The sequence below is a fragment of the Gymnoscopelus braueri genome (assembly GCF_963280865.1).
Source record: "Gymnoscopelus braueri genome assembly, chromosome: 4".
In the NCBI taxonomy this organism is placed as follows: Eukaryota; Metazoa; Chordata; class Actinopteri; order Myctophiformes; family Myctophidae; genus Gymnoscopelus; species Gymnoscopelus braueri.
Window position 1 is genome coordinate 57,460,844 of NC_137605.1, and position 72,089 is coordinate 57,532,932.

The 72,089-nt window shown below is 41.5% G+C and overlaps 3 protein-coding genes and 1 long non-coding RNA gene across 7 annotated transcripts in view; 3 read left to right on the plus strand and 1 right to left on the minus strand.

The window, feature by feature from the left end:
- Positions 1-2,254: 2,254 nt before the first annotated feature.
- On the plus strand, positions 2,255-4,961 carry LOC308083690 (E3 SUMO-protein ligase ZBED1-like; the record flags this gene model as incomplete). The annotated part of the gene is made up of 3 exons (XM_080426004.1): positions 2,255-3,715; positions 3,972-4,383; positions 4,930-4,961. 3 exons carry the CDS (start codon positions 2,255-2,257, stop codon positions 4,959-4,961), a joined length of 1,905 nt encoding a protein of 634 aa, XP_080282130.1.
- A 10,324-nt stretch (positions 4,962-15,285) lies between these two features.
- On the minus strand, positions 15,286-52,289 carry LOC308084604 (uncharacterized protein). 4 transcript variants are annotated; one of them, XM_080427340.1, is made up of 28 exons: positions 52,104-52,289; positions 50,012-50,353; positions 48,500-48,781; positions 47,682-47,795; positions 44,554-44,586; positions 44,290-44,316; positions 42,991-43,026; positions 42,622-42,699; positions 41,160-41,402; positions 39,531-39,547; positions 39,282-39,327; positions 38,336-38,584; positions 37,377-37,412; positions 37,025-37,057; positions 35,814-35,840; positions 34,666-34,695; positions 32,689-32,724; positions 32,239-32,274; positions 32,044-32,061; positions 23,709-23,744; positions 19,976-20,011; positions 19,599-19,634; positions 19,168-19,203; positions 18,726-18,743; positions 17,470-17,502; positions 17,279-17,299; positions 16,566-16,630; positions 15,286-16,030 (listed from the first exon to the last, which is right to left on the minus strand). In XM_080427340.1, the coding sequence occupies exons 1-28, from the start codon at positions 52,237-52,239 to the stop codon at positions 15,857-15,859; spliced, it is 2,274 nt and encodes a 757-aa protein (XP_080283466.1). In that variant the 5' UTR covers positions 52,240-52,289; the 3' UTR covers positions 15,286-15,856. The 4 variants fall into 4 exon arrangements, with proteins under 4 accessions (XP_080283466.1, XP_080283465.1, XP_080283467.1 ...); XM_080427339.1 differs by having other exon boundaries at positions 44,554-44,595; XM_080427341.1 differs by lacking the exon at positions 19,599-19,634 and having other exon boundaries at positions 44,554-44,595.
- Positions 52,290-54,821: 2,532 nt separating this feature from the next.
- Positions 54,822-62,282, plus strand: LOC308083779. The gene is made up of 3 exons (XR_013933005.1): positions 54,822-54,858; positions 57,550-57,591; positions 62,189-62,282. It is a non-coding gene; the product is annotated as an uncharacterized lncRNA (long non-coding RNA).
- Positions 62,283-69,814: 7,532 nt separating this feature from the next.
- LOC308083691 (uncharacterized protein) overlaps positions 69,815-72,089 on the plus strand; it is a gene marked incomplete at both ends in the record, with an annotated part of 8,835 nt that continues 6,560 nt past the window's right edge. Inside the window, 3 exons of the mRNA XM_080426005.1 lie at positions 69,815-69,820; positions 70,793-70,862; positions 71,410-71,511. Of these exons, the coding sequence (XP_080282131.1) occupies positions 69,815-69,820; positions 70,793-70,862; positions 71,410-71,511 (178 nt within the window). The remainder of the gene's footprint in view (positions 69,821-70,792; positions 70,863-71,409; positions 71,512-72,089) is intronic.

The following is a 72,089-nucleotide window of genomic DNA, read 5'->3' on the forward strand; positions in this document are numbered from 1 at the left end:
TCAGTTACACTATATCACTGTCACAGTCAGAACAGTCTTTTTTAGACATTATAAATAATATTTGAAATCATCCAAAGGGCACAGAATGGCCACAACAGGGATTCACACATCAGAAAGACTTTGGACCCCACAAGAAAAAAAAAATATATATAATAAAATTGACAGAGCACTTTTTTTTTGTATAAAAAGGGTTTGTAGGAGAAATCATCATTTAGGCCCTTTGGTTGCATGGTGTTGAGTTGATAAATCCAAAACATTTCTCTCTGAGATAACAATTTGGGGAGGTTACCCCCTCTAGGGGTAGTAACTTGTTCAATCCCTACAAAGCACAAAGATGAGGGTGAACCATGATTAGCCTCAAGGTAGTGTTTAGCCAAGGCATATTCAATATTGCCTGTGCGTATAGCAGTTTTGTGTTCAGAGATCTTCAGTTTCAGGTATCTTTTTGTTTGGCCAATATAAGCCTTACCACAGGGACAGGTTAACATGTAAACCACACAGGTGGAGTTACAGTTGATTAAACTCTTTTGTTTATACTTTTTACCTGTCAAAGGATGTGAGAAGAATTTACAATTGGTGGTTTTGTGGCATTGTGCACACCGAGGGCCAAGCAGCAGCCTGAACTCTAGATGTGAGGGCCACGTAGCAACCTGAACTCTAGATGTGAGGGCCATGTAGCGACCTGAACTCTAGATGTGAGGGCCTCGTAGCAGCCTGAACTCTAGATGTGAGGGCCACATAGCAACCTGAACTCTAGATGTGAGGGCCACATAGCAACCTGAACTCTAGATGTGAGGGCCATGTAGCGACCTGAACTCTAGATGTGAGGGCCACGTAGTAGACTGAACTCTAGATGTGAGGGCCACGTAGCAGACTGAACTCTAGATGTGAGGGCCACGTAGTGACCTGAACTCTAGATGTGAGGGCCATGTAGCGACCTGAACTCTAGATGTGAGGGCCTCGTAGCAGCCTGAACTCTAGATGTGAGGGCTATACGTAGCAGCCTGAACTCTAGATGTGAGGGCCACGTAGTGACCTGAACTCTAGATGTGAGGCCACGTAGCAGCCTGAACTCTATCTATAGTTGAGGGACAGCCAGGTGGAACAGTCAGGACTAGAAGATGAGTGAACCAATTTGTCTCTGAGAGTTGGGTCTCTTCTGTGTGCAAAGAGAGGATAATTAGTCGTTATGTTATTGAGCATAGGTTCCATCTGTAACTTAACAGATTTTCAAGGCAACAACGCGTTGAGGCGCAACACGTTGTTAGCTTGTAGATGTGTTCTCCAAAATTGTGATTACGTCAAAAATTACGTCAGAAGACTTCCGGGTGTGAGTGTGAAATGTATTGTGCAATAACAGAGTTTAATACAAACTGGACATCCTGCAAGTACATTAACGGTATGGAAAGCAGCTACACGGCGAACACTGACTCCGCACTTCATGGGTGTCGTCCTTGATTCTAGTAGAAGGATTTAGATTTTCTTGTTTGCTGTGCAGGACAAGGTTCGAGGCCCCTTTAGTAGGCCCTGAAGCCTTCGCCCCCTATCACCTATTTGCCCCTTAACAAGTATTATTCAGTGGAATACAGCTTCTTTTTCCCACATCTTGAAAAGTAACAGTTTTGGACCCCACACCGACAATATAATGCCTTGGCTTACACACAATTGAATACAATTAGTCTAAGAGTGAAACAACACTGATAATAGCAATCAATAAATTGTAAGATCACTAATCAACAATGCTCACTAATCCCAACATGAAACCTATTAGATTACAGATGGATACATTGGCAATCAATAATAATTCATTATCCAGCATAGTGGTATTTTACTGCCACCAACTGGCCTTGATTGGGCATCTAAACCTTTTGATCTGAATCTATTGGTGTGAAACTGTCAGTAATGGACAGTAACGCAATGCATTTACTTGAGTACTGTTTTTGGAGTATCTGTACTTTACTTGAGTATTTGTATTTTTGGGTTCTTATTAGGCCTGTCAAAAAAAATCGATTCGTGAATAAATCGCGATTCTTAATGCCGCGATTTTTTTAATCGTTTCAAATGTTCAGAATCGATTTTTTCGATTTTTTTTTATTGTGGTGAAATAAGTTGCTGCTTTCATCCAACAGATGGCAGTGCTACGGAGAGTGCAGACAGTGCAGAGGCTATTTGTTGTGGTGGCGCGTTGTGGTTACGTCATGTGTATGCAGGTTACGTCATGTGTATGCGCCAAGTGCAAATAGCAAAACACGAAATGGCGGACGAAGAAAATGTGGAATTGGAAATCCGACCGGTTCCTGGACATTTTAAATCCAAAGTATGGAAACACTTTGGGTTTTACTTAGTGAAAGGAAGCACCACACAGCTAGACAAGACTAACGCTGTGTGCAAACTCTGTCGTGGAGTAGTTAAGTATTGTGGTAATACAAGCAACCTGGGTCAACATCTTGACCGACACCACGCCGAGGTGAAGTCAGTAACCTCCCCAGAACACCGGCTGCTAGCAGGTCAACAGAGCATCGATGAAACACTGCAAAAAATGCCCAAAGGTTCGGAAAAGGCTAAACGCATCACCAGATCAATTGGACAGTTTATAGCCAAAGACCTTCGCCCATATTCGGTGGTGGAGAATGAAGGTTTTAGAAACATGCTTTACAACTTGGAGCCGCGCTACAACATTCCATGTAGGACCTATTTCACCGACACAGCCGTGCCTTTACTCTACAACGAGGTTGTGGCCAAGGTAAAACTATCGCTGCGCGGAGCAGTACGAGTCGCTCTCACCTGTGACGGATGGACCTCTCGGGCCACAGAGGGTTATGTTACGGTAACGTCCCATCACATCACAGAGGACTGGTCTCTGTGCTCTCAAGTCCTCCAAACCCGTGCCATGCACGAGAGCCACACTGGTCAAAATCTTTCAGATTTGCTCAAGGATGTGACGATCGAATGGGGAATCGACGCGAAAGACACGGCTTTAGTCACAGATAACGCGGCCAACATGTCTCTTGCTGCAGAATTAGCCGGTTTTCTTCACATCAGATGCTACGCGCATACCCTCAACCTGGCCGCGCAGCGCGCACTGAAGTTACCAGATGTCTCAAGACTACTCGCACGGATACGTCGGGTGTCTAGTTTTTTCCACAGAAGTACCAGAGCGAACGACATTTTCCTAGAAAAACAACATAGACTGGGACTCCCTAAGCACAAACTGGAAACGGACGTGGCGACGCGTTGGAACAGCGCCTATTCAATGGTGGAGCGTTTCTTGGAGCAAAAGGAAGCAGTGAGTGCTACACTGCTTAGCAACGAAATCAGACAGACAGAGAAAGACATCAACACTTTGTGTGGGTCAGACTTAAGCAATGCTGAGCTGTTCGTCCAGGCCATGAAGCCATTTGCTGTGGCTACCAAAGCCATGTCGGATGAAAACAATCCAACTCTGTCCTTCATAGCCCCATTGCACGCACAGCTTTTGCAGAACACCCAAGAAAACATTGGGGATCCTCCCTTTGTCAAACACCTCAAAGCAGCCATTCACCAAGACTTAGCAAAGAGGTACACATCTGAGCTGGAGAAGACCACACTCAACCTAGCATCAGCACTAGACCCAAGATTTAAAGTGTTGCCATTCCTGTCAGAAAATGAGAAGCAAGAAACCTTTGCAAGAATGATCACTGAAGCTGCAGCCATGATGGAGAAGGAGAAGCTTCAGGTAACTAATCATTTATAAATATATAAATATATATAAGCATTAGAGAGATGCAAAAATGTTTATTTAGTCCTCTGTGTGTGTGTGTGTGTGTGTGTGTGTGTGTGTGTGTGTGTGTGTGTGTGTGTGTGTGTGTGTGTGTGTGTGTGTGTGTGTGTGTGTAGTATGGTGTTAGTAATACAATAAATTAAATACAAAATAAGAGTGCTAAGTTAATTGTTGTACCACTTTGTTTTATTTGTTGCACCATGGCCTGTAGGAAAATGTGGTGGTGAGAACAGAGCCAGACTCTGACGAGGAGGAGCCCAGTGCTGCTGGCGGTGATGGTGAGGAGAATGAAGACCCCCAGGGCCCCCCACCTGCTAAAAAAAGAGCATCTTCTGCACTGGCTGAACTGTTTGGGAACACCTATGGGGCAGGTCCGGAACCATCTGCACCAGAGAAGTCACCCTTTGACACTGCAGCGGAGGAGGTGAATCAATACAAAGCGGTTGCTCCTGTGACTCTGTCTGAAAAGCCACTGGACTGGTGGAAAGAACACCGCCGTGAGTACCCTCTCCTGGCCACACTAACCAAGCGGTACTTGTGTGTACCAGGGACAAGTGTCCCTTCAGAGCGTGTTTTCTCCACAGCCGGGGACATTGTCACAGCTGAGAGGAGCTGCCTCACTAGTGAGCATGTTGACCAGCTCTTGTTTTTGCACAAGAACCTCCACATTCCCCAGCACTAGTTTGATGATGATGAGCACTTTGATTACTAGCTAAATGTAGCAGTCCTGATTCATTTTTGTTTGTTTTTTCTTACCAAATGGAAGTCCATAGTTTTGAAGTTGAGCTCATTTAATGTGAATGATATTAATGTATATCAAGGTAAATTTTATTTGTTATTGCACTTTACTTTAGCCTATACATTTATTTGATATTTTATTTACTTTTCTCAACATTTCTTTCTCAATCTGTTTAATTTCAGTGACTCCCAGTTTAATATGCATTAGGCCACATGGATACAATTAAATACATAATTCATTGCCTAGTCATTTGTACACTCTAAGTTGAAGACCTGTAGGTCCATTTGGTTTCATTTGCACACTCTTTTAAGTTGCAGACCTGTAGTGTAGGTCTAGGTCCATTTGTTAAAGGCTAAAATAGCTAATCTGCAGCACATCTTTTTTCATCACTGTGAAGTGTGAATGTGTACTGTTTGTGTTTTTTTCCCAGCAGCTGATGAGATGACTGACTGGCAGCTTTAAGAACATGTTTTGTTTTTATAAGGTTGTACCTTGTACACTCTTAAGATGTAGACCTGTAGTGTAGGTCCATTTGTTCTCAAGTTGAAGACCTGTAGGTCCATTTGTTCTCATTTGTACAAGACCTGTGGGTCCATTTTGATGCCTAGTGGTCCCTAGAACTGCATATATTCTGTGTTCAGTAAAGGTCTTGAAGAACATCAGGTTTAGTTAAATGTCATGATGATGATGTTGTTAAAGGCTAAAATAGCTCATCTGCAGCACATCTTTTTTCATCACTGTGAACTAAGTGTGAATGTGTACTGTTTGTGTTTTTTTCCCAGCAGCTGATGAGATGACTGACTGGCAGCTTTAAGACCAGGATGTAATGTAATAACATGTTGTTTTTATAAGGTTGTACCTTTTTCACTGGCACTTTGTCTGAAATAAATGTCAGAAAGACTGACTGACATGATCAGGCTGCATTGAAGTGTATGATTCAACTTTTCATGGTTTATATATTGTTCAGAATTGTTTTAAAATGTTCTAGTATAATTAAAGCAAAGTGATTTGGGGAAGAAAATCGCAATAAATCGCAAAATCGAATCGAATCGCCATTAATTGCAGAATCGCAATTTAAATCGAATCGGCACCCTAGGATTTAATCGAGATAAATCGCAGAATCGAATCGAATCGCCATTAATTGCAGAATCGCAATTTAAATCGAATCGGCACCCTAGGATTTAATCGCGATAAATCGCAGAATCGAATCGAATCGCCATTAATTGCAGAATCGCAATTTAAATCTAATCGGCACCCTAGGATTTAATCGAGATAAATCGCAGAATCGAATCGAATCGCCATTAATTGCAGAATCGCAATTTAAATCGAATCGGCACCCTAGGATTTAATCGCAATAAATCGCAGAATCGAATCGCCATTAATTGCAGAATCGCAATTTAAATCGAATCGGCACCCTAGGATTTAATCGCAATAAATCGCAGTATCGAATCGAATCGCAATTACTCACAATTAATCGCAGAATCGCAATTTAAATCGAATCGGCACCCTAGGAATCGATTTTGAATCGAATCGTGAGGTAAGTGAATCGTGACACCCCTAGTTCTTATGACTTCCACTCCAATACATTTCAAAGACATATATTTTGACGCTGCGCATCACTTATGTGTACCTCATACTGTCCTTCACAATGGGTAAACTGTTGTCTTGATTTTCTGTAGTCAGTAAACTGGCACAATCTTCACATACTATTTATTGCACTATAGCTATTATATTGTACTATTATTATCCCCTTTCCTAAGAAGAAATCAATATTTGTTATTAACACATGATAGAATACTTTGTAAGTAGTTCATGTGGCTTGAATGGGCTGGTTATGATGACTGTAGCTAAAGAAGTTATAATATGTCAATAAACTTATTTTAAAAGTTAGGCTACCTGAATAACTCTGGTTTCCCAATAGCCGCTGAACAATCTGCTTGGAGGCTGGAATGGGCACTCGCCCAACTCTGCTTTGGTTAGTAATTTCCTCTTCAATGTACTCTGTTAAGGAAGGCAAGATAAGTTTATTTTGATTTCGTGTTGAATTAGGCTACATGAAAACAGGGGTCATCAACATGTCCATACGCGGACAAAAGTGTCCGTGATAAGACTTGTCTATGTCCGTGGCCCATTTTAGTTTAGTTTAGTTTCTTTTGAAAAACATGAAAAATATAGCCTATATGCTTTTTTCATGATAATGTAAAATTATGTTCTAAATATTCACAATTTAATCTTTCAATTCAAATTAGTTTGAATAAGTTTGGTAACTTGTAAAGTGTCAGGATGACATGCTCATTAATATGTTGCAGGAGATTTGTGGTGTACATGGTACCGTACATGATCCCTGAACATAGCTAAACGTGTGTTCAATCCTTTGTTGGAGAAACCTTTTTTTCAAGACAATGGATTAATATGTGGTGTGGTCAGACAATTAAGCAATTACAGTCAATGGGACCAGCCAGACCACAGTGGCTAATGGTGCAGGAAAAGATCAAAAACAGATCTATATGCTACAAAAGCAAAGGAGGGCAGAATTGGACACCCTTGATCCACAGCCCCGGGGTCCACAATCACCATCAGACCCCCAGCTTAGCTCTCACCTCTGATCAAAGTTAGGAGCCTTTGCATGAAACTAGTTGTTGTGACACTGCATTCCTTTAAATGCTGGCATGCCCTTTATCATTATCTAATCACTCATCATGATGTACGTACAGGTACATGATGTGTTTGGCTCTAACCTAAGACTCTCACAAAACCAAAAATATGTTTTGGTTTGGTGAGGTAGAACTGGTAGAACTTGATCTCCTCCTGACCTCATATGACACGTACCCACTCACCTCTGCACCTAAATGGCCCGTTGCTCATATAATGTGCGATGGAAGCACTGTACTGATAAGACCCAATTATTGAAATCCCAAATACGGAATAGACTTTCACCATGCCACATTGAATGCCTGTCTTATTGTAAAATGTAAAAGCATTGTAAAATGTGTAGCACATTACATACAGTAGACACTATGGCACATCAGGAGTTCATTATGTATTTCTGGTAAAATTATTGATCACTTATTTTGTATGTCTGTGGCAAAAAATAAAATATCGATGAACATTTCCAACACAAGCTGGCATGGTGATGACCCCTGCATGGAACCCACAGAACATTAATATCATATCACCTGTTGTTGACAAGGCTGTTGTTGCAACAGTTCCAACTCTCTCTGTGTGTGTGTGTGTGTGTGTGTGTGTGTGTGTGTGTGTGTGTGTGTGTGTGTGTGTGTGTGCGTGCGTGCGTGCGTGCGTGCGTGCGTGCGTGCGTGCGTGCGTGCGTGCGTGCGTGCGTGAGACAGAGGTGCTGGAACTGGCAGGCAGCTGCAGTATAGAGTCCATCCTGAACCAACATCAACTCAGGTGGCTGGGGCATGTCATTCGTATGCCCAGCGCAAAGTCCTCTACGGCCAGTTACACCTTGGTCAACGCAGTGCTGGTGGGCAGAAGAAGCGATTCAAAGACCAACTGAAGACCACACTGAAGAGAGGCCGGATCAAACCTTCTTCACTGGAGGAACTTGCTTCCTGCCGCAACCTCTGGCGTTCTCACTCCGCAAAGGGAGTGGAGTATATGGAAAGTCAGCGCACACAGCACCGTGCAGCAAAGCGTGCAAAGAGGCATGCCCGCAAAGCCACCCCTGCTCCCGTCAGCATCACTTTTACATGCCCGGTCTGCAACCGCAACTGTGGATCCAGGATCGGACTATTCAGCCACCAGAGGACTCACAAATAGGAGAAGATGGTCATCATCGGACACGATGGACAACCACAAGCAAGCAAGTGTGCGTGTGCGTGTGTGTGTGTGCGTGTGTGTGTGTGTGTGTGTGTGTGTGTGTGTGTGCGTCTCTCTCTCTCTTTCTCTCTCTCTCTCTCTCTCTCTCTCTCTCTCTCTCTCTCCCTCTCTCTATGAGCTGACTGTCTATCTCGGCAAGGAGGCCACACGGAAGAGAGTCCAGAGTGGCAAGCCTCCATGCTGCTTACCATAAGAAAGACAACACACCACTGGGGAAAGTGCTGTATCATCAAAACAGTATTCATAGTCACGTCAAGGCAGGATATCAACTCAAACAATATGGATGTACTAAATCTTTATAACTCGCACTAGTAGTAGTGAGCCTTGCCGAACCATGTGGTCCATAGGGCAGTAGCACACACACACACACGCACGCAGCACTCACGCACGCACACACACACACACGCACGCACGCACGCACGCACGCACGCACGCACGCACGCACGCACGCACACACACACACACACACACACTCACACACTCACACACACACACACACACACACACACACACACACACAGATCAGAGTGCAGTCTTGGGGCAAATATTGTACTTTTACTCCACTACAAGTATTTGAAAACTTTAGTTACTAGTTACTTTGCAGATATAAATGGTTACCTTATAAAACATAAATTAACCACTTTAGCCTTATTTTATACCTAGGCTATTAGAAAATTGGCTATTTTCAAACATTTTAGTACTGGTACTTTAAACACATTTTGATACCAATACTTTTGTACTTTTACCAAGTACGTTTAAGGGTCATTAACTGGTTAAAATTATATCACAAACAAGGCTTACTTTGAGTGTGTTTTCGTGTGTATTTTAGGGGGTAGAGATTAGTTTACATGCAGGCACAACATTTGCATGAAAGGTGTCGATGGGTTCAGTGGCCCTATTGTCTCAGGTTGCACTCTCTGAGCACCGCCTCTATCACCACATTAAGTGTGGATCTGACTTGTACACTATGTTGAGGTAGGCCTACAGTGGTTGTGTCATGCGAGCTGCAGGTTTATTTGGATGCACAGATAAGATGATTGTTAACCACATGAGCCCTATCTCTCAAGACAGGTTCTACTAACAGCAGAATCTGCTCACAATCTCACAATGCGTCGCATGGCAACGCATTGTGAGCTTGTAGATCTGCTATTTTCAAATGGCCGAAATGTATATAGGGCTGAGCTGGTTAATGTATGTTTTGTAATAATAATCAAACTCTACAATAACTAGTAACTAAATGTAACCAGGTAGACCTGTTACTATGGCAGCATCAGCCAGGTGCTCCTCGTTTCAAATTTAGGGTGGGGTTTATTGTCACAGGAGATAAAAGGGCTGAGGCTTTCATTCAGCAGATCCCCTAGCTTGCTGTAAGGTTGGTGTACCTGAGGAGGACAAGAACTGGAAGGCATGGCTTTTCTAAATGTATCGGCATATAGGCCGCCTGGTAAATTAGTAAGTATGGTACAAAGTATGCCCTTATTCCATGCTGCTGTGCTCCTTCTCCTCCTCTGTTACGCCAGCCCAATATATGGTATTGTATGTGTTGGTTATTTATATGATTGTGGTGTTTTAGTCTAGTGTGTATTTTAAAAGCTTGAATACTTTATGTACATGAAGGAATGTTGGATATTCATGAAGGATGTTTATGAAGGAAAAAAAAATAAAAAATTATAAAGTCACTTTATGTCTTATTTCCATGCTCATCCTTGGTTACACGAACCTGTGCATTTCATTGTTAAAGAGGACCTTCCCTCTAGAAAAAGGTGGCGTAGTCTAGTAGGCATTGTATATTTACGGGGCCAGAGCTCAGCTCTGGACCTGTCTTATTATTGTACGTATTCTGTTTCTGCCACTTTTCACAGTTCTGGCTGAACCGTGCTGTCGCTTTTTACGAAACTCGGCCATATGGTAGATGGTCATGAAAAACTATCAAGAAATAAATCTCACAATCTTTCGTCAAAAGGTGGCGCTATAGCACTCAATTGAAAATGCCAACTTTGAACAGGTACAACTCATGCCCTGTTTGACCTACAGCCATAAAACTTCAATACACACATGCGTCTACTCATGATGAACAACTTTAACCCTCTGACTTTTGACCTCTGACCTTTAGATCTCCCACCATTTTGAATTATATGAAAAACAGTTAAAACAGTTAAAACCTATCTCCTCCTGGGATTTTTGAGTAATCTGCACGAAACGTTTTACACATGAACTTTGGACCTATGCCGACAAACTGATGCAAAAGATTTTCCATAAGTGAAAAAATGAAGCTTTAATGAGCCAATGAATATTGCAGTTTTATGACAATTATTCATCTGCCCCTAACACATACATGCAGACTCACATTTCTTTGAAACTTTGCGTTAATGTTGAGGGTCATTCCAAATATTACTGAAACCAATCTTACTCCAATTGGTCAAAGGGGGGCGCTATAGCGATTTTTTTGAAAGTGCAAACTTTAAACAGGCAAAAGTCATGCCTCGTTTGGCCGACAGCCATTAAACCTGCTTACACATGTGCCTTGACTCATGAGGAACACATGTATCACGTTGACCAGTAAGCTCCCCCCTTAGATTGTCCGCAATTTTGAGCAGTTTGAAAAACACTTAAACCCAGGATTTTCAGCTATTTGCGTGAAACTGTATCATCTGTGTGATCTCCTTTTTCACATGTTCTTGTCTGTTGGTCCAATGGCTTCTCCCTTAAACGTGTGCCTCACAACCTGAAGGTTGCCAGTTCAAGCCTCACTTGATGCGGACTTCATTAAAGTTGCATTGCATACAACATGATTGTGTCAATTAATACATGTGCAATTGTTAAACATAACCTAAAATACTTATTTGAGAGGGTATGTTTTTGCAATGTATGACATACTTCATTCTGAAAATAGCCGATCTACAATCTCAAAACTTTTCAGATAGCAACGTGTTTCTGAGTTTGCAGATCGGCTGCTTTCACTGGTTCACTTTTATCTTCAACAGACAACCTCAGCCTGGTCAAAGCTATAGCACTATAGGTAATGTTGCAGCCCGTCAATCCGAAGGTTGAGGGTTCGATTCCTGTTAATGGCAACAGGTTGACACGTCCAATCAATCCATTCTGCTTCCATCCTTCTCTCTCTTCAATCTATTGTTTCCATGTCTCTCTCTCTTCAATCTATTCCGTTTCCATGTCTCTCTCTCCGCCCTTAGATTGTTCGCAATTTTGAGCAGTTTGAAAAACACTTAAACCCAGGATTTTTCAGTTATTTGCGTGAAATGGTATAATCTGTCTGACCTCCGTTTTCACTGTATCAGGTCTGTTGGTCCAATGGCTTCCCGCTTAAGTGAATGTTTCACAACATCAAGGTTGCCGGTTCAAGCCTCACTTGGTGGAGACTTCATTTAAAGTGCATTGCAAACTACAAGACTGTATTAATGAATACATATGCAATTGATAAAGATAACATGAAATGCTTATCTGAGAAGGTCTGTTTTTGCAATGTATGACATACTTCATTCTGAAAATAGCCGATCTACAATCTCAAAACTTTTCAGATAGCAACGTGTTTCTGAGCTTGTAGATCGGCTGCTTTCACTGGTTCACTTTTATCTTCAACAGACAACCTCAGCCTGGTCAAAGCTATAGCACTATAGGTAGTGTTGCAGCCTGTCAATTCGAAGGTTGAGGGTTCGATTCCTGTTAATGGCAATAGGTTGAGATGTCCAATCAATCCATTCTGCTTCCATCTCTCTCTCTCTTCAATCTATTATGTTTCCGTGTCTCTCTCTCTTCAATCTATTCCGTTTCCATGGCTCTCTCGCTCTCTCTCTTCAATCTATTCTCTCTCTCTCTCTCTCTCTCTCTCTCTCTCTCTCTCTCTCTCTCTCTCTCTCCTCTCTCTCTCTCTCTCTCTCTCTCTCTCTCTCTCTCTCTCTCTCTCTCTCTCTCTCTCTCTCTCCTCTCTCTCTCTCTCTCTCTCTCTCTCTCTCTCTCTCTCTCTCTCTCTCTCTCCAGGTCAGGTCTGTTGTTCCAATGGCTTCTCGCTTAAGTGTGTGCCTTAAAACCTCAAGGTTGCCAGTTCAAGCTTCACTTGATGCAGACTTCATTTAAGTTGCATTGCACACAACATGATTGCTGCGAACGCGGAAGGAGGCCTCCGACCAAGTGGAGCTTACTATATCACCGTGCTTGGGTTGTGTGTGTGTGTCTGTCCCTTATTTATGGTCTTTCCGTGTGTGTTCACGCTCTCATTGGCTCGCGCCCCCATGTGACTCGAAACTCCGTGCTGAAATGCCAGCAGCTGCACTGCCTGTATACAGCGTGTGTTCACGCTCTCATTGGCTCGCGCCCCCATGTGACTCGAAACTCCGTGCTGAAATGCCAGCAGCTGCACTGCCTGTATACAGCCGGCAGAGTGCGGCAGAGTGCAATACTACAGTGTGGTTGAAATATAGCAGCCTCAGTCAATCTGCGTTCGCTTCCAGCGTTCGCGCGTCTTACTTGTGTCAATTAATGCAAGTGCAATTGTTAAAGATAACCTGAAATGCTTATTTGAGAGTATGTCTTTTCAATGTATGACATACTTCATTCTGAAAATAGCTGATCTACAATCTCAAAACTTTTCAGATAGCAACGTGTTTCTGAGCTTGTAGATCGGCTGCTTTCACTGGTTCAATTTTATCTTCAACAGACAACATCAGCCTAGACAAAGCTATAGCACTATAGGTAGTGTTGCAGCCTGTCAATCCGAAGGTTGAGGGATCGATTCCTGTTAATGGCAAAAGGTTGAGACGTCCAATCAATCCATTCTGCTTCCATCTTTCTCTCTCTTCAATCTATTATGTTTCCATGTCTCTCTCTCTTCAATCTATTCCTTTTCCATGTCTCTCTCTCCGCCCTTAGATTGTCCGCAATTTTGAGCAGTTTGAAAAACACTTAAACCCAGGATTTTTCAGTTATTTGCGTGAAATGGTATCATCTGTTTGACCTCCGTTTTCACTGGATCAGGTCTGTTGGTCCAATGGCTTCCCTCTTAAGTGAATGTTTCACAACAGCAAGGTTGCCGGTTCAAGCCTCACTTGGTGGAGACTTCATTTAAAGTGCATTGCAAACAACAAGACTGTATTAATGAATACATATGCAATTGATAAAGATAACATGAAATGCTTATCTGAGAAGGTATGTTTTTGCAATGTATGACATACTTCATTCTGAAAATAGCCGATCTACAATCTCACAACTTTTCAGATAGCAACGTGTTTCTGAGCTTGTAGATCGACTGCTTTCACTGGTTTACTTTTATCTTCAACAGACAACCTTAGCCTGGACAAAGCTATAGCACTATAGGTAGTGTTGCAGCCTGTCAATCCGAAGGTTGAGGGTTCGATTCCTGTTAATGGCAATAGGTTGAGATGTCCAATCAATCCATTCTGCTTCCATCTCTCTCTCTCTCTTCAATCTATTGTTTCCATGTCTCTCTCTCTCTTCAATCTATTCTGTTTCCATGTCTCTCTCTCTCTCTCTCTCTCTCTCTCTCTCTCTCTCTCTCTCTCTCTCTCTCTCTCTCTCTCTTCAATCTATTCCGTTTCCATGTCTCCCTCTTCAATCTATTCCGTTTCCATGTCTCTCTCTCTCTCTCTCTCTCTCTCTCTTTTGAGGGGCGGCCATAGCTGAGTGGTTAGTGAGCCAGCCTAGGGAGCCAGAGGCCCTAGTTGCCCCAGGTACGATTCCAGGCCAGGCCAGCAAATGAAATTTGTCCCTGAGCAAGACTCTTAACCCCTAATTGCTCACAGGCCCTCATTGGAAACAAGACCGCAAGGACTTTCATGAACGGACCTGTTAAAGGAATTATCTATTCCGTTTCCATGTCTCTCTCTCTCTCTCTCTCCGATCTACAATCTCACAACTTTTCAGATAGCAACGTGTTTCTGAGCTTGTAGGTCGGCTGCTTTCACTGGTTCACTTTTATCTTCAACAGACAACCTCAATCTGTACAAAGCTATAGCACTATAGGTAGTGTTGCAGCCTGTTAATCCAAAGGTTGAGGGTTCGATTCCTGTTAATGGCAATAGGTTGAGATGTCCATTCAATCCGTTCTGCTTCCATCTCTCTCTCTCTTCAGTCTATTATATTTCCATGTCTCTCTCTCTCTCTTCAATCTATTCCGTTTCCATGTCTCTCTCGCTCTCTCTCTCTTCAATCTATTCCGTTTCCATGTCTCTCTCTCTCTCTTCAATCTATTCCTTTTCCAAGTCTCTCTCTCTCTTTCTCTTCAATCTATTCAGTTTCTCTCTCTCTCTCTCTCTTTCTCTTCAATCTATTCCGTTTCTCTCTCTCTCTCTCTCTCTCTCTCTCTCTCTCTCTCTCTCTCTCTCTCTCTCTCTTCAATCTATTCCGATTATCTCTCTCTCTCTCTCTCTCTCTCTCTTTCTCTTCAATCTATTCCGTTTCTCTCTCTCTTTCTCTTCAATCTATTCCGTTTCTCTCTCTCTTTCTCTTCAATCTATTCCGTTTCTCTCTCTCTCTCTCTCTCTCTCTTTCTCTTCAATCTATTCCGTTTATCTCTCTCTCTCTTCAATCTATTCCGTCTCTCTCTCTCTCTTCAATCTATTCCGTCTCTCTCTCTCTCTATCTCTCTTTCTCTTTCTCTTTCTCTTTCTCTTTCTCTTTCTCTCTCTCTCTCTCTCTCTCTCTCTCTCTCTATTCCCTGGCCCCGCTTATCGCTGCTTGCAGCTATATTTTATCATTATTATTCCCTTTAAAAAGTCCCCCCTGCTACATAAAGTTTTCTAATAATTGTAGTGGAGTAAAAGTATAATATTTGCCTCTGAGATGTAGTGGAGTAAAAGTACTGATAATTGGAAATACTCCAGTAAAGTAAACAATACCTCAACATTGTACTTAAGTACAGTACTTGAGTACATCTTAGTTACTTTATCAGTATGACGACCCGGAGAGAACAGAACATTCCATTATATTTTATGTGACCTTTCCCCTTTCAATACAGTACATATATGAATTACATATTAGTTACATGAATACTAATATACATAAAAAAAACTATGGCTCCCCAGAGAGAAGAGAACACTCAGTTATATTCCTTGACTTATCTCCTCACTGTAATAAAGCACTGCTTGTGTGAATAAAAGCTAGATATAAAGATGAAGTATACAAAATGGATATAAGTATTACAAATCCGCTGTAGTGTTTACATCAGTGATAACGGGCGAAATCTCGGCTTGCGAGACTTCCGGAGGGGCTCATCTCACACAAACACTGTGGACAGTTTTTTGTCATTAGGAAAGTCAGATATGAACAAAAAAAATATGTATAAAATTGCGATAGAAATACGCGATCTAGAGCATGGACCATCCACTCTGGTTTTTAGCTGTGGTGGACTCGGGATGGAGTTATGACATTTTTCTACAGTACCACTCGTCCTAGGATATAGTAATATCATATGAAAGGTAAGAAAAACTTAGTCCGAAATTCTCCTTTAACTGTATCTTCAAGCTCTGTTATTCTTCTTCTCATCAGCAGGTCTGATTGTGTCTGTCTATCTCTGTGTCCGGTTCCAAATGATCCTCTGTCTCTGCCAGCAGTGGGTCTCTCTCTGTGTTCGGATCCATCTTTGTCCTTTGTCCTCTGTCTTCATCGTATCTATCTCTGTAAAGATCCTGGTGGGTGCATGCGGTGTTACTGCGTCTCTGTGAATAAAGGTGGAACACCATGTCAGATGCTGTTACTTGAACTTGTAGATCTGCTATTTTTGAACAATTGTGAAAATGTGTGCAAATCTTTGATTATATATATATATATTTTTTTAACTCTGTTACAACTTCTGGGGGGTTCAGAACCACTGATGGTATAGCAACATACAGTTTATGGTTTTATATACCGAGACATGTGTAGAATCCCCCAGAAGCAAAGCTTTGAGTTACAAATGTTTGCTTTAAAAATATATAAATATTCAAAGATTTGCACACATTTTCCACGATTTTACCAAAAAACTATTTTTGAATAGCCCAAAGATATTTAAAAATGACTGAGATGTGTTCCCGGTTTGAATGGGTTAATATCTAATATCAAGTCTCTGGCCGTAAACCACAAATTACTTGCAGTTTACGGCTAGATTTGCAGTCATATTTGTAGTTTACATTCAGATTTGTAGTTTGCGGTCAGAGACTTGATAAAGTAGTTTATAGCCAGAGACATGCATTAAAACTCAGAATGGTTGCTTACTCTGTTGGGGTATTCAGGTATCTCTATTAGTTCAGATCCTCTGTTTGATCTGGTTGTCTCTGCATCTGTGAATAGAGGTAGAACACCATTGAAATGAAATAAATAATTGCTAACATTTGTTCATAAGGTACCCGTAATTAACGCTTAATGTATGATTACTTAATACATTATTTAAGTGTTAATTAAACGTTAATTAAGCATTAATTAAGCATTAATTCCTTGTAATTCATCATTAATTAACATCATTAGTTAATCATTAGTTAAGCAAAGTTACTGAATTTAAGGCATGAAGTTAAGGAATTCATGATGAATTCACAATGAACTAATGCTTTATTAATGCTTAATTAACGCTTAATTCATGCTTAATGAACCCTTAAATAATTATTAAGTAATCATAAATTAAGTTAATTGCAGGTACCTTATGAGCAAGTGTTACCAGAGAATTAATGAATTAGAATGAATTAATATTGAAGCAAAACATTAATAAATACAACTAACACAGAACCTACTTTCCATGTCACTGTTATACTGCAGTAACTAAGACACAACTAACCAGTGCAGTAACTTTAATAACCTTTTACTGATTCAAAGTTACTTCCTGGCCTTACTGGCTAACAATAAGTAACGTTACTCATTACTGAAGTGAAATATTTTAAAATTTCTGCTTGTGTGTAAATGCAGAAACTTTCAAGTGATCATGTGTGAATGCTCACCTGCGAGAGTCCACTTTAAAACTGGTTGTGGGGGAAAAAAAGAGTAATGTGAGAAAATGTCATGGACACACACACACACTCACACTCACACACTCACACTCTCACACTCACACACACACACACACACACACACACACACACACACACACACACACACACACACACACACACATAGTAAGTTGTGTACTTACTGGCCTCCCTTAGGCTTGCATTCCTATATGGCACTGTACAACACAGAAACAAAAAACATGTTTAGGTTAATATTCTAAACATAAAACTTAATAGTCACATGGAAATGTAGTCAATTTAAATATGCAGATATAGACATGTTGCAAAAAAACAAGTATGCCTTTTAGTCAGATGCATGAGCTCTGGCACCTAATAATCTACAAATTAAGCACTGTTCACCTGTCTTTCTCTGTCTAACATCTCTCTTTCTTTCAATCATTTTATTTTCAGATTACCACAATAACCTAAAACAAAAACCGCTACCTAACTAAAAAACTGCTACATAACTCACATTCAAGACAGACACACATCATTTAACCATACCAACAAACAAACTAACAGACATACTTAAATCATCATCTTCTAATCGACAAGATACCTGTAGCTACCATATTCATGCCTTTTGGGTATCACCAGTGGTGGAAAAAGTAAAAGGACATTTTCTTTTACTTAAGTAAAAGCATGAATACCACAATCTAGAAAAACTCAGTTACAAGTAAAAGTCTGATTTTAAAATGTATTTGAGTAAAAGTACAAAAGTATTGGCATCAATATGTATACAAATCTTTTGAAAATAGCCAAAGTATATAAGGCTAAAGTGGTTAATGCGTGTTTTGTAATAATAATCAAAATCTACAAAGTAACTAAAGTTTTCGTGTTTCCATTGCAGTGGTGTAAAAGTACAATATTTGCCTCTGAGATGTAGTGGAGTAAAAGTATAAAGTATTGAAAATTGGAAATACCCTAGCAAAGTAAAAGTACCTCAACATGTTACTTAAGTACAGTACTTGAGTAAATGTACTTAGTTACTTAACACCACTGGGTATCACTTGGATCCCATATTTGCAAAACCCCTCAATAATATCTTAACATAGTCCAATATATTCCACAACAGGACAGCAGACAGAGAAAAACTAATTCATGTGAACATGTGTGAGCCTTTCTAATGGGAGAAGTTGTGGAACATTATGAAGCCAACATCAAACCAACGCTGTAAGATGTATAACCTTGCCCAGTACTGTACCATAGAATATTCTAAGGATTCTCTTAGAGTATATCTATTAAATTCAGGTGAAGCAGGGTGCAGACCTAAGATAGATTCTAAGTTCAGTCATACAACTTACTGTAGATGATATTTGGTTATTTTTCTAACACCTTTACCTTACTTAACTTACATTACATTACATTTACTTCAGTAGAAACAACAAGCAATACTCACGTGGTTGTGAATTAGTCGCTGTGATAAGAAAAGTAAAACATTGTTAGAACTTGTATTTAAAAAATAAACTGCGCACGCACAGATGCGCGCACACACACACACACACACACACACACACACACACACACACACACACACACACACACACACACTGTATCTTGTTTTGTTTTCATTTGCATATTAAATATCATTTGCATTTGAATATCTTGTTTTGTTTTCATTTGCCCAACACACACACACACACACACACACACACACACACACACACACACACACACACACACACACACACACACACACACACACACACACACACACACACACACACACACACATGAACAAATGCACACTATTGCTTCTTATGGGTGTGAGTGTGTTTGTGTGCATCACCTCTAGTGTCAGATAAACACATGAACACAAACACGCACGCACAAACACTTACTGGCATTCCTCAGGCTTGAACTCCGGTGTGCTCGGTCTGTACAACACAGATAGCATTAATCATTAATAGGGCTAGCAAGAAACAATGAACAAAATTGTATGTATGTATGTATGTATGTATAGAGAGAGAGAGAGAGAGACAGAGAGAGAGAGAGAGAGAGAGAGAGAGAGAGAGAGAGAGAGAGAGAGAGAGAGAGAGAGAGAGAGAGAGAGAGGGGGAGGGGGAGGGGGACGGAGAGTACACCACACACACAGACGCACACACACACACACACACACACACTCGTAATGTGAAATGATTCGCATGTGTTTACATATGTGTGTGAGTGTGTTTGTGTGCATCACTTCTAGTGTCAGACAAACACACACACACACACACACACACACACACACACACATACTGTACGTACGCACGCACGCACAAACACTTACTGGCATTCCTTTGGCTTGAACTCCAGTGTGCTCGGTCTGTACAACACAGAAACAGCATTAATAAGGCTAGCCAGAAACAATGAACACAATTGTGTATTTATATATATATATATATATACAGAGAGAGAGGGAGAGAGAGAGAGAGAGAGAGACAGAGAAAGAGAGAGTACGCACGCACGCACGCACGCACGCACGCACGCACGCACGCACGCACGCACGCACGCACGCACGCACGCACGCACACACACACACACACACACACACACACACACACACACACACACACATACACATACACATACACATACACATACACATACACACACAGACACACACACACACACACACACTGTACGCAAGCACGCACGCACACTTACTGGCATTCCTCTGGCTTGAATTCCTGCGGGCTCTGTCTGTACAACACAGAAACATTAACATTAAGAGGGCTAGCCAGAAACAGTGAACATGTTACTGTATATATATATATATATATATATATATATATATATATATATATATATAGATATATAGATATAGATATAGATATATATATAGATATAATTATGTATATATATATATATATATATATATATATATATATATATATATAACGAAAAAGGGGACTCCTGCACATCCAAAAAAAACCCGTTGGAGGTGCAAGTCTAGTCAGCAGGCATATAAATTGTAAAAAAGGGAATGGACCTTCAAGGAAGGGACTGCACACTCCAGGGAACAGATGGACAACTTACTACTGCATTATAGTATTTTATTAGCACGACGCGTTTCGCCGTGAGCTTCGTCAGGTGCTATACAAAAGTGTGTGTGTTCAATACAGTGGCACATATATAGTGCCATTCATTAGACAGTTCCACCCCTCCAGGCGTGGTATAAATCATTCAATTATTCAAATATTTTTCAAAACAGGAGAGGGCACACAAAGATGCTGTATGCACAAACACCAAAAAACAAACAGATCAAATGAGAACACATTTAGGGAAAAAATAAATAAATAAATACATACATATATACATACATCAAGAGGAATGTCTCTAGTGCTGACAAGAAATCTCATAAAGGTGCGAGGCAACCCATTTATACAAATGTATACATAAAGTCTTTGAATTAAAAACTTTTAGATTGATACAAATATCATGGTAGGCACAATCAAAGCAGTCAGGATATGGGTTAAACATGGATCAGGCCAAGTCAGTCAGAAAGGTTTTAGACTGTTAAATTAAATATATGGGGCAGTGCAAACATCTTTGTACAAAAATATTTGTGCAAAAATGGGCAGTGTGGTTCCATTGTATTCAGGGTAAAAATACAGTGAGCTTCTCTCTGCAATAGCAGTTTTATCATGTCACCACCCCTAGGTGGTAGGTTCACCTTCTCTATGTCAATAAATTTCAATGTGGCTGCTGATCCATGGCCCCTCTCCTTGTAATGTCGTGCAATGGCATAATCCATGTTACCGTTTCTGATAGCGGCTTTGTGTTCAGCTATTCTTATTTTCAGGTTGCGTTTCGTTTGACCAATATAGACCATCCCGCATGGACACTTTAACATGTAAACCACATGAGTTGTGTTACAATTAATTAACCCCTTTATTTTATGTACCCGTCCGGTCTGTGGATGATAGAAAATCATAATTGCCACATATCTCCTCACTTAACCAATTAGTGCCAGTAGGCCTACTGGGTGCTTTATACATAGATGTGACGACAGAGTCCCTTATGTTTTTGCCTCTTTTAAAACAAAATCTAGGTGATAGTGTTACTATATTTTTCAAATTTGGGTCGCATTTCAGCATATTCCAATGCTTGTGGATGATGTTCTTAATTTCTTGAGACGAGGTGTTAAACTCAGAGACAAAGGTGACTCTATTATCTGAAATGCTTTTGTTCACGGGTTCCAAAAGTGTCAGTGTCTTAGTAAAAATTACAAGATCATTATTAAGTCTGCTGACAAAGGCGGTTCTACTGTGGTTCAAAATACTAAAGATTATATTGCTGAAGCTATGCGACAGCTTGATAATATTTCTTTTTATAAACGTCTTCCCCAAAATCCAATTGAACAGCTGATGAATGACAGGGACAAGATTCTGGTTCCTGCTCTACGTGACAATTGCATAACAAAACAACAATTTGAGTTTCTTAAGGTTGATTTTCCAGTTACTCCCGTTCTTTATTTATTACCCAAAATTCATAAAGGTTTGACAAATCCGCCAGGACGACCCATCGTCTCAGGTAATAATTCACTATCAGAGCCATTGAGCCAATTTGTTGATTTCTTTATTAAAGATACTGTCAAAGCATTACCTTCATACGTAGCAGACACCAGGGATGTAATCAAGTCATTAGACATTACTATCCCACATGGTGCCTATTTGGTATCTTTTAATGTAGAAAGTCTATATACCAATATACCTCACGATGATGGCCTGGCGGCAATGTCTTATTTTTTGGGTACAAGAGGTGATATCCCCTCAGAATGTTTACTAGGCTTAACAAACTTCATTTTGAAATACAACTATTTTATGTTTACTATTTTACAAACTATTTTATTCCATGTTTAACCCATATCCTGACTGCTTTGATTGTGCCTACCATGATATTTGTCTCAATCTAAAAGTTTTTAATTCAAAGACTTTATGTATACATTTGTATAAATGGGTTGCCTCGCACCTTTATGAGATTTCTTGTCAGCACTAGAGACATTCCTCTTGATGTATGTATATATGTATGTATTTATTTATTTATTTTTTCCCTAAATGTGTTCTCATTTGATCTGTTTGTTTTTTGGTGTTTGTGCATACAGCGTCTTTGTCTGCCCTCTCCTGTTTTGAAATATATTTGAATAATTGAATGATTTATACCACGCCTGGAGGGGTGGAACTGTCTAATGAATGGCACTATGTGCCACTGTATTGAACACACACACTTTTGTATAGCACCTGACGAAGCTCACGGCGAAACGCGTCGTGCTAATAAAATACTATAATGCAGTAGTAAGTTGTCCATCTGTTCCCTGGAGTGTGCAGTCCCTTCCTTGAAGGTCCATTCCCTTTTTTACTATATATATATATATATATATATATATATATATATATATATATATGTATGTATGTATGTATGTATGTATGTATGTATGTATGTATATATATATATATATATATATATATATATATATATATATATATATATATATATATATATATATTTATATATATTATTATTATTATTATATATTTAGAGAGAGAGAGAGAGAGAGAGAGAGAGAGAGAGAGAGAGGGAGAGATTACACCACACCCACCCCCACACACACCCCCACACACACACACACACACACACACACACACACACACACACACACACACACACACACACACACACACACACACACACACACACACACACACACACACAAACATACTGTTCATAGTTAATAATTTTGCAGACAGACTATAAATATTTAATATTTGGCGTTTCTGCTGCAAAATGCTTTTGCAACAAACAGTGCAGAAAATTTGACAGTTTGTTGCATTTGTAACATTGTGTGGGTGGAAGTGACATTGCGTTGTTTTTGTTTAGAAGAAGAGAACACAAAATGACGGAAAATCTTGTCTGGCGGAAATGGGCGTGGGTCTTTTTTGTACGACTTACGGTTGAGGAATATAATATAGGCTAAAATGTGAAGCTGCCTGCTGTAGCGCTACCATGAGGCTGAATAAAAAAAGAAGATATTTCAAGCCGATCGGTGTAGCCAAGCCAAGTTTAGCTGCTTACAGATGACACACAGACAGACAGATTCACAGAGGCGAAAACATAATGCCCGCACCTGGCTGTTCCGGGCTGGCGGAGAGAATCAATGAGAGAAAATAAGCGTGTGTGTGTCTGTGTGTGTGTGTGTGTGTGTGTGTGTGTTTGCGTATATGTTTGACACCAACATATAACACTACGCATGCTGACAAGTTCTCTCTCTCTCTCTCTCTCTCTCTCTCTCTCTCTCTCTCTCTCTCTCTCTCTCTCTCTCTCTCTTTCTCTCTCTCTCTCTCTCTCTCTCTCTGTCTCACAGGTTAGGTTACACACACAGGGCAGCTAGTGTACTTACAGGAATCCTTTAGGCTTGAACTCCTGCGCATTGTGGCTGTACAAAACAGAAATGGCATTTTTAGGGCAACAATACTGTTAGAGCCATTTTCAAATTTATGTGAAATGTGTCTATTCTGATTATTATTCAGAGTTATTATTCTGATATTCTTATTTATTGCCTACTACATGAATTGCCTATTTTTTGGTTATTAATTCTATGAATTTGGAATGGTTTGAATTGAGGGTTACTCCCCCTGGGAATGAAATGATTTGTGGGTGCAGGCCACCTGTGTGAGAAGGGTGATAAGGAATGGGTGACACCCTGACAGGGAAGTAATGTGAGACGGGGAAGCGTCACAGTTTGTTGACCGCGCTGGCTCTTTTTTGTTTTATAATAATCAAAGTTTATGTTTATGCAACGGAGTGACCGTCAGCTAATAAATATTTTGTTTGATGCAACTTTCGGATCTCCCTGATGATTGACTGTTTGTAAACAAGAAGAGACGCGAGTATAACAATAGACTGCTACACCACCCCGACCAACAGTGGCTTTATTTATTTGTTAGAAAGGCCACAATATTAGTCAACAAACTTGAGATCGTGCGGTGGAACAGGACAACGACCCCCTTTGAACTGCAAAGTGGCTTGGAAACGGCGACATTGAATGAAACTTGGACTTGGACTTGACGCTGTTTCCGTGTGAAAGGCCGTGAGTAGTAGCGTAGTAGACAAAGGAAACTATGAATGAGACGCTGTGCTCATTAACTGTTGTCAATTGATGCTTTGAATAGGATGGAACGATCAAAGCAAATGCTGCGCAAATAAACTGTTAAATGGATCGGATGCTTTAAAATGAATTAAGCGAAAAGCAAAATGAAATGAAATGAAATGAGTGGAGGAATGCTTTGCATAAAATGGGGAAAGCATAAGGATGTGCTTAAATGAGGATGTCTTGATCAAACTCAAACTGTGTGGAGAACTTAAGTAAAACTAACAATGAATGGAGACGGTGAGCCTGCGGAGGACGGCTTAAATCACTGCGCGCAACGCGCAGAGGAAAACTGGGCGTTTGCACTCGCAAAATGAAAGAGATTCAAACTGTGCTGGTACCAGGTGGAAATGTAAAACATGTGAATGACGATGTTGCCTCATTTAAAGGGTCACTTGATGAATTCAATGAATATCATGCGCTGGTTCAAAACCTTCTGAAGGACACAATAAAGGACGAGGATAGAACGCAATGGTATGAGCCAAAAGTGTCCGTGTTTATTGAATTCCTAAAGGAAGTGGAACTATGGAAAAATGAACAAAACCAGTTGACTGTGCAGCCCCAGGACAGTATCTCCAATATTTCAAAAGGCTCAAAAGCGAAATCAACAAAATCAACCACTTCATCAGTTACCGCAGCCCGACTCAAGGCTGAAGCCGAGAAGGCTGCACTCCTTATAAGGGCATCGACTTTAAAGGCAAAGCAGGCTCTGGAATTAGAGCAGGCTAAAATGCAAGCCAGACTGGAACAAATGGAACTGGACATATGCCTGGCTGAATCCGATGCTAGATTAAAAATTCTGGCGGATTTTGACTCCATTTCACAACCACCAGCACCATCACTGCTTAAATCACAACCACAAATGTTACAGCCAAAATCACAGGATGATGCCATGAATGAGTACCTGGAAAATACTAAAACCCCAAGCATCAATATGGACTCAGAACCATTTCCAATTAATTCACTTGGAGCCAGACCAAAAATAAAAGTACAAGGACCATCAAACCCAGGCCCAAGGCCACCAGAAATGACAACAACTCATACCCAACAGCAACCAACAATTGGGACAGGAACTGGAATTACAGTGTCAGACAATGATGACAGATTCTTGGCTGTAATACAGAGGCAAAATGAGATTGCTGATTTACTTGTTGTCCAGCAAAAATTGACATCACTTCCCTCTAAGGAAATCCCAGTTTACGATGGCAACCCTCTAGATTACCAGGCATTTATGAGGGCATTTGAGCATGGTATTGAGGAAAAGACAAAAAGCCACCAAGATAGGCTATATTACTTGGAGCAGTACACCTCTGGACCCTGCAGAGAATTGGTTAGGAGCTGTCTTCATATGGATGCCAACACAGGCTACATTCATGCTAAAACACTGTTAAAAAAGCATTTTGGAGATAACATAAAAATCTCAAGTGCCTATATGGAAAAAGCTCTTAATTGGAAAATTATTAAGGCAGAGGATGGGGATGCACTGCATAGTTATGCACTCTTCCTGAGAGGCTGTTGTAACGCAATGAGAGATTTGGAGGATATAGAGGACCTGGATCTGACTTCTAACCTGAAACTCATTGTGTCCAAACTGCCTTATAAATTGAAGGAAAAATGGAGAACGACAGCTTGTGATATTCTAGAGCAAACTCAAAGGAGAGCAAGATTGAGCCACATGGTACTATTTATGGAAAAGCAAGCGAGAATACTACAGGACCCACTTTTCGGCGACATTCATGATCCTCTTGCCAATGTGAAGGTTTCAAAACCCAGGACTGCTGGTGAAGCAAACTCCAGCAGATTTAAGAGCAAGGGAAGTAGTTTTGCTACGACAGTGGCAATAGTGTCTGACAGCAAAGCCGAAAAGTCACCTGTCAAAAGCAACATGCCTTTCGGTGCATATGATTTCGCATGTCTCTTCTGTACCGGCAAGCATCCCTTACCTGACTGTCAGAAAATGAATGCACAGGCACATGAAGCTAAAGTTCAGTTTCTCAGGGAAAAAGGACTATGCTTTGGATGTTTGAAAGTGGGACATTTGAGTAGAAATTGTAAACGAAGACTGACCTGCCAGAATTGCCAGGGCAGACACCCTACTATTCTGCACATTAATAGATCCAAACCAGAGATGGTCAAATCTAATAAGGTTGAACAGCATGCTGCGAAGCCTGAGGAGACATCATCTGTCACCAGCGCTCTGGTGTCACTAGGAGAGGGTGAAGGAACCGGGGCTGGTAAAGACTGCATACTAGCTATAGTACCAGTTCAGGTGAAACTTTGCAATGGAAGTAAAAGTGTACTTGCCTATACCTTCCTGGACCCAGGAAGTACAGATACATTCTGTACAGAGAAGCTCATGAGACAGCTTAACGCTAAAGGACGGAGAACTGAGGTTCTTCTGCAGACCATGGGAACAGAGAAAACTGTCAAGAGCTATGAGTTGACTGGTCTAGAAGTAGGCAATATGGAAGGCGATACATACCTGACATTGCCCAAGTTGTACACCCAAAACAAGATACCTGTTACAAAAAGAAACATACTTACCCAAATGGATCTTGACAAATGGCATTACCTGCAGGAGATCAAGGTAAAGGAGATTGATGCTGATGTGGAGCTTCTTATTGGAGTGAATACTCCAAAAGCTATGGAGCCATGGAAAATCATCAATAGCCAGGAGAACGGCCCCTACGCAGTGAAAACATTGTTAGGATGGGTGGTGAATGGGCCACTTCATGCTTCCACTGCTATGGAGGAGAAACGTCCTATGGCCTTAGTGAACCGCATCTCAATTGTTCATCTCGAGAACCTCCTCAAAGAACAATATGCACATGACTTCCCAGAGAAGGAGTATGATGAGAAGAGGGAGATGTCAGTTGATGACAGAAAGTTCACACAGATTGCATCAAGTTCTGTTGCACTCAAAAATGGTCACTACCACTTACCTTTACCACTTAGTTCACAAAGGATGAGGTCTATGCAGCTGAATATAAGGAGTTCATGAGTGACATCATCATGAAAGGATATGCAGAGAAAGTACCCCCAGAAGATCTACACCAGGAAAATGGTAAACTGTGGTACATACCACACCATGGTGTCTACCACAAACGCAAGAAAACTATCCGTGTGGTTTTCGACTGTGCATCCTCCTATAAAGGTACATCACTCAACAAGGTACTCCTTCAGGGCCCTGATCTGGCCAACTCACTCATTGGTGTTCTGCTCAGGTTCCGGCAGGAACCCATTGCCGTTATGGCAGATATTGAGAGCATGTTTCACCAGGTGCGTGTTAAGGAAGAGGACGTAGACCTGCTCAGGTTTCTGTGGTGGCCAGATGGCGACACCAGCAAAAGTCTGGAGGAGTACCGAATGAGAGTTCATCTCTTCGGCGCTGTATCTTCTCCAACCTGTGCCAACTTTGCATTGCAAAAGACTGCGGATGACAACAGTGAGAAATTTGATCCAGAAGTGGCTGACACAGTCAAATCAAATTTCTACGTCGATGACTGCCTCAAATCGGTAGCGACGGAGGAACACGCTATAGAGCTCGTTAAAGACCTGAGACAAATCTGTTCACTTGGAGGATTCAAATTGACCAAGTGGGTTAGTAACAGTCGAGCTGTTCTAGCATCAATCCCTAACGATGACAAGGCAAAACAAATCAAGAACTTGGATCTGGACAGGGAGAAGTTGCCTAATGAAAGAGCCCTAGGACTGTACTGGGACATTGAGAGTGATATATTCAGTTTTCGTGTTGCTGTTAACAACAAAACTCTTACCAGAAGGTCTATACTCTCTACTGTCAGCTCTGTGTATGATCCCCTTGGTCTTCTTGCCCCTTTCATACTGAAGGCAAAGCAAATCCTTCAGCGACTCTGTAAGGACAAATATGGATGGGACGAAGTAGTTCCAATGGAACTGTCAAAACCATGGCAGCAATGGCTCAAAGATCTAGACCAGCTGGCCAGGTTTCAAATTGACAGATGTGTTAAACCAAAGAACTTTGGTCAAGTAAAGACTGCAGAATTGCATCACTTTTGTGATGCAAGTGAACAAGGCTATGGTACGGCAAGTTACCTGAGGTTCACAAATAGCCAGGATGACGTTCACGTGGCATTTGTGATGGGGAAATCGAGAGTCACTCCTCTTAAAGTGATAACAATTCCCAGATTGGAACTCACGGCAGCGACACTGGCTGCAAGGATGGACAAAATGCTTCGATCAGAGCTCCAAATAGAGCTCCAACAATCCACCTTTTGGACTGACAGCCAGTCTGTGTTGAAATATCTGCGAAACAAGAACAGGAGGTTCCACACCTTTGTGGCCAACCGGATTGCAGTGATCCACAACCTGTCAGAAGTCAACCAGTGGAGGTTTGTCGACTCCAAACAGAATCCCGCTGATGACGCATCGCGAGGACTAAACATTGACTCCTTCCTCAGTTCTAAAACATGGCTTCAAGGACCAGAGTTTCTGGAAAAAGCTGAATCACAATGGCCAAGAACTCCAGAAAACCTTGGATCTGTTCTCTCAGAGGACCCTGAAGTGAGGAGAGAAGCAATTGTGTCAAGCATTGTTACCAATATGATGGACAAAACTCCAACAAGCAAGCTCATTGAGTACTACTCATCCTGGCATAGCCTAAAGAGAGCTGTAGCTTGGATGATGAAAATAAAGAAGCTTCTTTTGGAGAGGAGTCGGAAGAGGAAAGAGACTTACTGGCTTAGGTCAAGTCACAACAAGGGAGAGTCATTGAAAGGCCAGAACCTTTCAGTGGAGGACTTGGAAAATGCTGAAAACGCCATTATTTGCCATGAGCAAAGACAGCATTTCAAGGAGGAAATGTCCTCACTGGAGAAAGGGAAACAGTGCAATAAAGGAAGCTCCCTGTACAAACTGGACCCTATCATTGACTCTGGAATTCTGAGAGTGGGAGGAAGGATTAGGAGGATGGCCATGCCAACGGAGCTCAAACACCCTATGATCCTACCTAAACTTTCTCATGTTTCAAAGTTAATATTGAACCACATTCACCATCTAGTTGGTCATGCTGGAAGAGGACACATGCTGTCTAAACTTCATCAGAAGTATTGGCTGTCTGGTGCGAATTCTTCATCAAGGAAGATTATTAAGAACTGTGTTTTCTGCAGACGACTACAGGCCAAAGCCGGAGAGCAGAAAATGGCTGATCTCCCCTTAGATTGAATAACACCGGATCTTCCGCCTTTCACCCATGTGGGCATAGACTACTTTGGACCCATTGAGGTGAGACGTGGCCGTGCTCATGTCAAGAGGTGGGGAGTAATCCTTACTTGCCTAGTAAGCCGGGCTGTTCATCTAGAAGTTGCCAGTCACCTGAATACAGATGCATGCATCAATGCTCTTCGTAGGTTTATCTGTCGTCGAGGCTCAGTAAGAAGCATCAGATCAGACCAAGGTACCAATTTCATTGCAGCGCAAAAGGAGTTGGAGGAGTCTGTGAAACTACTGGACAATGACAAAATCCAGAAAACGCTACTCAAAAAAGGAATTGACTGGATATTCAACCCTCCCTCAGGACCTCACCACGGTGGAGCGTGGGAGCGGCTAATTCGACTGGTCAAAAAGATTCTCTATTCAGTCCTGAAAGAACAGACACTGGACGATGATGCTCTACACACAGTCATGTGTGAGGTCGAAGCTATCATGAACGATAGGCCCATCACGACGGTAACAAGTGACCCAAACGACCTTGAGCCCCTAACACCAAATCATCTGCTCCAGTTGAAAACAAATCCAATCATGCCCCCAGGGCTGTTTCGAAAAGAGGACCAATATTCAAGGAAAAGATGGAGGCAGGTACAATACCTTGCCGACCTATTTTGGAAACGTTGGACCAGGGAATACATTCCACTTATGCAAGAACGTCACAAATGGAATAAAATCAGAAGGAACTTCATCCCTGGAGATCTCGTTGTCATTATAGATGACAACGCACCGAGGAACTCATGGCCGCTGGGACGAGTAGTCAAGACCCTTCCAGGACCAAAAGGACTTATCCGCAGTGTCCTGGTAAAGACCAAGACCAACATCATCCAAAGACCCATCACCAAGCTCTGTCTGCTCCTGGAGGCAGCTGACTGAGCCTACTAAGCCCTATTCTTCTGGTCAAGTGCACCTCTGACCGGTGGATAAATGGACTTAATTCGACTCTCGTCTGCCCCCCCCCCCCCCCCCCTCAGAGCAATGGACTAATGCACACATGCACACTCCGTGCTGGTCGCTTGGATCGTACATTCGTACACGAACTTTTTGATCGTACACAGACTTTGGTCTCTTGAATTATGAACTCATATACATAGAAAAAGAAGGAAAAAGAAATGGACTTGAGTAAGCATACTGCATGCTGATCATTGTAATGGCTCTATGATTTATTATTTAGTAATTGCTATGTAATAAGCAATTCGGGGCTGGTATGTTAGAGCCATTTTCTAATTTATGTGAAATGTGTCTATTCTGATTATTATTCAGAGTTATTATTCTGATATTCTTATCTATTGCCTACTACATGAATTTTCAATTTTTTGGTTATTAATTCTATGAATTTGGAATGGTTTGAATTGAGGGTTACTCCCCCTGGGAATGAAATGATTTGTGGGTGCAGGCCACCTGTGTGAGAAGGGTGATAAGGAATGGGTGACACCCTGACAGGGAAGTAATGTGAGACGGGGAAGCGTCACAGTTTGTTGACCGCGCTGGCTCTTTTTTGTTTTATAATAATCAAAGTTTATGTTTATGCAACGGAGTGACCGTCAGCTAATAAATATTTTGTTTGATGCAACTTTCGGATCTCCCTGATGATTGACTGTTTGTAAACAAGAAGAGACGCGAGTATAACAATAGACTGCTACACCACCCCGACCAACAGTGGCTTTATTTATTTGTTAGAAAGGCCACAATAAATACTCTACATAGCCTACTATTACAATTGCTCATAATTTAACTTGGCAGATTTATACATTTTGCTGAAATTGAATATATACAGTATATTTATGTATGTATATATATTTTTTCACAGATTACCATTGAACCCCCGCAAAAAAACTGCTACATAACTCACATACAAGACAGACACACATCATTTAACCATCCATACCAACAAACAAGCTATGGCTTTGTCCACGAACACGGGTATTTTGAAAAGCGTGGCTTTTTCGTTTTTGAAAATCTCTGCCTACACGGCCCCGTTTACAAAAATATCTTTGTCCACATGGAATTATCGCCAAGACGAGATTTTAGGTTAAATAACCTACTGTATAGATGGTTTACAGACAAACTACCATAAGCTAGCTAGTCTATACTTCAGAACGACCAGAGGCGCAAGGCATCACCGGCTAGCTGCCGCCCAAGCTCCACCCGGAGTGCACACTGTCCCGCAACTACACTCACTATTAAATGGCGATTATTGAATTATACAAACAATAACTAACTTTTGGAAAACCTTTTCTGTCAAGAGTGCAAACCTTTATACCTTACGTATTATGTAAGTACCTACACTTTTCTCACGCCTTACACATTTACTTCATTAGAAACAACAAGCAATACTCACGTGGTTGTGAATTAGTCGCTGTGATAAGAAAAGCAAAACATTGTTAGAACTTATGTGTATTTTAAAAATGCACTGCGCATGCACACACAGATGTACTAGTGTGTTTGTGTGCATCACATCTAGTGTCAGATAAACACATTAACGCACGCACGCACACACACACACACACACACACACACACACACGCACACTTACTGGCATTCGTCTGGCTTGAACTCCTGTGGGCTCTGTCTGTACAACACAGAAACAGCATTAGTACACCACACACACACACACACACACACACACACACACACACACACACACACACACACACACACACACACACACACACACACGCGCACACACACATTACTTCAAATGTTCATAGTTCATAATTTGGCCGACAGACAGTGCAACTTTTGGCGTTTCTGTTGCAAAATGTATTTGCAACAAAAAGTGCAGAAACATTAACAGTTTGTCGAATTTGTAACATTGTGTGTTTTACACCAACATATAACACTATGCATGCTGACAAGTTCTCTCTCTCTCTCTCTCTCTCTCTCTCTCTCTCTCTCTCTCTCTCTCTCTCTCTCTCTCTCTCTCTCTCTCAGAGGTTAGGTTACACACACAGGGCAGCTTACTTACACAGGGCAGTGTACTTACTGGAATACTTTAGGCTTGAACTCCTGTGCATTGTGGCTGTACAAAACAGAAATGGCATTTTTAGGGCAACAATACTCTACATAGCGTACGATTACATAATTGCTTACTCTGTACGTTTTTTCCGCTGTGACGTAGGTATCTTTCATTGATATTAATATGTGTTTTATCGATGGACAGTGATGTCACTGTTCTTACAGGGTCTGACAAGCTGATTCCATCAGCAGCACTGCCTCACACATTCATTTCCTGGTTAGCTCTGTGCTAAAACCATAGGCTACAAAGAATAGAGACTCTTCGTCGTCACACATTTATGACATCTTGTCATTACAGTAGCAGTGCTGTAAATCAGCGGGGTTGTAAACAGTGTTGGGCAGGAATGCGTAACCTGATATATCACTGTAAGTATAGACCAATTATTTGTTTACCAACATTGAGACTGGACGCACAGGTGATTGTTTCATGCAATCAATTCCCAACATATTGTTTCGATCAGGGGTCTTCAACAGGGGGTCCAGGAAAAGAGCAGACCAAGTAAACAACACAATTGTATACAATATAGAGGGGGTCTCTGCTTCATCTCTCTCAGCTAGGGGGTCCTTGGCCTGAAAACGTTGAAGACCCCTGCTTTAGAGTCTAAAGTCTAAACCTAGAATACGTCTAAAGTTTAGACAGATTCTAGGCCTGATGTTTACATGGTAAACTAGTGTCTTTGAGGAAGTCAATTGTTTTTCTTTATGACCTGTGATGTCTGTCGTCTGTTGACTAAACAAGAGTTTGTGCTTACTCTGCTCTTGCACTCGCTCTGGATTAAAGCATCTGCTGAATACTTAAATTGCAATTGTACCAATGCCAGTGGTTCTCAACCTTTTCAGGCCGTGACCCCCCCAAAATAATCCTATTTGAACTGGGGACCCCCCCCCCCACCCTGACAAAGCACTTGGAATGTAGGAGTTGAGGCACTACATTTAGTTTGAGTAGGTTCCAAAGATAAATATTGTGAAATTAGCCGATCTACAAGCTCACAATGGCATTTTCTAAATGTTTGCCTCTTTCTTATATCTATCTATACATTAGGAATATCCCCCAGCTTCCGACGCCACACTGATTCCATTGTTTCGGGATAAACACAACAACAACATATATGTCACCACAACACTAGCCACAACACTAGCCACAACGTGCGCGATGAATTTATGGGTTACTTTTCATTGCTCACTACACATTTGCCTCCTCGGAGCATAATTAATTTCGTCCAACACAACTCACCACATTACCGACCACACCGGACGGGGAAACACTTTAGCACCGTTTACCCTGAGCACAGCCGAGCGCCGACAGCCGAGCGCCGACGGCCACACCCGAAGCAAAACGAAGCCGCCGGGCCATTGAAATCTCTCCATCGACACAACAACAACGAGCCCTTCAACAGCGAGCCCTTCGCTTCAACCCCCGCTCTTGCTTTCGCTTTGGGTCTGGTAAGGTCTCTATCCCACCACACTCACGCTAATATGTCCGTCATTTTCGTGCCATGCACATCACAAACAATACATTATTACCCACGCCAGCGTCTAAACGCAGCCTCTAACACTACTGACTCGCCGCTCAGTCACGATTGCCAGGTTGGAGAAAAACAAGCAACCGTACGCCAGAAACAAGCAAGCAGGTTCATGAAAAAACAAAAGCAAGAGGGCTATATAAATAATATACATATCAATATGGGGTCCGAAGGGGTCCGCAATGTTTCGCGCAGTTCCCAAGACTCCCAGGGGAAATTGTCTTTCATTTTTTTGTATTAAAAAGGTCCTAAAAGTCCTTAAATTGTCACTTCATTGTCATCTGGGGAAACCCCCAAAATCATGTTGGGACCCCCCTGGGGTGAGTCCTGACTCACAGGTTGAGAACCACTGCACTACGCCACCCAGCTCCAGTGGACCATCTCTTTCACAACTAACAGCAGAGAAATGTAGAAACACTTACCTTTCCCTTTCCCACTGATGTGTAAAGACCCTGTAGAGGAGAACACAGAGGTCATTAATGTGACCATACGCCCTCTTTTACCCGGACATGTCTTATGTTTGGGTCTTAACCCATTAAGACCGGGAACGCGTCTCTGTCATTTTAAGATTTCTTTGGCTATTGAAAAATATTAGATATACAAGCTCATAGTGCGGCGAGTGCCGCGCTACAAGCTTGTAGATCTGCTATTTTTTTTAAATCATGGAAATGTGTGCAAATCTTTGAATATATATTATTTTTTAAAGCAAATATTTTTAACTCAAATCTTTGCTTCGGGGGGTACCTGGAACAAAATATTTTGATATGGGGGTCCACGGCCAAACACATCATTTTGGGGGTCCTTGACATGAAAAAGTTTGAGCACCGTGCACTGATATTATTAGAGCAACATATATATATATTTTTAAACTGTTAGGATTTAGAAGACATTTGTAGAATCCCCAGAAGCAAAGATTTTAGTTAAAACGTACGCTTTAAAAATATATATATATATTCAAAGATTTGCACACATTTAAAAAAATATGTATATATAGCAGATCTACAAGCTCATAGCGTGGCACTCGGTGCCATGCTATGAGCTTGTAGATCTGCTATTTTTCAATAGCCCAAAGAAATCTAAAATGACAAAGATAAGTTCCCGGTCTTAATGGGTTAACACATCTGTCCGGGGAGGAGTATAATTTCCTTAAAATGTACGGGTTCTTGCTTAGAGTGTATCACAGACTGGGGAGGTGAATCTTCTGCTATCTCACGATTCGATTCCGATTCCAATTATTTGGGTCACCATTCGATTAAAAATCCTTTTGTTATTTTTTTATTATTTTTTTACTCAATATATAATTACATATTCATAATGAATGTCTTTAAACTTACATAATAATGTTGAAGTGACTGATTAAACATTTATTGATTATTTACCAACAAATAATGTTTTACAAAATTATTGCAAAAATGAATTAACTAAACTTGAAATAACGAAAGCACAGATAATGGTAATAATGGTAATGGTATAGTTAGGTTACCACTGATCTGAGCTAAGCTTTGTCCTGTCATTACACCACACAGACGCACGCACATAACGCGCACATGCACACGCACACAAAACGTACCTCCTGGGTGGTAGTCTTCTAGTTCAACTGTAGAGGAAAAAAAGAAGACCCACATCAACAAAACACTACACATACACTGTAATGTGATTGATAACAGGATGAAGTTTTAACTTTTATTGATGGAAATCTATCTTCTCTCTCTCACTCTCTCTCTCTCACACACAGACACGCACGCACGCACGCACGCACACACACACACACACACACACACACACACACACACACACACACACACACACACACACACACACACACACACACAAAGCCTTAATGTTAAAGTATAGGTCAGTGCACGGCCCTTTCACTCAACAAATTGCATATACATTATGTTCAACTGAAAAAACACAACGCAACCCCAATGAAAGAGTTGCGATAAAGTATAAATTAATTGACTAACTATTAACTAAACAGAACTACAGATGGGACTCACATGGGCCTGTTATAGTGTCACCAGCAGGTCTAATTTAGCAAAACACATTTTTAGAAAAAAATGCCTCAAATCATGAATGCAGTGTCCGATTGCCGTGAAAGGCCTAAGAATAAATGGCACCCTTTTCACATTGGCCTATTATAGCGCCACCAGGAGGCCACAATAACATACCTGACTGGAGAGCACTTTTTCTAGTTGATTGTGCAATTACTTTTGTAGTTGGCCTGATGACCTCTGACATCATGACATGATATTAATCTGTAAACATCCCTGTACTCTCTCTCTCTCTCTCTCTCTCTCTCTCTCTCTCTCTCTCTATCTCTCTCTCTCTCTCTCTCTCTCTCTCTCTCTCTCTCTCTCTCTCTCTCTCTCTCTCTCTCTCTCTCTCTCTCTCTCTCTCTCTCTCTGGTGCTGCAGTGTAGGAGGTACCAATGATGTCTGGGACTCTAATGAACAAGGGGATAACTGCAGTTCAGAGCTTACTGGAACTGGGAGGAACACATATGGACAATGCAGTTGATATGGCAAATCAGATTTGAATCAGGTTCCATAGCCTAGTTCTATCCTCTAGTCTACACATTATGATAAATAGGCTACTGTTTTTTAAACAGTGACAATCTTGCACAGTCGATTGTCAACCCAAAAACGCGAGCATGCGTGCGCATGTGCACACGCGCACGCACGTGCACACGTGCACACGCGCACGCACACGCACACACACACACACACACACACACACACACACACACACACACACACACACACAGGGTGGTGTACTTACTGGAACGGATGCCTGACTTTGTGTGGATTGGGACTGTGGAAAACTCGCAAATTTACATTGGCATATTTAGAAAGGTGCAGAGTCTGCAGACATGATTGAATGAATACACATAAACACAATCAATGACAGATAATCAAGTACTATTTAAGTGTCCATTTACAAAAGCAAATGTAAAACTTGCACTTCCTGTAGGACAACTGGTGATTAAGTACTGTAGTATGACGTCATAATACAAGACAATATTAGATTGAGTCTCCATCTGGAATCTGGAATCCTCTCTTTCAATGATGACTCATTCATGAATAATGCGTTCTGTAGAGGTCATTTTAACTGACGTGTATACTATACTTACCCAGCAGATATCGCAGAATTGTACGTGCAGGACGGCCTGTTAATGAGAGAGAGCCTTAGTGTGGTTGTTGATATTACATGACATTACATTACAGTCATTTAGCAGAAGCTTTTATCCAAAGCGACTTACAATACGTGCATTCAACATAGGTAGGCAAGAAAACTACTAATCACCAGAAGTCTTAAGTGCATTCTCTTCTAAAACAAGCAACTAAGAGTATACCTAGCGCTAAGGTAAAAGTGCAATATATCAGCTAATACCTGCTTTCTTAAACAGATGAGACAAATAGGAAAAAAATGAGCAAGAGCTAAAACAAATAAGTGTACCATCAACAATACTGATGGTCCTAAACTGATACAGAAATGAAATATTGTCCATATCTTTATATTCATTCTAACTGGATGTCTGTCACCACCATCCTGCACATCATCTACGACTCAGCTGATTGACAGAGTTGCCTATATCTGCAGTATTCGTTATTCTATGGATAATAAGCATTTAAACCCAGCAAGTCTGATCTAAGTCAACTAATTGCATATTAGACGCACAGCACTGTAGGCTAGATGTTTAAACACATACAATCATACTATATACCCCTGTGAAATGGCAAGAAGGTTTGAAGCCTATTCGGCCACCATCTAAGCCTATGCAAATGTAAAATGGACCATGTTCTCTCCTTTTTATAAAACAGTGAAGCATAACACTGGCATAATATATTATCTATTAATAACTCTGAGATTAATATATTTATTGAGGTACTATTGTATGTTGTTTAGAAATATTGATGTAATGGTTGACACATCACAGTTGCTCTGTATTGATACTGTATCAAGTGTGTTTAGTATTAACCCCATGGAAGGTGAAGAATGCCGACAAAACGTGTATATTATGGGAGTGCTGCTATAAGTTATATGAAGGTTGTTCTGTGTGCTGGCAATTTCTTTTTTCAATTGACTTACCCAGTATTTCCAACAGGTGGGGTTCGTGTTGTTTAAGGGCATCGTAAAATGCTGCTTTGATTTCTGGTGTCCCTTGTTCCAGCTCCATTGTATACAGACACATCATTTGGCTCATGCTTGTCTCCTTGCCTCGAATCTCAGCATTGAGCTGAAGACGGTTACGGAACATGGGGTTTAGCCTCTCTACTATAGGCATGACTTCGGAAACGTTTCGCGTCAACGCTGTCCCATGCTGGATCACCAACTGTGCTGTTTGGAAGAAAGAAAAAGAGAGAGGTTCAGATAAATGCACACAAGATAAAGCTCTGCATCTCTACATCCGTGCATAAACCTTAGTGTAACAACTGGCATATTTACATTTCTGGAATAAGATAGGATGTACACCCTCTGGGTGGCAAAATAATGTAGCACTAGCCAACAACCTACTCACTGTTTACCTCAAGTAGGCCTATTGACAGTGTTGCCAGATGGGAAAGGTTGAATTTTCGTACCAGAGGCTTAAAATTCGTATTTGGAAGAAAACTTCGTACACAGCCAAAAAAGAGAAATCACACGTGTAAATATGTAATTTCACAAAAAAATGCCGTATTTAGTTTAAGAAACAACCCTGTTTGAGAGTCCTATACGAGACAAAAGCACATTACATATGATGCGTGGAAGCAGGCAACTTCCTGGACCTTAACACAAATAAAAGCCTGAAACTGGAATGGAAAGATGGGACCAGTGTTTTTAATGCCTCCAAGTACAGATCTAGGGTCAGATTTACTAAATTCCTGACTTATTTTGAAAAGCCAAGTCGGATCCCGAATCAGCAGCCAGGGAATTTAGTAAATTCACACAATTTTTTTGTGATATGGCGAAATTATCGTACATTTGGGCATTTTTTGGAATTGGTACATCTGGCAACACTGAGCATTGAACTGTACCATGCACAGAAAAGGCTCACCTTTTTGTGCAATTATTTCCTCTGAAGTCAAGCCATCAAAAGGGTCCTGTTGAACACAGTCGTGTTATTTAAATCATATCATGCCTGAGTGCTATTTAACAATGTCTTGGCTTGTACTGGATTGGCTAGAATAGTGGTTTTCAACCTGAAACTCACCACTTGAGATGCACAAAAAATAGTATATGAACATTTAGTATGTGTTCATCTCCAACCACAAAAGAGAGTTTCACTGTGACAACAAACTCTTACCTGGGTCAGTGGAACTCCTGTCAACGTGGTTGTATGAAATATAACAAAAAAACAAATACATGTAAGAATGAAGACATCACGATTATTAACTAAATGAGAAATATATTTTTTTAAATACAATGATCTTGCATAATCATGTGGCATAAGAGTTGGCCGCTAACAAGGCATTACGGTAGGCCTATACCTGGGTATTTAGAAATTCTAAACATAAGCGGTTATGTAAAAATGGGCAGCTGGCACTGACATGTAAAAGCTCTCCCCACTGCCCAAGATGTGCTGCCCGCTGCAGCACATGCATAGGTCTTTTACATTCACCTGCATTTCAACAGGATTTACAGCAGACTCAAAATAAACTTCTCGATAAATAAAGTCTCCACAACACAGCATCCTCCTATATCCTCCTATAATTCTAGTAACCTCTGTGGCCTTGGGTGGTGTCTCGGTGGTGTCTCGGTGGTGTCTCGGTGTGTGCCCGTTTCTCCTCACTGGCTGGAGCACTTGATCTGATTTTGCACACAGCCATTGCCCATTACCATCTGAACTTAACTGCGAAGCCCGTTTCTCAATTTCATCAAATCTCCGCTTTTTATTAGCCATTATGTGTCAAACAATGGGAGATGACGTTGCCAGGTTTCGCGGGTTTCGCGCGAGAAACAAGCAGCAAGGTCTGTACTTTCGCCTGCGCCCTTCACCGGGGCTTGGGTGCTCATATCCCCCTACGGGTATGGTCTAGTTTACATAACAGATACACTCTTAAAGCCAGCAGCACAAAGTTACCCATTTAATCACAGCAAGCTATGGTGTCACACAGCAAACTCAGGAAAGCCTAAATTAATCGTGAAATAGTCTCAACTTTATGCAATGCATTCTTTCCTGCATGGCTCTGCTTCGTGCAAGGTCATTTTTTATTCTGGACAAGAGAGAGAATGACCGCTCCCCTTCGCTATTACTGACGGGCAGAGTCAGAAACAGCCACACAGCACAACATAAACATTTGGAAACATAGATTGCAAGCCACCATCTAGGATGATTCAGAGCAGTCCTTTTGGGCTTGTTTTAGTTCAACGCCTAACTCGTCATTTAGGTCAGATGGATATGCAGATGCCAGAACTTGATCTTTCTCAATGGTCTTAGTATGGCACATATCTATTAATTGTATTAATTGTAACCCAGCAAGACTTCTAGATGTGTAAGTATTGCATATTAGGCACACAGCATACACACACAAATAGTAGATTCAACCTAAAATCTACTATGTTCTCTCCTTTTTCTGAGAAGTATGCTTCACTAAGAAGTGAAGCATACATTGGTAAACACTGGCATTATATTGTCTATTCTACTGTAAATCAAATATTGAGACCGAGGATCGAAATATGAAATTGTTTGTCTTGTATAACTGCATCCACGGCAATGTCATGACTAAGAGTGATTACATTTACAATGTGGTGAGAAAATCAATGTCAAACGTAGAATGACATGCAAAAGTAACAATGTGTACATGCATAAAACAGAGATTCCTCGAGCCTCGACCAATTGAAACACTAGCAGGATTATTTTTTCATGTCAACATTCTAATAGAACTATCAGAAGGTGTAATACTAATAGTAAAGTGAATAAATATGATCTTACCATGCTTCTCCAACATGTAAGGTTCGTGTTTTTTAAGGGCATCGTAAAATGCGGCTCTGGTGTCTGTTTCCCCTTCATCCAGCACCATATTATACAGTAAGAACATTTTGCCTATGCTTGTTTGAATGGCCTCAATCTTGGTGTGGAGCTTAGGGTGGACCTTGGATCCTAGATTGCCTACTACAGCCATGACTCTGGAAACATGCTGAATCAACTCCACCTTGTGCTGCATCACAAAATGTGCTGTTTGCAAGAGAAAAAAGACAGTGGTTGAGATACATGCATAAAATTAAGATTTCTACACATTCCCAGTGGTGGAAAAATATTCTTTTACTAATTTTGAACGCCAGACTTAAGTAAAAGTCTGGCCTTCAAAATGTACTTGAGTGAAAGTACAAAAGTATTCGTATCAAACTGTACTTAAAGTACCAAAAGTAAAAGTACTAAAATGTTTGAAAATAGCCTAGGTATAAATTAGGACTAAAGTGGTTAATGTATGTTTTATAATGTAATCATTTATATCTGCAAAGTAACTAGTGACTAAAGTTTTCAAATAATTGTAGTGGAGTAAAAGTACAATATTTGCCTCTGAGATGTAGTGGAGTAGAAGTAAAAGTATTTGAAATTGGAAATACTCAAGTAAAGTACAAATACCTCAAGATTGTACTTAAGTACAGTACTTGAGCACATGTACTTAGTTACTTTCCACCACTGCAAATTCCCACATAGAGTAGTGTAACAACTGGTATATTTAACGTTTTGGGATAAGATACTGAGGATGTACACATTGGCAACCAAAAGGACAAAAGGAAGCACCAGCCAACAATCTACTCACTAGTTCACTTGTGTATTAATGTAGGATGCATTATAATGCACGTATAAGGCATTATAACACTTGTTGTAAATGTTTATAATTATGCATAACAACGTTTAACAAGGTTTATGAAGAAGTATAAGTGAAGGTCATGATGCATTATCAGTTCAGCAGAACAGCACAGTATAACTACCATAACTTGGTTACAAAGTGTTTTTGTTATACAGTTTGTATGCATATTTACAAATATTTATAATAAGTGTTACAAAGCCTTATAAGTGCATTGTAATGCATTGTATGTGTAAATAATGCATTATAGACCCAACCTTAATATTCAGTCTTACCATTAACTTAAAGGAGGAGTTCACCCAAAAAAGTACTTATTTTCTATCAATTGCACACCCCATGAAGCCTTGAATTCATGGATTTATTTTAGTTTTTGTGGCATTCCTAAGCCAATAATTTGATGACCGGGTGTGTATCCGGTAGGAGACACAAATAATCTACTTTGTGTCTCCTACCGGATACATTAGCCGGTAGGAGACGGGAATCAAATTATTCATGGGGTGTGCAATTGATAGAAAATAAGTAATTTTTTAGGTGAACTACTCCTTTAAGCATTTAACAGTACCAAGGACATTTACTCACCCTTTTCTTCATCCGTTTCAATTGAAGTCAAGCCATCAACAGCACCCCATGGTGATGTAACACCACTAGCCAAGTCTCCTTTAAAAGGTTCAAATCAGAAATATTGAGTCCTACTGAGAACTACTGCAAACTACTACTTTAAATGAATTACAAAGACATTTCATAATTTCATAATTAGCGGCTATTACTTCCTTTGAAGTCTCACATATGTTTAGGTAATAGCACAATAATGAAATACCATTCCATAATGAGAAGCCTGGAATTGATTCAAGTCACACATCACTTGCAGGTGAAAACATACAAAGAGTAAAGTTGAATCTACTGTATGTCTATTTGGATTTCAGTTCATCTATAAACCAGAAAACCCACCTGATGGCGCAACTATCTGACCGGATACATCCATCTCTGAAACACAAGAGGAAAATCAGTACACAATATATTTCTCAGCATCACCCAACAAGATGACAAGCAATGTATAATCAATAGATGCAGGTGGACCTGGATTGGCCATGTCCTTAGACTGGACATCAACGCTATCCCAAGAGTCACATTACACTGGACCCCAGAAGGCAAAAGAAAGGGAGGCCTAAAATGACATGGCATAGGACGATAGAGAAGGAGCTCCAGCAATCATCAGAGCTGGGGGACCATAGAGAAGATGGCCAAAGACAGATGGAAGTAGAGAGAGACAATTGTTGCTGCCCTGTGTGCCAGCCGGCGTAATGGGATTCTGAGTTGTGCTGTCAGGAGCTGGAGTTTGTGCTGGTAGCCATGACTTTAAAGATCTCTGCTCATAGCCTTGAAGTGGATAGTAGGCTACAGTTTAAAATGTTACAAACCAGTTTTTGGAATCACTTTTACATCGCTTGGTGAATTGACCATAACGCAGGCGCGCCAACGGAGGCACACTGAGCAGTGTGATGGCTGCACTAGTACCAAACGAGTTACAAACCAATAGAATCGGAATCACTTGGAATCTATTTCCAAATTGTACATAGTAGCCTACTTTTTCCCCCTGCAATTAAAGTAAATTAAACTGCATTTAAAAAAAAATCATGGCCGTGGGCCATTAATTAATCATAGCCATAAACAACTGCAAGTATCAAATACCATGATTACATATTGAGTAATGTGAAAATAAATGACACATTAGAAATATTTTACTTGAGTTAGCATTGTTTTGATTATGTAATACATTACAATAGCCTACGCATACAGTATGTACATATTGGACACATGTACACATTGTTCATTAGACTTTTGACATGGTACACATTTGTAAATGTTGATATGCAAGTCTGTCTTTAAAGGTAGGGTAAGTGATTTACTTTGGTTAAAATAAGTTTTAAATAGCTACATATTCTGATAGTACTCATTGCTATGGAGTGTTTGTTAAGTAAAAGGAGTCTCCATGTCTCTCCAGCTCTTTATTAAACAGAAAATGCATTTTCAGTGCTCTCTCCTGATTGGCTTAAATGTTGTCACCTACCTGAAAATGTACTATATTCTGTTTACTAAAGAGCTGGAGAGACCCCTGTGACCGAACAAACACTCTGTAGCAATGATTACTATCAGAATATAGTACTTTAACCTTTTTAACAAAATAATAATAATAGCAAAACATATCACTCACCCTACCTTTAAGTACATCATGGATTCTTTACTTACCCACAATTTGAGCATCTTCTAGGTTTGCTGTTTAGGGGGAATACAGGTACATACATGTTACACATAAGTCTTCTAAACACAATATCTCCATTTCCTGTCTAAATTAATGTTTGATTAATATAAGCAATATATTGAAGTTAATGTGTCTTACCAAAATAGGTCTTTTGATCTGAAACTAATTGATATTATCGTCTATAATCATGCACTTACACACAGTCACAAGTTACATGCCGATATGAATTTTACACACACCCACACACTTACCTCCTTGATCGTCGACCGTGACTTTGAATTTTTCTGAAACAGCTTAGATTTTATACAGTGATTGGTCAGTGTGGTAACACTAATCATATTGATATTCTCATTGTTATCAGTATAGATACATAGATGGGTGGCATTATCAAATATACATTTGAAAAATAAACAAGAAAAGTGCACTCCGCCAGGCCGGGGTGCTTAACCAGGGCTTGCAAACTTTGGAATTCAATCATAGTCAATCGGAATGAAATATTGAAAATCGGTAGTAGCTAAATGTGTGTTTTGAAGAAAACGCAAAATGTCTGAAATCACAGTGGCTGCGGGTACATGGACAGTTTCATTCGGAATGAATACACTTCTATTCGGAATGAATGAATGGATGAATTCATTCAGAATAGAAATGCTCATGTAAACACCTCAATTGGAATAGAATATTCCATTCCAGTCTGACCCGAATGAATTTTCATTCGGGTTAGGAGGGGTGGTATAGACCGTTTGAATCGGGATATACCAATTGACCATGTAAACACTTTATTCCGAACGCTCCTCTCTGTTTGGAATACATGCATTCCTTTGCGCATGTCCGTGCTTATAGTGCTGTCAGAATTGTCCAAAAATGACCTATCAAAATCTAATTCGGCCACGGTCGCTCCTGCGGGATAAAATGAATGATTCTATTCTATAGCGTCATTTAATAAGCCATGGTTAAGCCCAGACTTGTCCAGGAGAACGGACGCTCCAAGGATTGCTGGCCTAGGCTACACTTATATGGATCTTTTTCTTAACGGGTATTTTAGTCCTCAGTTTTTAAAAAGAATCCCTGGCCACATGACAAAGATTCTTTTTTTAAATCCCTGTCCACACGTAAACGAAGAAAACGCATTGATCAGCTGCAAGTTTCAATTTTAAATCAGATTTTACATTTATTTTATATATGAGGGGCCAAATACGTTTACATTTTTAATCACATGTTAAGGCCCAATACTGCAATAGCTGCATTGTTTTAATAGCATACGTGAACAAAAATAAATGAAAACTACATTATTAGGGCGCAGCTGCAGCGAAAACAGATGAGTTTTACTTAATCAATTCATTACATGGGCAGCCGGAACGGTCGTCCCAAAACACTACGCCCCACGCACCTTTTGAGCGGGCCATCCACGGCCGCTCCATGGTCGCTGGATTTTGACCCGGGGCGATTGTGTTTTAGGGCGACAGACTCCGCATTCTCCGTGTGCGCACCGCTCGCTACTCGGCGCAGAAAGAGGGTTTTCGTCACAGTGAATGAGTTACAGCATGTTTCAAAGCTTTTTCATAATAATACAAGAAAAACGTGACACTCAGCATAATGAGTAGCTTATACTTTCTACTTAAGTATATTTTGATGCCAATACTTTTGTACTTTTGCCATAAATGAGCGTGCCTTGTTTCATAGACTGTAGTGTTGCTCTCTCTCTCTCTCCATTTATTATTATAATGACTATGAGCGGTCCGGTGTTTATGTATTATTATTTATTATTATAATGACCATGTGCGAATGCGCGATGACGTCATCGTACCTACATGAGAACTGTGACAAATAGTATAGGCTAGCCTACGTTTTACCGTGTCTGGTACCAATACAAAAAAATAAACTGGTCTGAACTTGTAGATCTGCTACTTTTGCATTAAAACGGCGATAACAAAGGAACACAGGCTTGTACCGCATACAACGCTGCCTGGCCAGGAGTCGGTGCGTTGCTTACCGACCTGTCTACGACCGACAGACCTCCGCCGCGGAGGCACAAGGGGGCTATTCATTGCCTCCTCCCATGCCCACCAGGGGAAGCTCTGCTCCGGGTTGTTGCCCCTGGTCCATGCCCGGGCGTAGGCGGGAACCACTTTGCGCATGTCAAAAGTTATATTCCGAATTAATGCTTTGGTCATGTAAACGAGGAATACTTTTATTCAGGTCCCATGTAAACAGGTGAGTGGATCAGATTCCTCTATTCGGAATGAGTTCATTCGGAATGAATTCATTCTGAATGAATACATGATGGTCCATGTACCCGCAGCCAGTGTGGCCCTCATTTATCAACGGAGCGTAAAAAACAGCTTATACTTTTTCCATAAATGCGGCCGTACACCAACGTCAAAGTCACATTTATCAAGCAATCCTATACAGCAAATCCTAATGTGCATTTGGTCGGAGCCTTTGCGCCGGTCTAAACTCCCGAAAATGCTCTCGCAGAACAAGCGCTCGTATATTTTGAAATTCGCAGATCTACAAGATCACAACGCGTCGCGATGCGACCCTTTGTGAGCTTGTAGATCTGCTATTCAAATAGCCAATGCAGCCAGATCTGCAAGCTTAACCGAATGACTGTTAAAGCAGTTTGTTTAAATTAGTTTATAAAATGTTATATTTTCACAGGGATTATTTATTAGTGTGTTAGATAATACATTTTGGAGTGAATATATGTGTCCAGATGCCTGTCAGACGGCGAGACAATGCTGCTCCGCAGATCTAGAATGGAACAAACGGGTGCAGGCAACGTCTACAACTGCTGTCGACCAGACGTGAGATCTCAGCGTACAGTAGGCTGAAGCCAACGTCAGGATATATTGATAAATGCCGAAAGTTGCGGTGATCTCGCCGTACGCCCATTATTTGGTCTGCACCGCGTTGATAAATGAGGGCCCTTGTTTTTATACTTCAGTTCATGCCTGTATGACCTGTGAGTGTCTGTAAAATAAATAAAAAACTCAATAAACAGAAACGTATTATTTTTTAAGATACATCTTGATCACGTGACATGTATCAATTGATGAAGAAACCGCCATTGCTCTGAGCATTTTAAGGTTCAAGAGTTATATGCTCAATTGTGAAGGACCACACGTTACAGCGCCACCGCCGTGAGGGCGATTAGAAAACTTTGGGGCAGAGGTTCTTCCTTGGCCTAAGTGTGTGTGCAACGTGTCATGGTGGTGAAGATGAGCTGCTCATGGACGGACGGACGGACGGACGGACGGACGGACGGACGGATGGACGGACGAGCGGACGAGCAGGCCGGCGGGCGGGGCGATTGGAAACATAAACTACGGCCGGCAACCGGCCCGGCCTGGCGAAGACTATAAATCCATCCAAGACTTACCAGTTTGTCTCTTCTTTTTACCATAGAGATATCCCAGTGGTGCTGCCACCAAGATGACAATTACTGTAAAAAAAATCGCTGCAATCGCTCCAGGTGTCATTGCGATCACATGTTCTGAAAGACAGTGAACCATGATGCAACTGTTGTCAGTAGTGTAAAGTCACTAATTACATTTACTCATGTGCTGCACTTAAGTACAATTTTGAGGTACTTTTACTTTACTGGAGTATTTCCAATTGTCTATACTTTTACTTCTACTCCACTACATATTGTACTTTTACTCCACTACAATTATTTGAAAACTTTAGTTTCTGGTTACTTTGCAGATATACATTATTATATTATAAAACATACATTAACCACCTTAGCCCTACTGTCCCATTGTTGCGAAGGTTGCTATAGGCTAAATAAGCCACTGAATGATATAACTTATTAAAATGTATATTGGTTTGACTTCAGTCATTGCAGAACTGGACCGACATGCCTAATGCCTGTTAGTATGTTATAACAAGTTCAACCATCGTTGAGATGCTGAATAGAGATGGTCCCTTCCCTATAGAACTGGAGATAACATTGACAACCTTTTCCACAATCTGGGAACCCATTCGGTAAAAAAGAACACAACCCCTCCTCAGAGATTTATTACATAAAGGTGCAGCAAAAGAACAGTAACAGAAATATCAATTCTTCTTTGGGAAGACATGCATCATGTCACCACATAGCCAGGAACAATCTTTTTTCTTTTCTTGACAGTCACTTGGTTATTGAACAAACATGCAACAAGTTGGACTTTAAAGAGTGATGAAAACATTCATTACCTGCGATGGGGATGACATGGTGTATCTCAACAGCGTGGTTGACGTGTGGCAGGTGAACTCTGCATGTCACCCGACCTGTTCGCCTCACCGTCAAGTTCCTCTGGACATGGTAACAGTGTTGGGTATGACCGACTGTCACTGAGGATTCATTAATGAGGAGATTTCCCTCACTGTCCAGCCAAGACACCTCAGGTTGTGGATACCAGCACCCAGAATCACATGTCAAAGATAAGCCACCATCTTTTGGTCCAATTACGGAGATCACTGGCTGAGACACAGCCCCTGAAAAAAAAAGAAGAAAAAAAAGATATAAACACAAGGTCATGTTACAAACTTGTAGTTTTTAAACATTTAAATCAGTGGCTCTCAACCTTATCAGGCCGCAACCACCCACGATAATCATATTTGAACTGGGGACCCCCAAAATAATCATATTTGAACTGGGGAACCCCCAAAATAAACATATTTGAACTGGGGAACCCCCAAAATAATCACACTTGAACTGGGGAACCCCCAAAATAATCATATTTGAACTGGGGAACCCATAAAATAATCATATTTGAACTGGGGAACCCCCAAAATAATCATAGTTGAATTGGGGACCCCCCCAAATAATTATACTTGAACTGGGGAACCCCCAAAATAATCATATATGAACTGGGGAACCCCCAAAATAATCATATTTGAACTAGAGACCCCCCAAAATAATCATATTTGAACTAGGGAACCCCCAAAATAATCATATTTGAACTGGGGACCCCCCAAAATAATCATATTTGAACTGAAGACCCCCCAAAATAATCATATTTGAACTGGAGACGCCCCAAAATAATCTTATTTGAACGTGGAGCCCCCAAAATAATCATTTGAACTGGGGACCCCCCAAAATAATCATATTTGAACTGGACACCCCCTCAAGATAATCATATTTGAACTGAGGAACCCACAAAATAATCATATTTGAACTGGAGACGCCCCAAAATAATCTTATTTGAACGTGGAGCCCCCAAAATAATCATTTGAACTGGGGACCCCCCAAAATAATAATATTTAAACTGGGGACCCCCCAAAACAATCATATTTGAACTGGGGAACCCCCAAAATAATCATATTTGAACTGGGGAACCCCCAAAATAATCATATTTGAACTGGGGAACCCCCAAAATAATCATGAACTGGGGAATCCCCACCCTGACGAGCACTTGGAATTGTAGGAGTTGAGGCATTACTTCCCACAGATAAATATTGTGAAAATAGCAGATCTACAAGCTCACAATGAGTCGCATCGCGACGCATTGTGAGCTTGTAGATCGGCTATTTTCAAAATGTTCTTTCTAATATTATTTGACAATTTGGCCAATGTTTCACCAGTTTGTATAGTATAGTTTGTTGATACATTTTGATGCATTAATGGTAAAAAGAAAATGTATTGAAAAGGTCTTAAAAGTCCTTAAGCAATCTGTCTGTCTGTCTGTCTGTCTGTCTGTCTGTCTGTCTGTCCGTCCGTCTTACCAACAAGGAGCTGGATCCAACTGCTGTCCCTCAGAGTCGGAACAAAACACTTGTAGGCTCCCTCATCTGAGAGCGTCACTCTGAACAGCTTCAGCGAGATGTTACCATGAGACAGCTTGTCAGCAAACAGGAACGCCCGTTGCGTATACAACGGGTTCTGAAAATCAGTATTATTATGTCCATTTTGAAGGTGATGCACAAACTCTGGCTGCAGGTCCCGTCTCGTCCACTCCACCGTCATCCTTGTGGCGTCGACAGATGGCTCGATGTGACAAGGAAGCGTCACATCGTCCCCCACTTTGGCCAGCACGGCCTGAGAGGACCCAATCACCTGAGGTTCTCCTTAAAACAAAACAAAATGACTTCATTGTAGTGATTTCTATCTTTATTTAGATAGGTGCAGTGGTGGAAAAACTACTCAAATGTTTTACTTAAGTAAAAGTATCAATACTGCAATGTAGAAGTATTCTGTTACAAGTAAAGTCTGCAAGTCTTCCCTCTAAGTTACAATGTAACACAGGTTTTTACACTTCTATTTATTCCCATTTATATTTCATATTTAATTGTCTCCGCCAGGTCGAAAGGCATGGCGAGAGAGTATGTTTTACCCCCTGTCTGTCCGTCCGTCCGTGTGTCATTCTGTCATTTTGTGGACAGCTAATCTCTGGCACCGTTGGCTTGATCGCAGCGAAACTGTGCGCACACACTCCCTGGATGCCAGAGCAGAACCTCTGCTCCAAATCTTTCACATGGGACTTTTATAGCACCACCAGGAGGCCAATTTGTGCAAAACAAATTTTTGGATAGTACTCCGACAGATTTTGGCCAAAAATCCCGCAAATCGGTACACAGTATCTCTATAGTCATTAAAAGAAATGGCTTATTTCAGATTTTTCATATTCCATCCTGATTGGCAAACATTGGCTTTCAAAGTTTGCAGGAGTACTCCGTTTCGAACAAAATGCCTCAAATCATGAACACAGCATGCAATTTCCGCACACACATTCCCATTAGGCCGGGGAAGAAATGCCATTTGAAAATGTTCAAATCAGCCTCATGGTGGCGCTGTAACAGGCCGATTCGTGTTTTTACCTATAACTGCACAGATCAGTGTAAAACTTTGTATGCGCACTCTCTAGAGGCCAAGGAAAAACCTTTGCCCTGCATTTTTCACATTTGCCTTTTATAGCGCCACCAGGAGGCAGACTTATGTAAAAGACATTTTTGGATATTAAGCCTTCAGATTTGATCCAAATTTCACGCAAATCGGTACACATGATCTCTATAGTCATGTGATCAAGACGTATCTGTTTGATTTTTCATATTCCATCCTGATTGGCTAACATTGACATGTAATGTTTGCAACTACGTTGAGGAACAAATGCCACCCTTTTAACATTGGCCTGTTATAGTGCCACCAGCAGGAACAAATTAGCAAAACACATTTCTAGAACAAAATGCCTCAAATCATGCATGCAGTGTCCGATTGCCGTGCACGGCCTAGGAATAAATGGCACCCTTTTCACATAGGCCTATTATACCAGGAGGCCAAAATAACCTACCTGACCTGGCGGAGACCTGTGCTCCGAGGAGCACTTTTTCTAGTTGTACATACATTGTTTTGTTTTGATTGTTTTGTTCCACTTTTGCTTTGGCAATGTAAACATGTTTTATCATGCCAATAAAGCTCATTTGAATTGAATTGAGAGACAGAGAGAAAGAGAGAAAGAGAGAGAGAAAGAGGTAGAGAGAGAGTATTTGTAGGTGGAAAAGTTATTACTATTACTATTACTATTACTATTACTATTACTATTACTATTACTATTACTATTATTTTCAATGGGAATAGAGCGTCTTTTTCTTTTTCTTTTTTAATCTGCAAATGGCAACAAACTGCTCCGTTCCCATTGAAGAGATTGGCAGAATCCGCCCTCATAGACAGAATTATAGTTTGGCGTGACCGCACCCTAAGAAATACAATGTCAACACACTTTATTTGTTGCTAAGCTTTTACATTCCCTCCCTTCCCTGGCAGCGTTGACTGTAAATAACTTTTGTAAGTTGTATTTGATGTATGCTATAACAACTTTACCTGTCACAGATGTGTTGTAACAGTTGATCCATATTACCAGAAAGATGTTGAAATAAATCCATATAGACCTTGATGATTTTCCAGTACAAACACTGACTTGGAAGGAAAAATACGAGACCGAGTGAACTGCCATCATGCCGTCTTCCTTCTTCGTGCATGGGTTGATTCAAACTTGTTTACTGGAATGCTGGGTTGCTGACTTACTTTCTTTGCCAACCATGGATTTGACACATAATGACAGTTGCATTGTGTGACAGTAGAGGTCACTGTTAACCTCGCGTCACCAGGCTTTCTATCATTATGTGTCAAAAAAAGATGTGAAAACAGTAAAAAGGGTATTTATTAAATATGGTATATAATATAACTTCATAGTCAAATATCTTTTGATATAGCAAATGTTTTATGGCCATGATTCACCAGGAGCCTGGGTGGCTTCGGTCCAGGCTTAAAATAATGTATTTAAATATTTTCAAAAAGCAAAATGTATGGGTTTTCTATCTGGTGGAAAGCATACTAAAAAAAGATTTTTTGCCCTTTCTATTTTATTTTTCGGTTTCTTTTCTCCACCACAATTGTACGTGTTTAATCTGTATTCTGTATGAGTTCTCTCTTCTGATTTGAAGAAATTGGTATCCTTCTCTGAAAATGTATTGTCTCTGACAGGGGTTTGAGAGACCCCTGTCTTTCGAACACCCTGATTACCATCACAATATAGAGCTATTTAACACTTACTTTAACAACAAATGTCATTAACAACACCATTATGAGATGACATTGTACCTCTGGTAAGCTTGCAGTGTTGTCGGAAGTGCTCTGTGATTAAATAAATGCATAAACGTTCTTTTCCAACTGATAATGTTTCTGTATGTTTGATATTCTACCACTAGGTGTCAATGTTGAATCATTATTTAGGTGAATGCTGAGGAAGACCTGTTAGGCTGAAATGCTGTTCATGCAGAGGTAATTAAAAAAGGACATTGTCACCTTCTTAGACTGATGGCCTAAGTCATTTTTTTAAAGTTTTTCAGAAAAATAAACAACTGATCCAAAACAAAACTTTATGATATGTCTTAATCATTTCACCCAAAACGTTTATAACAAATATAATAGTTTATTATTAAAATAAACTATTAAAATAAAAATAACTATGTCTGTCAGTTATGTAAAGAGATTTAAATAGGTTTAATTAGGGTTAAAAATGGCCTTTGGCCAAATGATTTACTGATTTACTCCAGACTCCAGACTCCAAACATGTGACTTAGGCCAAAAAAAATAGTCTATTTTGTCCCAAGTCACACGGAGATAGGCCAATGGCCTAAGGCCATTATACTAAAAGGGAGAGCATGATCCTTTTCAATTAGGAGATAGGCGGGATTACCAGAGGTGGCCAGTGTCATGAGGAGCGGACTTAGGCAAAAATATTTTTTTTCTCAAAATTAATTAGCGTTAGTTTTAAGAAGGTGACGACATGTGAAAAGGACATTTATTGTGTGCTGGCTGTATTCTCACTTTCATGACATTGTTGAGCTGTGCACCTTGAGACTTTTGTTAATCTGGAGTGTTGCGGGCATTCTGCTTTGCAGTGCTTTCTCTTTATCATATATTTAGGTACCTAAAGCCTCCACAAGTCATTCCACAGTAGAGTTGTAATCGGCACCATTTATAAAAGGTCCTCAAGGTCAACTTTATGGTGTTGTGGCCTATTTATTCATAACGCAGAAAAGGATAAGTCAAGTCAACCCGGTAATTAACCACTTAAACACTATTTAAGTCTACTTTGTTGACCGGGGTAAGAGGTGATCTACAAGCTTACGATGCATCACCTTGTGAGAACCTTTGAACGTGTAGATCAACTTTTTGCCGAATGTGCGCCTATTTTTGCTCAATGTTTTTCTATTATGATATGCCCAGAATAGGGCCATTATAGGGTTGCCCATGTATGACTTAAACCATACATGGGTACAATGGTAGTTCATAAAACTAACATATTAAGTATATCTAAAGGCATTTGAAATTAAATTCAAAAATAGCAAAAATAAATTCTGGATTCCAATAAAGAAATGAGGAAAAATTGCAAAAATAGCAGATCTACAAGCTCAAAACGTGCCGCAGTGCGACGTGTTTTGAGCTTGTAGATCTGCTATTTTTGCTACTTTTGTGTGACTGGCAAAAAAAGTTCAAATACGGAGAGACAGTAAATGCAATGTGGCCCTCTGGAGTGAGTGCGGAAATATAGTGGCCCTCTCCATCATCAAAGCTGCCCACCCCTGGTTTAAGTAGATACATGATTTCAAGCAATTTCTTTTTTTCTTTTCTATTTTTTTTTTTTTTTTACGATTGAGAGTTTCTAGTCTGATATACTGAGAGTAATGACGTTTTTTCGTTAAATGTTTGCGTTACCTTCTGTGTGTGTGTGTGTGTGTGTGTGTGTGTGTGTGTGTGTGTGTGTGTGTGTGTGTGTGTGTGTGTGTGTGTGTGTAAGTGTGCGTGCGCGTGCGCGTGCGCGTGCGCGTGCACACGTGCGTGTGTGCATGTGTGTGTGTGTTTGTATGTGCGCGTGTGTGCGTGTGCGTGCGTGTGCGTGCGTGTGCGCTAACATACGTGGCTGAACATCCTACATCCTACCAAACAGGAAATGGACCCTTCAAGCTGTCAAGAAGTAGAGGTCTCTATGTCAAACCAGTAACCACATAGATCTCACTCAGTCACTGTCACACGGTCAGGATGAACTTTGCATCAACGTACATAATATCATGTGAGTATGTCATTTTAAACTTATTTTATTCTGCTTTGCTATGTTGATACTAAACAAAGTTGTTAAAGTGCTGGTGAGACAACGTTGGCCGTTGACGGGTGGTCTCTGAAATTTGATAAACTACAAATGACTAGTTCTGAGGTCTAGATGTGATGATAGTTCACCCCAAAAAAAAATTATATCGATTACTCACCCCATGGAGACATGAATTCAGGGATATTTTTTAGTTTTTGTCACATTCCTAAGCCAATAATTTGACCAGCGGACTGGTAGGCAGCGGTTCCGGTAGGAGACACAAAGGAGACTCTTATCGGAACCGCTGCCAGTCATCAAATTATTGGCTTAGGAATGCGACAAAAACATGAAAATATCAATGAATTCTCCATAGGCTGACTAATCGATAGGAAAAAAATGTCATTTTGGGGTGAACTATCTATCCCTTTAATCAACCTGAGATTCTCTCAGTAGCAATTGCCTTCATGGAACATATTGCCTGTGAATGATTTTATTGTTTCGTTTTGGGGTGCAGCCGTCTAGCTTGTGTGGCGGGCACTATGGGTGTACACAGCAAGTGCAATCGCTTTTGGCTGTGTCGTTTGGAGGCCTCTAAATGTGTGATTCAGATTTGGAGCTGATGGGACGCTGCGTTCTTGATTGGTGGCATTTTTTGCAATGTAGAAGTACTCCGTTACAAGTAAAAGTACGGAATTCAAAATGTACTTGGGTAAAAGTACAAAAGCATTGGTATAAAAATGTAGCCTACTTAAAGTACCAAAAGTAAAAGTACAAAAATATTTGAAAATAGCAGATCTACAAGCTCACAACGCATTGCGATGGCACGCGTTGTGAGCTTGTAGATCGGCTATTTTCAAATAGCTTAGGTATAAAATAGGGCTAAAGTGGTTAAAGTATGTTTTATAATAATACTTTATATCTGCAAAGTATAGTAACTAAGGTTTTCAAATAATTGTAGTGGAGTAAAAGTACAATATTTGCCTCTGAGATGTAGTGGAGTAGAAGTAAAAGTATAGACAATTGGAAATACTCCAGTAGAGTAAAAGTATATCTCAAAATTGTACTTAAGTACAGTACTTGAGTAAATGTACTTACAGTACATTACACTGTAGTTACTTTACAGAAATTGTCTCAGCCTTCAAACACTCCTTTCCTGAGACTGGTGCATGCTCTAGTTTGGACTCCAGTTTGGCTGCTAAGGTACAGGAAGTGGTCAACATGTTCAAGCGTAGTACTTGTCAGTGGTGGGAAAAGTACTCAATTGTTTTACTTAAGTAAAAGTATCAATATTGCAATGTAGAAATACTCCATAAGGGCGCGCTCCCACCAAGAGTTGGCTGGCCGCTGTTTGCAGAATCTGCCAATGCATTGTCAATGCAAATGCGTTGATTCACGCAAGAGCAGATTTTTCCGCTAGTCGCGCAGACCTTGCGTTTATCTGCTCTCCGCGACTAAGCATAAAACTGCTGGAGGCAGGCGCTGATTTTCTCCCTCTGTCCAATCGGGTGAGTCGAAGGCGGACTGTCTCAAGACTCAGGAAGCAACATGGTGCTCAAGGCAGCAGGCAGTGCGGGCTACGGGGAGGGTCCTGAAAGTGAGTGACAGGCGCGACACTCCCGTGTCTGTCTGTGGCCGCGCACAACCTGCGTTTAACAGCGGCCAGCCAACTCTTGGTGGGAGCGCGCCCTTAGGGCACGGCCACACCGCACTTTTATTTTACCTCTGGGGCGGAATCTTTCAATGCAAATGCATGGATTCTTGGTCTTGTGGATTTTTTCCAAGAATCCATGCATTGACAAAGCATTGGCAGATTCCGCCCCAGAGGTAAAATAAAAGTGTGGTGGGGCCGTGCCCTTAGGGCGCGCTCCCACCAAGAGTTGGCTGGCCGCTGTTAAACGCAGGTTGTGCGCGGCCACAGTTTTTTGCAGCCAGCGGATTCTAAAAAACGGGAGTGTCGCGCCTGTCACTCACTTTCAGGAGCCTCCCCGTAGCCCGCAAGGCCCACACCGCCTGTGCCTGCTGCCACTCTATGCTGCTGCCTTGAGCACCATGTTGCTTCCTGAGTCTTGAGACGGTCCGCCTTCGACTCACCCGATTGGACAGAGGGAGAAAATCAGCGCCTGCCTCCAGCAGTTTTATGCTTAGTCGCGGAGAGCAGATAAACGCAAGGTCTGCGCGACTAGCGGAAAAATCTGCTCTTGCGTGAATCAACGCATTTGCATTGACAATGCATTGGCAGATTCTGCAAACAGCGGCCAGCCAACTCTTGGTGGGAGCGCGCCCTTACAAGTAAAAGTCCGGAATTCAAAATTGACTTGACTAAAAGAACAAAAGTATTGGTATCAAAATGTACTCAAAGTGCCAAAAGTAAAAGTAGGCTACTCATTATGCAGAATGTCCAATTTTACAAGTTTTCAAATGTATAAAAATCTTCTGAAAATAGCAGATTTACAAGTGTGAGCTTGTAAATCGCCTATTTTCAAATGGCCGAAATGTATATAGGACTGAAGTGGTTAATGTATGTGTTATGTAAAAAAATAAGACTAGTATAGTATAACACTTAGTATAACACTTATAATTGAATGAGCTGCTCTCTCTCTCTCTCTCTCTCTCTCTCTCTCTCTCTCTCTCTCTCTCTCTCTCTCTCTCTCTCTCTCTCTCTCTCCCTCCACACAGTGCTGTATCTCCTTGTCTGCTCTACACCTGCTCAAACAGATGGTGAGACACCTTCAATACACTCAGACAATAGTTTACGGAAGTGTTCCAACCATCCTGTTAATTCACAATGAACATTCATGCAGGGATTTTCAAACCCCACCTATAAACAAATAGTTTAACGTATAATAATCAGTGGTTGAAAAAGTACTATTATATTTTACTTAAGTAAAAGTAGCAATACCACACACAATATAAAATGTTCAAAATGTTACTTGAGTAAAAGTACAAAAGTATTGGCATCAAAATATATACTTAAAGTACCAGAAGTAAAAGTACTAAATGTTTGAAAATAGCAGATCTACAAGCTCACCACACGTTGCGATGCGTTGTGAGCTTGTAGATCACCTTTTTCAAATAGCCTATGTATAAAATAGTCCTAAAGTGGTTAAAGTATGTCTAATAATAATAATTAATATCTGCAAAGTAACAAGTAACTAAAGTGCTCAAACAATTGTAGTGGAGTAAAAGTACAATATTTGCCTCTGAGATGTAGTGGAGTAGAAGTAAAAGTACTGAAAACTGGAAATACTCCAGTAAAGTAAAAATCACACCCTGTGTGAAGTGGGCGGTGTCTTGCTAGCTAATCACAATACTGAATGGAGTCAATCAATCATGTACAAAGGATAAATACATTTATTGAAACACTCTTTATGATGGACAAAACCATAACTTGAAAAAAACCAATATTTGGTTTTTTTCAAGTTATGGTTGCTTATATAGGGCTATGCACATGTGTCATGTGACACTGGCCAATCACAGTCCTGAATAGGCTGTGATTGGCCAATCACATCGCAGGATAATTCTACTAATTTCCTGGGCCCAGATCACAGCGCAGGAAAATGTACATTTTTCCAAATCTCACTTATAGGGGCGGTTTCACCGCCCAAAAAATACTTAAATATTGTACTTAAGTACAGTACTTGAGTAAATGTACTTAGTTACTTTACACCACTGATAATAATATAATAAATGATTACCTTTACTCTTTTTTTTGGCTATAGCAATCCTTGTGGTTAACGTGGCACTAAGTGGTGATCGTACTCATTGTGGGATCGCTAAAGCGATCACACTACTGTTATTGTCAACACCGTTTTTTGGCCCCTAACTAGTCCTTCATACTTTTAGCTACAAACTCCGTTCCAACTCTTCAACGTTCGGCCTACTCAGGACATGTCGGCTACCATTTGAATTTTTGAAATAATTTGTACTTTTAGAGATATTTCACTTTTTACTTCTAAAAAACTCCCATTCATTTCAATGGAGAAATTCATACTTTTAGATAGAAACTCCGTTCCAACTCTATAACGTTCAGCCTACTTAGGACATATTGGCTACCATTAGAATTTTTTGAAATAATTTGTACTTTTAGAGATATTTCACTTTTTAAATAGTAAAAATACTTAAAAGTTGATAAAAAGAGTAAAAATACTTAAAAGTTGTAAAAATTAGTAAAAGCTACTTCAAAGTAAATAAAGTGACTAAAAATACTTTAAAGTAAGTACCTTGATTAAAAAATACTTAAGAGTACTTATACTGAGTAAAAATACTTAAAAGTACTCAACATGAGTAAAAATACTTAAAAGTTGAAAAAAATAGTAAAAATACTTAAAAGTTGTAAAAATTAGTAAAAAATACTTTAAAGTAAATAAAGTGACTAAAAATAATTTAAAGTAAATACCCTTTAGAACCTTTCAAACCTTTAGAACCTCTTAAACCTTTAGAACCTCTTAAACCTCTTAAACCTTTCAAACCTTTCAAACCTTTCAAACCTTTCAAACCTTTCAAACCTTTCAAACCTTTCAAACCTTTCAAACCTTTCAAACCTTTAGAACCTTTCAAACCTTTAGAACCTCTTAAACCTTTCAAACCTTTAGAACCTCTTAAACCTTTCAAACCTTTAGAACCATTCAAAGCTTTAGAACCTTTCAAACCTTTAGAACCTCTTAAACCTTTCAAACCTTTCAAACCTCTTAAACCTTTCAAACCTTTCAAACCTTTAGAACCTTTCAAAACTTTAGAACCTTTAAAACCTTTAAAACCTTTAAAACCTTTAAAACCTTTAAACCTTTCAAACCTTTAACTCTACTAACACTATCAATACTCAATACCATCAACATTCTTAGCGATCCCACACTGTTTCTTCAGGAACAGTACCTTCTAGTTCCCTCATGTTATGTACAGTAGAGTCAGTCAATCCATGGTGTAATGTACATGTGTGAAGTAGTCACAGGAAAACATCTTCTGTTTTCTCGTGATAACAAGATAAACTAGAATGGGCCGCTCTGCCGAGCGCAAATCTCTGCCAGGCTGGGTGGCCCACCCAGGTCTGTGTAAGTCATGGTTTGCAGCCGTCGGGACCCGAGGAAGTTATACATATTGTTTCTACGACATGGTTCAACATTTTGCATTTGTGGCGCCATAAATAGATTTTTTATAAAAAATGAAATTGTGTTTGGCTCTTAGAGGCAAGATGTCATTTAAATTTGGGGTCAATCGGACAATGTGTTGAATTTTGGCTTTTTCTTATGATACAAAAAAGCCCCCTCTCACAAACTTTGTGAGAAAAAAAAAGTCAAGTATAACTAATTGGTATGGAATATGAAAATTAGCATTTTACATAGGCCTATTTTTCAGATGACTCCAGAGATTATGTGTTACGATTTGTGAGAGTATTAGACACAATATGTAGATGCACTGTAGCAAAAAGTGTGCTTTGAAGAACATCTAATTAGGCGAACATAAGCGTGGTCTATATGGTGAGTTGCACCATTATCCAAGGAAGTGTCTTCTTTGGCCTACTGGCAGCGTGCCAAAACAGTTGCTGATTGGGCCAGAGATTAGCGACAGACAGACAGACAGACAGACAGACAGACAGACAGACAGACAGACAGACAGACAGACAGACAGACAGACAGACAGACAGACAGACAGACAGACAGACAGACAGACAGACAGACAGACAGACAGACAGACAGACTGACTGACTGACTGACTGACTGACAGAGACACACACACACACACACACACACACACACACACACACACACACACACACACACACACACACACACACACACACACACACACACACACACACACACACACACACACACACACACACACACACAGATAGGGGCGAAAAGATAATCTCCATCCTCTGCCTTCAGCCAGGCAGAGATATCATGAGAAAACAAGGGTTGCTTTGTTAGGATCATAGGATATTATATTTGTTATGACCAACACGTTTAAATTCAAGTGTTTGATGTATTAAAACTAGAAAAAGTGCTCCTCGGAGCACAGGTCTCCGCCAGGTCAGGTAGGTTATTGTGGCCTCCTTGTGGCGCTATAATAGGCCAATGTGAAAAGGGTGGCATTTCTTCCTCGGCCTAGTGGGAATTCATGATTTGAGGCATTTTGTTCCAAACATGTGTTTTGCTAAAGTAGACCTGCTGGTGGCGCTATAACAGGGCAATGTGAAAAGGGTGGCATTTCTTCCGCGGCCTAGTGGGAATGTGCATGCAAACTTTCAGGGAAATCGCACGCCGCGTTCATGATTTGAGACATTTTGTTCAAAACGGACCAATCCTGCAAACTTTGGAAGCCAACCTTTGCCAATCAGGATGGAATAAGAAATATCGGACAGATGCGTCTTGATCACATGACTATAGAGATACTGTGTACCGATTTGCGTGATGTTTGGATAAAATCTGAAGGATTAATATCCAAAAATGTATTTGACATAAGTCGGCCTCCTGGTGGCGCTGTAAAAAGCAGATGTGAAAAATGCAGTGCAGATGTTTTTCCTTGGCTTCTAGGGAGTGTGCGTGCAAAGTTTCACGCAGATCGGTGCAGTTATAGTTAAAAATGCAAATCGGCCTGTTATAGCGCCACCATGAGGCTGATTTGAAAAGTTTTAAGTGGCATTTCTTCCTCTGCCTAGTGGGAATGTGCGTGTGCAATTTTATGGAAATGGTAAGCTGCGTTCATGATTTGAGGCAGTTTGTTCAAAACTCACCAATCCTGCAAACTTTGGAAGCCAACCTTAGCCAATGAGGATGGAATATGGGAAATTGAACAGATCCGGGTTGATCACATGACTATATAGATACTGTGTACCGATTTGCATGACGTTTAGTTAAAAGCTATAGGAGTAATAGGAAAAAATGAGTTTTGCACAAATAGGCCTCCTGGTGGCGCTATAACAGGCCCATGTGAAAAAATTGGGGCAGAGGTTCTGAATTGGCATCCAGGGAGTGTGTGTGTGCACAGTTTCGGAGCGACCGGGCCAACGGTGCCAGAGATTAGCTGCTAACACACAGACAGGACACACGGACGGACGGACACACGGACGGACACACGGACGGACGGACGGACGGACGGACGGACGGACGGACGGACGGACGGACAGGGGCGAAAACATACTCTCTCGCCATGCCTTTCGGCCTGGCGGAGACAATAAGGAAAAAAATGCTAATTTTGCAATTGTGTGATTGTATACAATCATATCAATACAATCAATGCATGATGAATTGTATACGTCATTTTAGCCTTTCTTTCTTTCTTTTTTGCTTTCTCCCTGCGCCCACTCTACTTCCAGTATCTCTGAGAGTCAGACCTGAAAGGTCTCAGTTCCTTCAACGTGAGACCATCTCACTGACCTGTGAGGAAGAAGGGACCTCGGTGCCGCGGTGTATGGAATCGGATCACTGCCAATACTCCTAACTTCAAATAAAGGTTTCAGAACCTTGAAAACCTTTTTTGCAAGACTGAAAACTCGTTTCGAATCTCTGAAAAAAGTGTTGAATCTCTGAAAAAAGTGTTGAATCTCTGAAAAAAGTGTTGATAGGCCGAAATGTTTTTTCAAAACTCTGAACAAATATTTTACAGTGTTTCGCCAACACATTTTCAGAGTTTCAAATTTGTCACAAACACACTTTCAGAATATGCATTTTGGCACTGTTCTCCCTGGGTATTATTTTGTTTTACATGTGTGAAACCTTGTAAACTCCTGACTTAAAATAAAGGGTTCAAAAGGCTTGAAAATAATTTCAAGACTGAGAACTGGTTTTGAATCTTTGAAAAAAGTGTTGATAGGCTGAAAGTGTTTCTCAAATCCTTGCAAACACATTTTACAGTGTTTCGTCAACACCTTTTCAGAGTTTCAAATTGGTCACAAACACACTTTCAGAATATGCATTTTGGCACTGTTCTCCTTGGGTATTATTTTGTTTTCCATGTTAGAAACCTTTTAAATGGGAATCGTTTTTGAAACTAGCAACTTTATTGTTGAAAGACTGAAAAAAAAAATCAATGGTTAAACTTTATTTTGAAACTGTGATTTAGCGTCACACACACAGCAGCACATTCTCCTCAAATCTCTGAACACACACACACACACGCGCGCGCGCGCACGCACACACAGCAGCAGCGGCGGCAGAGGCATGCCATAAGTGTTGAAACTCTGAAACTGCTACTCGAAACCTCGCAGGGAGGCGGGGGGGAGCGGAGGCGGGACCAGAGGCGGGGCCGTTTGAAGTCCATTCCATTCGCTCCAAATGACACACTTCAGTTTTATTCATGGTTTACACAGGAAATAATGAACTGATTACAATAATGTAAATTCTCTCAAATCAGTAACAGGTAGGTGATACATATGCCCATCAAATATGGTTTTATTGAAAGGCAATCCAGGTACCAACATTCGGGGAATATCTGACGGCTTGGAGCGCCTCAGTGCGGCTGCAGAGTTCATCTTGGAATTTGTCATTAAAATTTTACTGTAATCCACATTCCTAAACCCCCCCACTCCTACACCCCCCCCCCCAAAGGGACCCCCCCCTGACCCGTCAATCAACGTGCGCGCAACAGTGAGCTGTGACAGAACATCAACATTAATGTAATAATAATAATAATAATAATAGTAATAATAATAATAATAATAATAATAATAATAATAATAATAATAATAATAATAATAATAACAATAGCGTAATAGTAGTTGTGTTGTGTATGAGTGTACCGTTGTGTTTACGACACTAGACCGTAAAGTGTGACTGCTCTGTTGTTGTACCGGCTTGTAACGTGCGTTGCCAGCGTACATGTTTGTTACCCAGTAAAGACGGACCTATAAAGCTCACCCTTCTAGTAGCGTGCCTTATTATGTGGATATAACATTGACGACGAGGATGGAGATGACTTTCTCACCGCCTCCCGCTTTCTTATCGTTCCCGGGCGAGCCTCCTGTACCATGGACTCGCCGGCTGGGGTCGTTCGAGACCTACATCACGGCTCTGGGACTCACGGACGTAAGCGATGCACGGAAAAGGGCCATCTTAATCCACTGCCTGGGCACAGAAGGACAGCGGATATTCACCACTCTTGGGACCGCCGAAAAATATGCAGACTGTGTCACATTACTGTCTGGACATTTTGCAGCCCCACAAAGCGTTATCCTCCGTAGGATTTTGTTTCGCCAGCGCCGACAACGTGCGGGTGAGTCAGTTCACCAATATGTGGCCGATCTGAGGGGTTTGGCCAGCCTGTGCAAGTTTGAAGCATTACAGGACGAAATGATTAGAGACCAGCTAGCCGAGCACACAAACAACCCAAAGGTTCGTGAGAAATTGATAATGTCCCCAGATGATCTGACTCTCCATAAGGCTGTGGAAATAGCTTTTCAACTTGAGACAGCAGAGGGGTTTGCCAGGCAATTGGCTTGCGCCTCATCTCCACTGCCTGCACTCACAGCACAGCAGGTCGAGTCCCCATCGCGTTCAGCTAGCCCTGATCCTCTCCAGGACGCTTCCCACATAAACTATGCTGGACGACAGCGCCCCCCAGGTCAGCGCTGCAGTAACTGCGGCTCATCATCACATGCTTCCAGAGCCCAAAACTGTCCCGCCAGGGGCCAGCGTTGCCAACGTTGTGGTAAACAAAACCATTTTTCCAAGGTTTGCCGTTCTGCCCCGGCCACCACCCCACGGCAGCCTTTCTCAGCTACTGACCCTGCACCCACGACTACTATACACTCTGTGAGTGCTGCTCGCCGGCCGTTCAAGGTGTGTACTGTGGAGCTTGATGGCGTGTGCCTGCCGTTACTGCTCGACACTGGGGCTAACGCGTCCCTCTTGAATGCGGCTACAGTCACACAATTTTTCCCACACCACACGCTTGCTGCGCCGTCCAAAGTGCCCCTCAAGGGTTATGGTAATTCCAAAATTAACATTGTGGGCACCTTCAGCTCCGCGGTGCGCTATGGCACTAAGACTGTTTCCTCTTTCACATTCCAAGTGGCAAGCCACGGTGCTAACCTCATGGGCCTGGACTTGTTCACTGACCTAGGTTTTGTGCTCATGGATTACAGTGGGCTCACTATCCACCATGTTGATTCACTGTGGCCCCAACAATGGCCTGGACTGTTCGCTGGGCTGGGTTGCCTCACTGCCTTTAACCACCAGCCCCTCCTCAACCCTGATGTACACCCTGTCATCCAGCCCCTGCGACGCGTTCCTCTTGCCCTGCGCGACGAGGTGGCTGGAGAGCTCAACAACCTCTTGGAGGCAGGCATAATTGAGCCAGTCAACGCGGCACCATGGATCTCGAATCTGGTGGCTGTGCGGAAGAAGACAGGGAAGCTGCGCCTGTGCATTGATCTCAAGGCAGTTAACAAGGCAGTCATCCCCGACAAGTACCCGTTGCCTACAGCGGAGGAACTGACCACACAGTTCCATGGTTCTACCATATTCACAAAGCTGGATCTTCGGCAGGGCTATCTGCAGGTTCCTCTACACCCTGACAGCCGGAGTCTCACCGCCTTTGTCACACACATGGGGGTGTTTCGATACACGAGGATGCCTTTCGGACCCAGCTCGGCCCCCAGCTGTTTCCAGAAAATCATGGCCACCATACTAGCAGGCATCCCTGGGGTAGCGATCTATTTGTGGTTCATGGCTCAACGCCTGCTGCCCACGACGAGCGCCTTCGCCGAGTCCTCCATGTCCTTGCCAGCCAGCACCTCACTCTGAACGGGGACAAATGTGTCTTCGCCGTGCCTGAGATAGAGTTTGTGGGGTTCCGCCTGAATGCCAAGGGGCTCCGTCCACTCCAGTCTAATGTGGAGGCTGTGCTACGCCTCCCTGAGCCTGCCTGTCCAGCCCAAGTGGCCTCGTTCCTCGGAATGACAGCCTACTACTTACGTTTTCTCCCTCAGTATTCGGCCACCACAGCCCCGCTGCGCGAGCTGTTGAAGAAGGACGCACCATGGGTTTGGACCCCCGCCTGTTCAGACGCCGTCCAGCAGCTCAAAGTCCAGCTCACCTCGCCACCCGTGCTCGCACACTTCGACCTCGCAAGCCCCACACTCCTCACCTGTGACGCCTCCAGCGCTGGGGGCTGTGCTGTCCCAGATCCATGCTGGCGTTGAGCGGCCCATCGCTTTTGCCTCTCGGGCTCTAACTCAGCAGAACAAAAGTACTCAGTGGGGGAACGGGAGGCCTTGGCTTGCATCTGAGCGAGCGAGCGTTGGCATATGTACTTGTATGGCCGTTCCTTCACACTGCGGACGGATCACCAGGCCCTCACGGCTCTGCTCGCAACGTCTGGCACAGGGCATAGGCCACTCAGGATCCATCGCTGGTCGGAGCGGCTCCAGCAGTATAACTTCAGCCTGCAATTCACTCCAGGTCGTGACAACGTAGTAGCAGACCTACTGTCACGGGCAACCCCCGGCGCTAAGGTCCCAGACCAGCTGGTTCCCTTTCACCGGGTCAAGGACGAGCTGTCCTGCTGGAATGACGTCTGCATAGCCCGCGGCCTCTGCACCGTGGTGCCTGACTGCCTAAGACCATGTATCTTGACCATGGCCCACGAGGGTCATCTGGGCATTGTGAGGGTGAAGCAGCGCTGTCGTGACCTGGTGTGGTGGCCTGGCATTGACAGAGACATCAAGGCCTTAGTGAGGGACTGTACAGCTTGCCTTCTCAGTGGAAAAACCGGCCCACCCGCCCCGCCGCCGCTGCAACCGCTGCATTGGCCTGACAAGCCCTGGGAGCACCTCCAGCTCTACATCTGCGGGGAGCTTCATGCAGTCCCACACCACCAGCGTTTCATGGTGGTGGTGTACGACCTTCATTCCAAGTGGCCTGAGGTGCTCTCCACGGGGACTGTTACCACCCGCGTGGTGACTGAGTTCCTGGACTTGCTCTTCTCCCGCTGGGGGCACCCTACGGCCATCACGACGGATAATGGCCCCCAGTTTATCTCTGCGGAGTTTGCTGCCTTCCTGGAGGACAAGGGCATAAAGCACGTCCGTACATCATTCTACCACCCTGAGGCCAACGGGGGGGTGGAAAGATTTAACCAGACACTGAAGAATGGCATCAGAGCTCACCTGGCAGATGGCTTCTCCTTCTCTACAGCTCTTCGCCGCACGCTTCTGCACTACAGAGCCTCACAGCATTCCACTACCGGTTGCTCCCCAGCATTCCTCATGTTGGGACGGGAGCTGCAGCTGCCTTTGGATCGACTGAGGGCTTCCGTGATGGTGCCACCTTCAGCTCGAGGGCGCAACAGAGTCCGCCACCGGCAGCGTCAGATGAAGCAGCGTTTCGACAGGACACGGAGGGTGAAGACTCCATCGTTCGCGGCCCTGGACTGGGTCCGCGTCCGCCGCCCTCACAGGGGCCACAAGCTGCAGTCTTTCTGGTCCACGCCTATGCAGATAACCGACCAGCTGGGGCCTGCCACTTTCCGCCTGTCCGATGGGTCACGCTGGCATGCCAGGCGCATTCGGCGAGTGCCACCACCTGCTGTCGTGGGGCCGGAGGCTGCCATGCCTGTTACACCGCCTGCTGCCGCAGGTATGTGGGCTAATACTGACTTTGAGTTTACAGCAGGTGATATGGACTTGCCCCCGGTGCGCCCTGTGGCACCTGATGACCACCCGGTGGTGGTGCGCCCTCCGGCACCTAATGACCACCCGGTGGTGCCCGTGGCACGGCCAGTTCGAGACCGGGCTCGACCAGATTACCTCAAGGACTATGTTACCAATTTCTGAATGCATAAGACATTGGGGGGGTGGGGTTGTGTTTCATGGTTTTCTATGGGGGGGGGAAATGTTGTGTATGAGTGTACCGTTGTGTTTACGACACTAGACCGTAAAGTGTGACTGCTCTGTTGTTGTACCGGCTTGTAACGTGCGTTGCCAGCGTACATGTTTGTTACCCAGTAAAGATGGACCTATAAAGCTCACCCTTCTAGTAGCGTGCCTTATTATGTGGATATAACAAGTTGTAGTAATAATAATAATATGGGTAATAATAATAATAATAATAAGGGTAATAATAATAAGGGTAATAATAATGATGATAATAATAATAATAATAATATATATATATATTTTTTATTATTCTGAATACAACATTAATGGACTGAACCAGTCTGTCTGTCTGTCTGTCTGTCTGTCTGATATAAATTATTATATTATGAACCATACACTAACCACTTCAGACCTATTTTATACATACGCTATTTGAAAATAGCAGATCTACAAGCTCACAGTAACCGAGCTTGTAGATCTGCTATTTGTTGAACAACGTGTTGCTAATCACCGCGTTGGGAGCTTACATCTGGGGCTGTCATTACTGGACTGATATTATTTATTGGGGGGGGGGGGGGGCAGCTGTAGGCAAGTGGTACATATTGCTGGAGATAGATAGTTAGATAGACAGACGGACAGGCAGACAGACAGACAGACAGACAGACAGACAGACAGACAGACAGACAGACAGACAGACAGACAGACAGACAGACAGACAGACAGACAGACAGACAGACAGACAGACAGACAGACAGACAGACAGACAGACAGACAGACAGACAGACAGACAGACAGACAGACAGACAGACAGACAGACCGATCGATCGATCGATCGATCGATCTACAAGATACATAGATAGATAGATACATATACACAGACAGACAGACAAACAGACAGACAGACAGACAGACAGACAGACAGACAGACAGACAGACAGACAGACAGACAGACAGACAGACAGACAGACAGACAGACAGACCGAATCAGGGGGGGGGGGGGGGGGGCGGGGGGGCAGCTGTAGGCAAGTGGTACATATTGCTGGAGATAGATAGTTAGATAGACGGACGGACGGACGGACGGACGGACGGACGGACGGACGGACGGACAGACAGACAGACAGACGGACAGACGGACAGACAGACAGACAGACAGACAGACAGACAGACAGACAGACAGACAGACAGACAGACAGACAGACAGACAGATCGATCGATCTACAAGATACATAGATAGGTAGATACATATACACAGACAGACAGACAGACAGACAGACAGACAGACAGACCGAATCACACTAACCGATGCGCTTACTTTAATTGTGATATAATAATAATAATTATAATAATCCTACACTTCGCTGATTATATTATGAATCACTAACCAATTCAGACGTATTTTATACATACACTATTTGAAAATAGCAGATAAGCTCACAATAACAGTTGTTGTGAGCTTGTAGATCTGCTATTTGTTGAACAACATGCTGGAGATAGATAGTTTGATAGATAGATAGATATTTAGATAGATTTATAGATAGACAGACAGACAGACACACCTTTTTTTCGGTTTAATTTTTTTCATTTTTCTTTTCTGAAACCGCTCCATTAGCGGCGCTAAGGTGGAGCTTGGAGCTTGAGGGTCCATAGCTAAAACCCCCAAAAATGTTAGCCTACAGTGGGCTATATATATGTACAGTACACGTTGTGTATTATTATGTTACAGCATGCACTTGCGCACGTGGGAAAATCCGGCTTGATATCAATAGAGAAAATGAATTCTAATACATTCTAATAAATTCATGACTGATACCAAATGAAAATATAAACTTGAAAGACCATATAAACATTAAAATTATAAGAATTCAAGTACAATTGCCAGAGATCTGGCCAAATGAAATCTCAACTGTTCTGTTTGAATGCACAAAATATGCTGATATAGAATTATTATGAGTGACCCCTTGGGCCAGGGGGGGGGGGGGGGGTGGGGTTCGGGGGGGGTCCCTTTGGGGGGGGGGTGTAGGAGTGGGGGGGTTTAGGAATGTGGATTACAGTAAAATTGTAATGACAAATTCCAAGATGAACTCTGCAGCCGCACTGAGGCGCTCCAAGCCGTCAGATATTCCCCGAATGTTGGTACCTGGATTGCCTTTCAATAAAACCATATTTGATGGGCATATGTATCACCTACCTGTTACTGATTTGAGAGAATTTACATTATTGTAATCAGTTCATTATTTCCTGTGTAAACCATGAATAAAACTGAAGTGTGTCATTTGGAGCGAATGGAATGGACTTCAAACGGCCCCGCCTCTGGTCCCGCCTCCCTGCGAGGTTTCGAGTAGCAGTTTCAGAGTTTCAACACTTATGGCATGCCTCTGCCGCCGCTGCTGCTGCTGTGTGTGTGCGTGCGCGCGCGCGCGTGCGTGTGTGTGTTCAGAGATTTGAGGAGAATGTGCTGCTGTGTGTGTGACGCTAAATCACAGTTTCAAAATAAAGTTTAACCATTGATTTTTTTTTCAGTCTTTCAACAATAAAGTTGCTAGTTTCAAAAACGATTCCCATTTAAAAGGTTTCTAACATGGAAAACAAAATAATACCCAAGGAGAACAGTGCCAAAATGCATATTCTGAAAGTGTGTTTGTGACCAATTTGAAACTCTGAAAAGGTGTTGACGAAACACTGTAAAATGTGTTTGCAAGGATTTGAGAAACACTTTCAGCCTATCAACACTTTTTTCAAAGATTCAAAACCAGTTCTCAGTCTTGAAATTATTTTCAAGCCTTTTGAACCCTTTATTTTAAGTCAGGAGTTTACAAGGTTTCACACATGTAAAACAAAATAATACCCAGGGAGAACAGTGCCAAAATGCATATTCTGAAAGTGTGTTTGTGACAAATTTGAAACTCTGAAAATGTGTTGGCGAAACACTGTAAAATATTTTTTTTCAGAGATTCAACACTTTTTTCAGAGATTCAACACTTTTTTCAGAGATTCAACACTTTTTTCAGAGATTCGAAACGAGTTTTCAGTCTTGCAAAAAAGGTTTTCAAGGTTCTGAAACCTTTATTTGAAGTTAGGAGTATTGGCAGTGATCCGATTCCATAGCGGTGGTCTGTGAAAAGACATGCCAAGAAAGGCAATGGAACCTGCAACAACGGATGGGGAGCCACCGACAGTATGTAGCAGTGATCATTTTTACAGCAAATTTTGATTTAGTTTTGTCATAGTCTTTTGAATAAAATGTCATTTCGTTTTAGTTTTTGTTTAGTTTTAGTCGACTAAAAGATTTTGTCAACAAAAAAATATGTTTTAAATATCTTGATCGCGTTGTAACGGGAGATTGTGAGCTTGTAGATCTTCTATTTTCAGAGCGCAACACCCAACCAAACATAAAATTACTATTTTAGTTCTACTGGATCTCTTCTCCACTAGTCCCTCCCTAACATTTTTGTCTAGTTTTTATTTGTTGACGAAATTGTCAATATGTGTGTCTTAGTTTTAGTCGCCATAAATTAGTTTTTATTTAGTTCTTATTTAGTTTTTGTCAGTGAAAAAAGGTAGTCGACGAACATCTTTCGTCATAGTTTTAGTCAACGAAATGAACACTGGATGGATGGAAAGAAAGAAAGAAAGAAAGAAAGAAAGAAAGAAAGAAAGAAAGAAAGAAAGAAAGAAAGAAAGAAAGAAAGAAACTGAAAAAGTGTCATTGTAATTTTTTGTAGGAGCATCCTGTACCATAACCCTGTATCATCTGGATGGAGGAGTTTACTGGTGTCAGTCTAATTCAGGAGAAGTCAGCCGGTCCATCAACATTGCAATCTCTGGTACAATCAATATAATTACATCAATATATATTATAATCTATGTATTGTGGTGGGTTAACAGATATAATTCACATACTGTCATTGTTAACACATATATAGGTGCATTCCCATTCAAGAGGTATAAGGTGTCACATTGTGTCTGTCTAGCAGCATTGTGTTGAGCTAACCTTGACAATTCAAGAGGATAATAAAATTAATTGGAACGTAAAGGATCACCAAGGATTATCTCCCATTATCCAACCTCAAGCACAACATATTCTATTCACAAAGACAAAGAGACTATAGCAATGTATCAACATTTTAATAGCTAGAACTGTAGTATGACATCAATATCATAGATGTCATACTAAATCTTGAAAAGCCCATGAAAGCCCATTTCATGGGCCCTACCAATCCAGTAGCCCAGAATTACTGAGTAAAATGTTTCAAATGAGGTCCATATTCATATAGTGACAACAACATACAATGTTTAGGGCAGTAGTGTGTTTAATGCCTACTAACAACAGTAACCCCCCGAGTCGAAGTGTCCTTGAGTAAGACGCTGAACCCTGCATTGCTCCCGATGAGCAGGTTGGTGC

What these genes read in the sequence shown, in the direction of transcription:
- LOC308084604 (XM_080427339.1), bottom strand. Translation starts at nt 52,239, where the DNA reads ATGATGGCAGTTCACTCGGTCTCGTATTTTTCCTTCCAAGTCAGTGTT. An exon ending in CCATGTCATCCCCATCGCAG is followed by an intron (nt 47,796 to 48,499) that starts GTAATGAATGTT and finishes ACTGTCTTTCAG; the next exon opens with AACATGTGATCGCAATGACA. An exon ending in TTTAAAGTGGACTCTCGCAG is followed by an intron (nt 16,631 to 17,278) that starts GTGAGCATTCAC and finishes CTCTATTCACAG; the next exon opens with ATGCAGAGACAACCAGATCA.